Raw genomic sequence first — 72089 nt, 5'->3', positions numbered from 1 at the left:
ACTCCTTCATCCTCACCACCCCCTGTATCTTTCCTGTGCCTTCCCTGGGAATGGCACCATCTCTGGCTAATTAAGGCTCCCTTTTCTTGATTTAAACACCAACAAAGCCACCTCCTCTTCCTCCCACCTCTTAGGAAGGCTGCTCAAAAACAGTTGAGCTGACAACTCAGAAGAAAAGGCAGCTCAAACTCAGGCAGCAGCAGACTTTCTCGAGCAGCCCCCGAGGGGCCTGGGATAGGGGAACTGCCTGTACCTGGAAGGACACCAAACACTCTCCAGTTGTCGGAGGTCTAAACAAGCCCCACACATCCTCTTCTTAAGTGGAATAAAATTATAAATGGATATACTTCCCTGGGGGGATATGTTGGTGGAGTCTTTCCTGCACCGCTCATATATCAGTGCCGTTTTTCTAGACCATGAAGTTGCCTCCACACACACACATATCACAATATTTTATATATATGTATAACATACTGGTCATTGTGCCAGACATTGGGGACACAAAGGTGAATAAGATTCAAATTCCTGTCTTTAAGGAGGTCACAACTCATGGGGAGGTGGGATGAGAGACTAGTAAGTAAATGGGGACTTGTGGTGAAGGATGCCATGAGGATCAGTACAAGCTGCCATGGGAGCACAGAGGACGGGTGAAGATGTCACCACGCCTTGGAAGGGAGCCTGGGAGAAGTGGAGTCTAAACTGAAAGTGCATGAGAAGTAGGAGTTGGGCTGGTGCAGGAGAGGTGGGGAGGAGGAGGAAAGAGTGTTCTTGTAGAAAACGGCCTGGCCAAAGGGACAAGAAAGGGCATTGCTCTGGGAAGACCTGAAAATAGCTTGGTTAGTTCTCAATGTATTACACTTTCTAAATAGGAAAGAGGCAGACTCTGGGAACTTTGTGGTTAAGTGTGTATGTAAGGAAATGGGATACTATCAACTTTATGGCATTTGGCAATTTACAAACGCTTTCACAGCTAATATCTCACTGGGGTCTCCTGACGGTCCTGTGAAGTGTGTGTGTCTGATCTTGTTGTTACCGTTCCAGTTCTGCACTTGGGAAAACCAAGGCTTGGGTGGGGGCCATGTCCCTTCTGAGCTGAAAAGTGTGTTGCCTTACACTTTGTATTAGTTTTTATTGCTGCACAACAAATTAGCATAAAATTAGCATCTTTAAACAACATGCATTTATTATCTTACAGATGCCATGGGTCAGGAGTCTGGGGCAACTCAGCTCACTTAGGTTCTTTGTTTTAAGATCTCACCAGGCTGAAATCAAGGGAGTGGCTGGGCTCTGTTCTCATCTGAAGGCTTGGCTGGAGAAGAATCTACTTCCAGGCTGTCTCAGTTGTTGAAAGATTTTATTTCCTTGAAGCTGTAGGATTCATTGTAGCTTGCTTCTTAAAAGTAAGCAAGGAAACCAAGACCCTAGAGCAAGTCTACTAGCAAGACAGAATCTTAGATAGTGTAACATGGTCACAGGAATGATATCCCATCTTTTTGCCATGTTTTATTGGTTGGAAGAGGTTATGCCCATACTTAAGGGGAGGATATGACACAAAGGCGTGAATACCTGGAGGTGGGGATCATGGGACCACCTTAAAGTCTGTTTGCCATGCACTTCTACCCTTTGCCCATGCTGCTATTCCCTCCCCTGGTTATCTGTGGCAAGTCCCACCCATCCTCCAAGTCCCTCCATCCTCCACCCCCCACTCCCTTTGGGAAGCCTCCCTGACTGCCTCTTGCTCCTTCCACGGTGCTTCTGCTCTGCTCCCTCCTGCCTCTGTCACAGCGGTTACTATGAGATATTGAACTCTCACCGCTGATTTGCGAATCTCTCTCCCTCTAGGTGGGAACTGAGCCTTCTCACTTTGGCATCCCCAGTGCCTGATATGTGGTGGGTGCTCAGTAAGTATTTATAACTAATCAAATTAATGAATTAAGTGATGTACTTTAAGTCTCAAGTCTATTTAGGGACTTGAGCCCAATTCTAGGCCACATTCCATGACATCACCATCTCTCCAATTACTCAAAAACCAAAATCGAAATTTGTTAGCATTTTAGATACTCCTGTTAGAACTGGTTAGGTTTAAATGACCAGCTCCCCATACGACATAATGGCAACTGATGATAATACATAACATTTTAATCATGTTTTTTATTTTCAAAACACTATCATATTCAATATTACATCCAATTTCTTCAATATCCAATTGGATTGGGTCTCCTTACATGTAGTGTAAGTAACTAAGGCTTAGAGAGATGAAACAATTTTCTTAAAACTATACAGAGAAAAAAATCACAAAGCTGTGACTCAACCCAGGGCTGTTGAATCTAATCATTCAGCGGATGTTTATAGCATGTTAGACTTCACTGGGGATGCAGACATCAGTAGGATTACTGTTTCATCTACAGGGAGTTCACGTTCTTGTGATGGAAACAGATAGCTATGACTGTAAATATAAAACAAATTGGTAAATGCAATGATAGAGATATGCACATTGGTTTGGGGAATAAAAGGAGAAATACATTACCTAAGTGGGAAGGGGGGCCTTCAAAGTGTGCACATAAAGTCACTAGGACCTAGTAGGCAAAGGATAGTAGGAAGCACCTTCTTGATAGAGAAGAGCATGAGCAAAAGCCTGCAGAGGAGAATGCCAGTATGATGTACCTGGCTGAAATGTGAGAAGTTCAGTGTGAAGTTTGAGACAAACAACAGGTAGAACATTTAGAGACACCCTTTCTTCTCTCTTTTACTCTTGTGTCTGGAGCATCTTCTGTCTCATCAAGGGCTACTCCCTCTGCTTTTTCTCTGGAATCCATCCTCTCCTGCTTCTCACAACTTCACTCTGTTGAGATTCCCTTTTCCTCCTCATCTTCAGCCTGCCCATCACATTCTGTCTTCACTGATTCTCTTTGACCTATCCCAGGATGGCCTTGACCCCCATCGCTCTCCAGGACTGCTCACGATAAGGCCACCGGTGACCTCATGTTGTGCTGAATTGTTGAACACTTGCAAGGCCTCATATTATGTGAATGCTCTTCATGCCATGGAGTCCATCCATCTCATCTTCCTGACACAGTCTCCTCACCCAGATTCCTGACTACACTCTCCTGATTTTGTCCCGTGTCTCCAGCTGCTCATTACTAGCTTCCTTTGTTATGTTTTTTCCTCCTAGTCTTAGGAATCCTTCAGGATTTTGTCTTCTGCCATCTTCTCTTCCCTTCTGGCAAGTCTCAGAAAGGGGGAAGTGTCGCATGTGCAAAGGCTCTGAGGTACAAAATATCTTGTTGTGTTTGATGAGTTAGAGGAGGCCTGTGTGACAAGAGCTTGGTTGGTGGGGCTTGTCCCAGCAGCTGTTGAAGATGTAGGCAGAGGCCAGGTCACGGAGGGTTTTGTAGGTCATTGATAAAAATGGCATTCATTTGATATGATTGGAAGTCTTTGAAGAGTGAGAGGCAGGGGAATGACATGGTTCTCTTTGTATATTTAAAAGATTACCCTGGTTCCTCTGAGAAAACTACACAGGAGGGGAACAAGAGTGGAGGCCGAGAGACCAGGCAGTATATTTTAAAGATAGAAATGACAGTATTTGCTGATGGATTAAATGCGGGGCCAGTCAATGGAGAGCCTCTTAGGGACTCTCCTGACATGGGCAGTCCCTCTGTTATTCTGTTAGTTGCACAGAACATTTTCCTTCTCTTTGTTTAGCACAAGGCCAAGGCCAAAGCCTGACAGATTAGTCCTGTAAAGATGCAACAATCCATGTTCAGATGGAGACAGTTTATTACTTACATAGACAGTGAAAGGAAGAGGAACCAAAGGCACCAGCTCCCCAGGTCCTTGTCCCACATCCCAAAAAGGAGACCGCCAAAGCTATAGGGGCCAGACGACAATGACAATGCAGCACAAGTTGTGGGACACCCCTGCTGAGCGCAGCTGTGTGGTTTTACAGTCTCTTATACCCTCAGGGGGAGGGTGGAGAGCCTCACACCTCATCAGAACCCCAGAGGTCATGAGAAACTCTCTCTAACAGCCTCCCAGGGGAAATGGGGAGGTGGATTGAGATGGATTTGTAGTAGCTCCTTATAAGCCTCTTATCCTTTCATGTTCTGGAAGCATCATAAAGTATTTGCCAAGACTCAGATTGGCTGTGGTTTGAGGCTTTGTTTGCCCAGTTTCTGTGGATATGTGTGAGGTCACCAGGGCACCATGGAGGAGCCTATATTCTTTAGTATCACTTATTACAGTTGAGATTCGTATTATTGCAAACACAATGGCACTTACTATGAACACTTATTATAGCCTCAGTGCTTTATACATATTAACTCACATGTTTAATCTTCATAATCCTATGAAGTAGGCACTATTTTTATCTCCACTTTTCGGATGACAACCCAGAGCCACACAGAGGATGAGTAATTGGTCCAAGCTGGTAAGGGGTGGAGCTGCATTTGAACCCATGAGGACAGGCATTATGTCCATTTGTCCACCACGATTTCCCTGGAACTAGAATGCATGGTGCACAAAAGGAACTCAACAAATATCAAGGAATTAATTGAAGACTAGGGGAAAAAAACTAAAAAGGTTTAGGGCTGATGGATGTAGGGCATGAAGGAGGTGGAGGGGTCAAGGGTAACTCTTCACTTTCTTTTGTGGCGATTAGGGTGTTTGTGGTGTTACCAATTGAGATAGGGTATTAAGAGGAAGAACAAATCTGAGGGGCAGGTAAGGAACTCACTTTTAGACATTTTGATTTAAAGATGTCTGTGGACCACCTGTGTGGGGATGTTCAGCACACTATTGAGTAAATAAAGAAAAACGAGATACATTTTCTCCCTTCAGGATGATCGCAGAAGTATCAGAGATATAATCACAATTCAATGGAGCAATAAACCTGGGAAAAGAAGAGGAGAAAAGGTGAGAACAAGCAGAACAACCCTCACATTTTGTATAATCCTTTATCATCCTACCTCAAAGCTCTTTCGCAGCATTGGGGAGGAAGTGGAATCATTGATCAGACTTGAGGGAGCTATTCTGGTCTTGACACTTAAGTAGTGGGGTGTCTGGAATTGAATCTATTCTAGTTAATAGTTCTTCCCAATTGTTCTCCCAATTAGGTGATGTTTCAGCTCTCTGTCATACCAGATTTCCTTATTTTTTGAATAGAGCCTCCCTATAATAACCTGATTTCCTTAATTACCTTAAAATACTGTTCACCCACCTCCTGGTTGATGTCTACATGATTTTGGTAGTCAGGTGTCCAATTAAGGTGGACATGAGGGAGGACCCAAGGTGTCTAAGCTCTTTTGCAGACCCAAGATATCTGAGACACAGATTCAAACTGTCCTTTAGGGATGCATGGGTAGGCAATAGTTGTCACCGGAGATTCAGAGCTCCAAGGAGAAGACAGACCTTTGAGGATAAACACTTCTGAAACGAGGGTGAAGATTGCAGTTTACTCCTTCCATCATTTCTGACCGTCTTCTCTTCCATTCTTATCAAGGGAGGTGGGTTTTTAGAACGGGAGATTTTGAAATTGGGAGAGGAATTGGAATGGTTAAAATGGGAGACTTTTGGTTAACCTGGACCATTCCTGTGAATCATGTTTGAGGTGCCATATTTTCGTCTCTCTGTGGCTCCTTGCCTCTGAGAAGATTGCAAATTTCTCCCAAATTCCCATAGATCTGATGAGTATTTATCTTCATGCATCACCCTGGTGATCCTAGGGACATCAGCTCATAAATGGGGATAGCACTCCTACTAATGTAATAGTTCCTGTGTTAGTCACACAGCAACCTTGTGGGGTAAACTGTGATTTATCTCATTTTATTCAGTAAGAAATTGGATGCTTGGAATAATAAGAGACTTCTCCAAGATCACACAGCTAGTAGTGGTGTAATCAGAACTGGTTCCTAGATTTCTTGAGTTTTGGTCCAAAGCTTGTTCCACCACCCCATAGTGCTTTGGGGTCTGCTCACTGACAAAGTCCCCATCCCTTACATGGCCTCATTCTCTCTTTCCTTTACCTCAGTGGCTTCTTTACCTAAGTAGGTAGGTCAAGTGTCTGACACTCAGTGTGGGGCTTAAAAAACACAGAAATCTCTTTCCCATGCCCACACAAGGATCCACCTGACACTAAGATGAACCTGGCATGTGCATAGGTCACATTAGCACTGCATGATGACTGGGAGACAAATGCATGCTTGCACGATGCCCCCATAGCCAGGTGGAAAGATGGAGAAGAAAGAACGCTGGGAGGGAAGTCAGAAGACTGGGATCCCAGGCTTGATGCTTCCTCGTTCTAACTGTATTTGTAAGCCACGTAATCTCCCTGGGGCTCAGTGTCCTTGTCTGTCCATTAGGAAAGCCACCCTACCAGTCGTACAAGGCATGTGAAAGAACTGAGTAATTGTCAGGCTCCATACGACTCTAAAGCAGAGCTGTAATTATCCTAGAGGCTTGTGAACCTGAAGCCTGATATGTAATTGCTTCTCTCCACGTGGGAAATATGATGAGGCACTTGCTCGTTTCTTTTCCCCACTGGGGATTAGCAGTTATCTCGGGGGCATTTGGTTTAGCTTTTAATCATGCACAGGTGTTGTAAGATTCTGGCAGAATAGAGCCTCTTTAGGTGCCCCTTCACAATCTCTGCATGCAGAGACAGAGATAAGATTATTTATACCCCATTCCATTATTCACTGCCTCTTGGAATGTAGCATTAAATAATTCAGAGGCCATACAAGCTTGGGGATTGATGGGGAAGATGATAGTTTCTGCAAATACAGCATGCAGCAGCTGCAGAAAAGTCCAGATCTCAGTACAAATGTGTGTGGGAACTATCGCTGGGCACCCAATAAGCATCAGGACTTGGAGAAGTGCCTTTTCTCTGGTCTGAAATGACTCTAGGTTGCAGGAATGGGGAGTTTTGTCTCTGGGGATGAAAATGTCCACCCTCCAGCCACCTTCTAATCTAAAGCTCCTTGAAGGCCACTCATGTTAGCATTATCCACTGCACGTGGTGTAGGTCCAGTCCCATAACAGGTGTCTGATGACATTTAAAAAAGTGAATGGTCTTCTTTTCTTAGCTGCTTGTTGTCTGTACTACAACAGATATGGAACAAGCAGAGCCATTGAGAGTTAGAAGACCCGTGTTCCAGTTTTCCCACCTACCAGCTGGGTGGTCTTATTGGCTGTGGGGAAGTGTAGAGGGAGAAGAGGAGAGAACCTGAAAACTGAATCCAGAGAAGAAGCAGAGAGCTAGGAGGATGTCAAAGGGCGGAGTTTCGGGTAGGAAGTGTGGTCAAGAGGATCAAGCAGTGCGGCATTGGAGGAGGAAGAGTCCTGGAAGCTACCCTTGGGTTTGACAGTGAAGAGGTGGCCCATGCTCATCTCTGGCCTCGTAAATAAAGCTTTCTTTCTCAGGCACTGCACCAAGGCAGGCACAGGGGTAGCAAGCCCATTCGGGCCCACCCAGCCGTTTAGCTGTCTGGCCTCACTCCCCGCATTTGGCTCCTGGGCTCCTGAGTCCCTGGCCCCACATTCTGGCTCTGATACCCTGCCCTCCCCTCAGCTTTCAAGCTGACTAGACTCTCCTCTGGCTCACAGAGCACTGGTCAACTCTCCTGCTGGACTCCAAGTTTGCTCTTATTTCAGAGCTGCCTGCAGCCCTGGACAAGAGGCCCTGCTTCTCTGTCTCCTGGCCCCATGGAATCTTCCAAGGCCACGATGGCTCCTTGTTTCAGGGTTCAGGTGGACATGACTGGTGACCTCCTAAAGGGACATTTAGGTGAATCTTTAGATAACATGCTAGGTTTTAAGTAATTAGGAGTACAATAATCAGCATGCTTAGCTTGCAAGTGAAAGAAACCTTGTGATGGAGCAGGGTCCCAGATGAAGCATGGGACCTCTGTGAGAACCCTCCTCCCAGAGGGGTAGGGGCCAGGCTCTGCTGGATGTGTATGTTGGGGAGTGGTCAGGGCAGGCCTGTGGACTGCTGGAACCAAGGGAACTTGGGCATTGTGGCGGGTGGGGAGGATGGAGGCACAAAGGAACAGCTTGGAGGTACGAGCCCAAAGGGATTAGGCTGAGAGGCAAGAAGTAGGTTCTGTCATTAGCAACAAATAAGACTGAGCTGTGCTAGAAGAGCATGGAAGCAGGTGCAAGTGGGAGAGACCCTCTGAGGCTGGTTAGGCAGAGGGAGGGGCCTCTGAGAGGTTGCCTCTCCCTTGCTGGAATGCGAGAAGGGATCAGAGATGAACGTAGAACTGGTTTAGAGGGGTCGGGCCTCAGGGTGTGGGTTGAGGGGCTAGTCTTAGACAGGAGAAGGGAAACCCATTTCTGAGATGGAGAAGGAGGAATGAAGAGGCAGGAGAATGTTGAGGGCAAGAGGAAGGAGCCTGAAGGGGCTGCTCTTGATGAGGTAGATGGGCAGAGCTTTGGGCACGCTGGAGAATCTCAGAGAACAACTTCCTCAGAGATGAGCATGATTCCTGGGTCAAGAAATGCTCGGTGTGTGAGATTACTGAGAAGCTGGGGAGTCAGGCTTCCTTCCAGATGGGCAGGCAGGGAAGCTAATATTTCTCACCTGGATTCACACATTTATGGATCTCCTATGATATTTCAGACACTTGACATGGCTATCTTTTTTACTTCTTAGAACACTATGGTATGGAGAATGTATTATTCTTCCCCATTTTGCAGATGAGGAAATGGAGGCTCAGAGGGGTTCATTAACGTCACCAAGGTCACACCACTGAAAGTGACTAAGATGGGATTATAATCCTAGTCTTTCTTATTATGAGGACAGTGGTCTTTGTATTATGCCCGCAGTAAGGGAAGTGGGAGTGACTTTTTTCCATCAGCACATCATCACCATGATTTATCATAAACTCCATTTAAGAACGTGGCCCAGCTTCTGAACAATAATGATCATTACAGTTATAAGAGCATTAATCACTTCCACCTGGATGGCTTTCCACTGCTTGTAATTTACCTGTTTCATCAGATTTTGATCTTTACAGCATTAATTACCATGGGATGATCAGAGTAAACACAACTGTCCTGTTGGAAGGTGAAAATAAAATTGACCAGAGAGGCCCAGGGCCACAAAGGAAGTTGGTCCCTGGGTTGTGGCTGGAACCAGATTTCTTCTGAATTTTCATACAGGCCTCTTTGGGCCTCATCCTGCTTCCTGCACATTGTAGGGTTTACTATTCTTGCAAAAGACTGATTAAAAGAGGGAGGAGTGACTCAGTGACTGTGTGTCCCCATACCACTCCAAGCTCAGGCCTTGCGGTGTGGTGCCGATGCTGTCATCTGTGCTTGTGGGCACAGAGGACAGGAATGACTACGGATTAAATGCCTACTATGTGCTAGATTTGGAACAGACAATATCTCATTTCATTCTCAAAAAATATAAATAGAAACAAACCTGGGAGGTAGGCCTTGCTAATATACCCATTTCACAGACTAGGAAAACCGTGTCCAGTAAAGGGTGGCACCCAGTCTTGTCTGAATCTAACACCTCTTCTCTTCCCACGGCTTTTTCCAAAATGCTCCCAGGCATTGGATATAGAAGATCTGCTTTCAACAACCTGGATGAGAGTCGGAAATCTCACCGTTCTGACTGTGAGAATTATGCTTCCTCTGACTGAACGCTTATCAAATTGATCGCAATGGTTGATTTCATTGCTTTTCTTTCCTGCTGGATTGTAGATTCTACGAGGCAAGGACTAGGTTCATTTTGCTGACCATGAATTCTGTGTGTCTGGCACATTATAGGTGTTCAGTAAATATGGGTGGAATGGATAAATCCCATTTTATAGCTGAGGGACCTCCATCCCTGAGACGTTAATAAAATGTGAAATTGGGATTCAAATTCACTCTCTGCTTCAGAGCTGGCCCACTGCTGCTCTTTAAGAGATTTAGAGGTAAGTGTTGTTGGTGTTTGTAAAGGGGGAGGAAGAGGCAAAGGCTGGGAATAAATAATTAAATTAAGACGTCCCGGGAGACCTTCGTGTGAGCTCGTGTCTGAGGTAGCTCCAACAAGTGGTCAAGGAATTGCCACCGGTGCTGCTGTGCTGGTTGAGAAGCCATCTCCAGGCCCATGTGCAGGGAAGGAGGGAAAGCCAACGGTTTGAAACATCTTGGGGACTGGTGATCTGATGACTTTCAGCCTCCGCTCTTGCTCTCCATAGAGACTCTAGTCTCCATAGACACTTCAGGTAATTGCTCTCCATGGCCACGTGGTGGAGTAGAGAGAGCCGAAAAGTGGAGATGAGGTTCCAGCCCCCAATTCAGACCCTGCCTTGTACTCTCTGTGCCTTTTGTGGTTCGTTATTAACGCTTTGAGTCTGTTTCCTCAGCTCCAGCCTCAGCTGCCCTGGCTTCCATCTGGCCCAGCCCTTCCAGGTGGGCACAGTGAATACTTTTGCCAGAGTCAATGGGACAGTTTGCCTCCTCACTTTGGGCCTCAGCCTCCCCATCAGTCTCTGGGGATTCAATCCCCGCCTTCCCAAGAACTCACTATTGGGCTTTGCCCAGCACTGCCTCACGTGGGCGGCACATGCACAGTGAGGAGTGTGGCCCCTGGAGCCGGACTGCCCTGGTCTGAATCCCAGTTCTGCTCCTCTCCTGCTTGGTGACCAGGGCAGATTATGAATGGCCTGATGCCTTGGACTCCCGGTCTGCAAAATAAGGATAGGAAGGAGACCTCCTGCAAAGGCCTGGTATGCAGATTGGATGAAATTGTAAATGCAAAGTACTTACCAGTGCCTGGGGCATGGTAGGTGTTCAGTACGAGTACTGGCTTCATTGGCGTTGGGCTGTTTTAGGGGTCAAGTGAGATAATGAGATGAAAACACTTTGCACAAAGTCACAGGGGTTGTACTCCACTCTGTGCCACATAGGACCTTACCATCAATTACACAGGGTCCCCCGAAGGAACCAGGATTTCACACTTTGAAAATGAGTTGTATTACTTGTCTTCTGTGCTCATAATGACAATCCACGGACTTGTCTGTCTGGCAAACTCCTACGTATCCTTTGATGTTCATTAGTGTCACCTTCTCCGTGCAGCCTTCCTTGATTTTCCTAGCACTGCTAGTTGTTCCGTCTTCTGCTTCTACAGCACTTGGTGTAGACGTCCAGACTCAAACACTTTGCATCAATCTGTGTTGAGCTAGTTTGGTGTCGGCTTTTCCCCTAGGCTCTGAGCTCAGAAGACTCTGAGCTCCTTGAGGCCTCACCAATCAATCCTGCTCAACTCTGGACCCAGAAGAGGGGCTGGCACGTGGATGGTCTGAAATCCATGCCACCTCGAACTGAAGGTTTGGTGATTCACAGGAGATAAGAAATCATCTGTGAAATCTGAGAAGGATTATCTGGTCTTTTGTAGGCCTCAATACGTAAATATAACTGGGCTAAGAATAGAGATTTAAATTACTTGCTTTCTTCAATTAAAAAAAAATTTTTTTAAATAATGGAAGACAACCCACCAACAGGTTGCGTGGATGTATGTAAATTTTTTCCTCTAAGAATTTGTTTCCTGCTTCATTAATAGAAACTCCCACAGATAGCAAGAAGAGCCTTTTCCTCCCCTTTTCCGGAAAGGACAGTTAAGAAATGACTTGTGCTCTATTTTTTCATGGGTTTGGAATAGATAATTGCTTAAAGCTGAATTTTAGGCTGCTGATAATCCAATTAGGGTCTTGGGCATAATTGTTTCTGTGTAACCTGATGCCTTTTATTCTCCACGGTTCTGACTTCTGAGGCTGGTTCTCTTGGCAACGGCGAATCTTTCTGTGGGAGAAAGGAGAACAGCCATTTGGGGGTCTTCTTTGCTCCACAGATAAGAAAGAGGTAACACCTGAGGAAATAGACGGGACATGGTAAGCATTATTGGAATAATTATGGAGACTGTTATGAATATGCAGATTCATCATCGTCTGAAAGGGAAGGAAATCTCTCTGCGCCTGTAGCGTGAGCCAGCGTCCTTTCCTCTCGGTGCTTACCTCACAGGCAGAAGACCAGGAAGCAAATCATCTCTCTTGTGTCTTGTGCTCTGGCCAAATGGCTCTGCCAGGGTGGAGAGTGGGGGATCTGAGTTTTGCTGCAGGCTATGTTAAATTTATAGTCTTCCTTTTCCAGTCCACTCCGGAGAAGCAACGAGCAGCAGCAAGGTGCTACGGAAAAGCCCAGAACTGGGTGACAGCACACCTGGATTCCAGTCCTGGTAGTGACAGGCCACTGCGTTCACCTCATAGAACCTCAGTGTCCTCGCCTGGGATGGGAGGGAGATGGGTTAGAATCACAGGTTGTGCACCATCGGCCCAAGGGACAAATCTAGCCCTCAGAAATGTCTGTCGGGTCTATATGGAACCCAAAATAGTTTGAGTTAATTGCCAGCACTTAAAACTCAGAATAAGTTTCGTAAAAAATGAAATTTCTGCTTTCTGTTGATAATGGGAGAACTCTAGAAGTCCCGGGCCAGCATTTCTGCACAAAGCAGGAACTCAGCAGTTCTTTCAACGAGACTCCTGTGTTCATCACAATCCCCACCACCCACTATTGTCTAACACTGAGTTTGTTTCATGTATTTATATTATCTGCCTAGCCCCTGTAGGAATTTGAGTTTGTGCCCAGTGGCCTAGGGGATCTTGAATTTCACATCTAAATTAGTCAGTGTCTGGCTAAGACACATGGGGGGCAGTACTATTTTGTCTTTATTTGAATATCAGTTCCTTTTTTATGGATGCAGAAATGGAGGTTCAGCAAGGTCATGATGGCATCCATTGTCATAAGGGTTATAAGTGGTGGAGCCAGTAATAGGATTGTGGGATTCCTGACTCCCAGTCCAGAGGTTGTCTCTAAGAGCCGTATTTTCCACTTTATACACAGGTCCTCATTGGTCCTGTGTATGCCAACGCCAAGGCAATCAGATGATCTCTATGTTCAGAACTATAATCGAATAATCTTCAGAAACCACTTGAGACTGAGTTCTCATTTAGCAAAGCATTCTAGAGATGAAACTGTTGATTCAGATTGATTTTGAATCTGAGATATATCCCAACCACTTTGGATATTTAGAAAAAATCGTAATTCCTTAAATTTTGAGCACTTGGCAGTTTTTGTAGTGCTTTCACTACTGATCTTAAAAGTATAGTGAAGTCAGACTTATTGAGGCTGTCAGGGTATCATAGTGTTTAACAGCTCCAGTTCCTGATTTTGTGAATTGTGTGTGAATTTTGGTTCTGCCACTTTCTAGCTTCACCTTCTTAGTCTGTAACAAAGGGATAATAATAGCAACTCCCGACCTCATGTTCAACGTGCAGTGACATATGACACGTGAGTGTCATATGCTTTGCACAGTATGTCACACGACCATATGCCCAGCACTTGCTCAGTATTTTCCAGACATTTATTCAGTGGATAATACATCCCCACCTATATTTGTAGAGTTAGGTCTCAGTGGCAATAAGACATTTATTGAAGGTAAACATGGCTAAGAAATATTGAAATTCTGCATAATTTCAATATATATTTTTCACTACATCCCAGTCATTCCTCCTCATTCTTGTCTTTGTGCAACTTTCTTTACTAAACTCTAAATCAACCCAGAATTGAGCCTCAGTTTCCCTTCTGCAAAATGCAAGGAATGGACCCGATGAACTTCTAGGCCCCACCCAACCCTGAGAGGGGCCAACCTATGATTCCACTGATTCCACTATGATTCCACTAATGAATGAAGAGGAAAAGGATAGCGTTAAAAAATAAAAATACAAGCCATAAGTCCATTTTATTTCACTGCTTAAACAGGATCAGATAATTAAAATAATTAGCTGGAGTATAAAGAAAATAGTTTTTCCCCCTTACGTCGTATTTTCATTTTCTCTCTCTGTCCCATTTGAAGGTTCATTTGTGCAGGACGAACACCAGAGCCTGATCAGAAATCCTCTTCCATAGTTTTGATTCAGAAAATAGTTCCAAGAAACCATTATTGATGAAGATAAGCCCAGGGTTCTGGGAACAAAAGCCCAGCTCTCGTATTAGCACTCAGCCGGCAGGAGACAAAGGGAGTGACTACAAAAGGGAATTTGAACACATCCTCTGATTTTTAAAATTAGTCACAAGATCCATCCTTTTTTCTTTTTCCCGTGGAGATTATTACAGGGGCAGCAGTGGAGAGTCTTCAGTGACTTCCTTTTTCTTTTTATTTGGTGGTGACAAAGCCAGGCTAGATGACCCCAGTTTCGGTGGTAACATCCTAAGCATCATAATCAGAGACCGATCCAATGTCCTCCTCTTCACTCCGTCAGACCTGATCAAGGGGTTGACCTTGGCCAGTCAAGGTCATGGAGCTTCATCACAGCTTGTTTGGTCTGGTGCTTATTGGTGTGGGTGTCCACAGTGAACATGAGTGTGAGTTGCTTTGATTCTTCATGGCGACGCCATCATAAGGGAGGTTGCTGATGGAGTAGTGGTCAGCTTGCTCCTCCTGGTGGTGTCCTTTCAGGTTTGGGCTGCAGTGAGAGCCGTGTTGTCTTAACTGCTGGAATGTGAGTGCCCTGTGGGTCTTCTTCTTTTTTTTGAGTGGACACCTTTCAGCACTGCCTTCTTGGTCTTCAGGGCCTTTACAGTTTTGGGAGGGGCAAGAGCTTCCTTCTTGCTTTCAGCACCATCTTGGTGAAAATGTCTTTTTCTTCTTAAAAATAACATGTTCCCTGAATAAAAATAACTAAAATAAATAAAGAAAAAATAAAGTAAAATACTATTTGTTGTAGAAATTTTAGAAAATATTGAATTATTTAAAAAATTGTAAGCATAACACCAAATAGAAACACTATTTTATATGTATGTGTATTTGTGTGTGTGTATTTCCTTCCTTTTTTTTCGCTATAATGAATATATATATCCTGCTGAATATATAGACTTGTGTCTAGATTTTTTACTTAACTTTATGTGTGAGCATTTCTACTATGTCATTGTATATCTTAAAAACAACTTTGGTGGCTACATCCTTCATGCCTGGATCTGCTGCTATGCACTCAATCTTTTGTCACACATTTAGCTTATTTTCAGTTTTTCACCATTGTAGATGATGTTACCCTGAATATTCTTGTACGTTTATCTTGGTTTGCATCTCTGTTTGAGCTGGCAGGAGTTTCTCAAGACTTCTGAAGTCTGGGACTAAGTGTCCCATTTGCTTAAGCCCAAATCCTGATGACCTCCTTGACTCTGCTTCTCCCTGACGCTCTGCTCCTGGGAGGATTCCCAAGCTATTTGGCAAATGTTTGAGGCCCCTGCATGATGTGGTCCCTTCCAAAGCATCCAGACCCTTCCCCACAGCGTCCCCACATCTAGTTTACAATTCCGCCAGTTTAAATTTCCTGTAGCTTCTACCTGCCCCGTGCTGTTTCACACCTCCCCACCTTAGCTTAGTGCTTCCAGAACTCCAGACATTCAAATATCACCTTCACAGTTTTTCCATTTTCACATACCACCTTTACCACTTTAGTTAATATTTATTTTTAAGATTAACCCTTACTTAAAAAGTAGATTTTAACTGGGCTACAATAGGTGTGAAAGCATGGGTTTGATGTACTGGACACGTGTATGTGTGCATGTATGCACGTATAATTGTTTTATAATTCACATGAAAATAAATTTATAACTATTGGAATAAAAAATAAAGATTCTTCCTACATTACCTAAAATTACCATCCATGGTGGCACATACTCCGTATTTTGGGAAACACTACATTAGCTCCATCTTCCTGGTATTTTATCCCCTCCTTCCTGATAGACTAACTCCTGTCCACATTTGGAGTCCTGGGAAGGCTGCCCTGACCCTAAATTTGAGTTAGACCCCTCCTTCCTTGGGGTCCTTAAGTAGCTGGTACTTTTTTCAGCTTAGATCTCAGCACACAAATTGTAATTGTCAATGGATATATTATTTTTACCTCCAAATAAGCATTTATTGAACTCCTTTATGTGCAGGCTTCACGTGAGGATGTAGTGATGGCAAACGAATGGGTACCATGGAAGAGCTCATAGCCCAGTGTTGTTTCTGCTTTGGCCATGGAAACCCAGAGAAAGGCTTCCACTTTGCTCAGGGGCATGGGCTAGATTGAGGGCTGAGTCAGGGGGGCTTCCAGGTGGAGGTAACCTGAGCTGAATTTTAAATATTGGTTACAAAATATCTACTTAACACAAAAGAAGCTGTAAAGAAGGAATAGATGAAAAAAATGATGTGAGACGTAGCAAAATGGAAAATTAAATCCAACCGCATCAATTATTACATTAAACACTCCAATTAGAAGGCAGAGATTGTAAGACTGGATTTAAAAAAAACAGTATCCAACTCTATTCTATCTAGAAAACAAACACTTTGGACTTAAAGACACGAATAGGTTGAGTGTAAAAAGATAAAAAAGATATACCATCCAAAGAGTAACCACAAGTGAGCTGGAGTGGCTATACTAGCATCAGAGAAAATAGACTTTAAAATAAAAAATGTTACTAGAGACAAAGAGGGACATTTTATAATGATAAAAAGGCCAAGCATCAGGAAGCTATAAAAATTATAAACATATATGCACCTAACAACAGAGTTCTAAAACTGAAAGGATTGAAAGGAGAAATAGAAAATTCAACAATAATCATTGAAGACTTCAGTACCCAATCTCAATAACTGATATGAAATCTAATAAACAGAAAGTCAGTTAGGATATGGTAGAATTAAACAATACTATCAACCAGTCTGACCTAACTGACTTCTATAGCACACTCCACACAACAATAGCAGAATATACATTCTTTTCAAGTGCACATGGGACATTATCCATTCTCCGTATGCTTGGCCATAAAACAAGTCTCAATAAATCTAAATAAAGTGAAATCATACAGAGTATGATTTCTGACCACAATAGAATTAAATTAGAAATCAACCATAGAAGGAAATTTGGGAAATCAGTCTTCACAGGGGTTTGCAGCCCCAATTCACCTTATCTGGGTAGTCCAACAAAATTTCAAGCCAAGAAATTAGTTTAAAATGATCATGGGTTCTTAGAACTTCCAGGAGAGTGGTATAAGGAAATGCAAGTTATTTCTGGAGGAACTCATCTTTAACCCAGGCCTCAAATAATTCTCACTGATAAATTTCCAAGAAATATGAGCTAATATTCAAAATTGTAAAACCCACAAAGAAATAGTCACCTTGAGTGAGAGCCAGCAGGAAGAAACAATAGACTGTGAATCAGATATTGGAGTTATCAGATTCAGGATACAAAATAAAGATGTTTTATCTATTTAAATAGATGAAGTTGAGAATTGAGAATGAGCCAAGAGGAAGAACAATAAATGTGACCAAGTAGATTTGAAAAAGAACTAAAATGATCTCGAGGGATGAAAAATACTATAATTGAAATTAAAAACTCACTGGATAGGTTAAACAGCAGAAGATACACAGCTGAAGAGAGAATGAATGAATAGAAGAGATTTGCAGACATTATCCAGGTTATACCAAAAATAGACAAAGAGGTGGAAAAAAAAGAAGAAAGATGAATTTACGTGGAGTTTAAATGAGAAGTTATTACACATATCAATTTGCAATTTCAGATGGAGAGGAAAGAGAATGAGGTGGAGATAATATTTGAGAAGATAATGGCTGAGGATTTTCTTGCACTGATGAAAGACACACCAAAAATGTGGAAAGTTCAGTGAATCTCAGGTAAGATAAAATAAAATGAAAAACACATCTAGGTAAAGCTTGATAAAACTGCAGAATACCAAAGATAAAGAGAAGATCACAAAGACACAGAAAAAATAATATTGATAATTTGCAAAGGAAAAACAAATACACCAAAAACAGCTTATTTCTCAATAGCAATCATGAAATGTAGAAAACAGTGGAATAGTACCCTCAAAGTGCTATGAGAAAATAACTGACAATTTAGATTTCTCTATTCAGGAAAGAACATCTTTAAGAAAGAGGGCAAAAGAAAAAAAAGATTTTTCAGGCAGGCAAAACTAAGACAACTGATCACCAACCAACCCTCAGTGAAGAATTATAAGGGCCGTATTTTAGGCAGAAGGAAAATCATCCCAGAAGGAGAGTTTGGAATGCAAGAAGAAATAGTGATCAAAGAAAGTGGTAAATGTGTGGGTAAATCAAAATAAGCCTTGTTTATATAGAACAGCAGAAATAATATCTTGTGGAGTTTTAAAAAATAAAATTAAAATACATAAACATAATAGAATATAAATTGAGAAGGAAGGGAAGGGAGTAAAAATGTTCCAAGAACTTGGACTCTGAGATGCTAAGTAAGCATGCTGGAATTTCTAGGATGGGCCCTAGAAGAATGGAAATAGAGGATATAACTTCCAAACCAGTAGATGGAAATATGCAGAGTGAGAAAAAAATATCAGTTCACAAAAATGCAAGTTAATATAAGAAAAAAAGAGCAAAAGAAACACACAAAAGATAGGACAAATAGCACAGAATATGATAAAAGAGATAAACCTAAGTCTATCAGCAAGTGCAGTAAATGTAAACAGAGAAGTTGTTCTTGAAAAAAGACAAAGATTATCACACTGGTTTTTTAAAAAATCCGTCTATATGGTATTCATGAGGACCTCAAACATAAGGACATGGAAAGGATGAAAGAAAGATGCAAAAAACTATAGTCTTGGCAAATACTAAATGAACAAAGAAAAAGCTGGTGCAACTGTCTTAATATTAGGCTAAGATTAATTTAAGGCAAAATCTTTGCTAGAGACAGAGGTTCACTATGCAATGAAATAACTTTCCATTTCCAGGGAGATATAACCAATTAAACTTTTATGCATCAAATTACATAGTCTCGATACATATAAACCAAAGATCTACAGAACTAAAACCAAACAATTAGTAAAGATAAGGAAGATCCGGGCAATACAATTATTAAGCTTGAGCTAAAAGACACATCTAGAGTATTTTACCCAATAATTGGAGAAAACAGCAGTTTTTTGAGCCACACGAAGAGCACTTATGAAAACAGACACATATTGGGCCACAACACAAGACAAAAACATTCAGATATTTGATATCATAAAGACCATGTTCTCTAACTTCAATGAGATTAACTAGAAATCATTACAAAACTTTAATTAAAACGCCCATATGTTTGGAAAATAAACCACCAATCCTATAAAACTCATGTGTCAAAGAAGAAAGATTTAGGATGAAATGAAATAAAAATATTCCATTTGAAACATGTGGGATGCATCAAAAGGGTTAAGTAGAGGTAAATTATAAGCTTAAATGTTTATATTAGAGAAAGATGAAGACCAAAAATTAGCTAAGATTTCAGCTTAAGTTAGAGAAAGAACCATAGTAAACCAGAGAACCAAAAGGGAGAAAATAATGATAGAAACAGACATTAACAACATTGAAAATAAACGTAAAATAGCCAGTGTCAACAAATCCAAAAGCTGATTCTTTGAAACGATGAACAGAATGGACAAACCTGTGACCTGGGTGATCAAGAAAGAATAGGAGAGGAAAAATATAAATCAAATATATATATAAGTAATAAAATATGTAGTTGACATTAAAAAGATAAAAAGAGGACATTTTCAACAACTTATACCAATAAATTTGAAAAACTATATTAAATGGGCAAATTTATTAAAAAAATTCACTTAGTGTTGTACAAAGGTGGGATGGCAGGCACAATGCCCCCTGGTGGGGAGGACATTTTTACTGGCATTGTTCAGAATTGCCAGGACATGATGATGGTAAAAAGCACAGACACTTTGTTGACTTGACTGTTGGTTTAAATTTTCTACAGCTAATAAGCCCCTTATCTCCTCCCTGCCCCCCAACTTGGCACTTTACAGCAAAGAAAACAGATGAATACCAGCTACATACAACAATATAGATGGATTTTAGGAACATGGTATTGAATGAAAAAAAGCAGAAGAAAACATACAATACTCATGATATTTTTCTATTTAAACAAAGTTACAAAACATGAACTAAACTGCAAAGTGTAAAGTTTAGAGATAAAATTATACGTGGTACAAAAAAAGCAATGTTATGATAAAGACAAAATTCAAAATAGTGGTTACTTTCTGGTGGGAAAGGAAAGGAGATGCACCTGGAGGGGGTACATGCTGGGGACTTAAAATTTAATTTTTTTCATAAACTGGGCAGCAGTATACACACATTCATTCTATGTTACTCTTTATAACTTTCAAATTGTTTATAAATATTCTTCCTTAATATATAAAAAGCAGCTAAATCCAAATACCTAAAAATGTAGTAAGTGGTCACATTGTAGTGACCTGGAATATACATCTGTAAGATAAATGAATTTAAAAAAAGACAACATTACATCAGTAGCTTGGTATACAATTCCAGTGACATCATTCACGTCTTCAAAAAGTCTTGTGTCTCAAACAGCTTAGCCAGAAGAGAAGATGATGTACTTGAGAATTCTGCGATAAATGACCCAAAAAGCCACTATCTTGTGACGATGGAGATACTGCTGTATGGATGCATGGGAAGAGTCTGCATAAAATTATTCCACTAAATATGAGAGATGATTAAGATGGATTTTTTATATATGATTTTAAATATGTATGCATAATTGAATGTATAAATCTTATAGGATGGGTAGATATCTGGCTTTGCCATGTGTCTCACCAGAAGTTTATTTGTTCATTTTGCTTTCACCATTCTTTGGACATTGTCATTGGGAAATAAGTTACAACCAATCCGGTTGTCTTACATTTGGGCACATGTGGCATTTTGTCTTGACTCATATAATTGGTAAGAAGTAGAACCTGATGCTAAAGTTTGAGTGCTTAGCACCAACCACACTACCATCAAACATATGTTGGGAGTTAGGAGGGCAGAAGCAACAAACCAGGGGGCTAAGTGATACCAACCTTTTAGGGCAAGTTGTGGCTGTGGGTTTGGGCTCAGAGCTGCAGCCTTTCTGAGACTGCATTTGAAAGCCAGCCATGTAGCATGAAGCCCAGAATAACAAGACGCAGGTCCTAGCTCTGGCTCTGCCACTCATGAACTATGTTACTTTGCCCGAGTTATTTAAGTTTTTGGTCCTCAATTTCCTCACATGTAATACAAAGTGATTATTTTAACCACCTGAGTCTGTTATCTCTGTAAAACGAGAACATATACCCTCTTTTCCTTCTAGTGGTGTCCAGGTAAATGTATAAAAACTGACTTTCTGGAAGCAAACAAGTTTTTTTTTTTTAAACAAAACAAAGCCAAATACACCTAGTTTGTACAGTTTTTAGCATTTGCCAATTTCTATGGTGTAAACACTTCCACCATGGCCGATTTCAGGCTACCAATATGAAGTTACTGACTGACTACAGGGTTGGGACGAGCTGCCTCACACCACTGTTGCTCTCTTTGCGTAGCTGTCGGGAACCAATATGGCAGCCAGCAGCTCTCACCTCAAATGGCGTCATAAGAAGGAAAGCAAAGTTTGGACCCCTACATCAGACAGAACTAAGTTAGAATTTTAGCTCTGCCTCTAACTAGTTGTGTAGCCCTGGTTAAGTCATTTCGCTCTCTAAGCTTTAGTTGTCTTACCAAGAAAATGGAAATAATAACAGTACTTACTACATAAAGGTCATCCATTCAACAAATGTTAATTGAGCAAGACGATGCAGCGGGAACAGTGTTGGGCATGTTGAGGGGATTATGTTTAAGAGCTTAGCTAAAGGTCAGGTGCCTTAACTTCTCTCCACTATGAGATTTTTCTTATATTTGGTCCTTGGCTGTTTTTTTTCCTTGTGCTGTAACTTTTCCTCAGGTGACATCGTCTACTCCATGGCATGGTCTGGACCTGCTTAGACGTGGGTGACTCCATAGTCACAGTCTCCTGTGACACTTCTCCTCTGAGCTCCAGATGCTGTATCCATCACACACTGGCCACCTCCCTTGAGACATACTGTAGGCTCCCCTACTCAGCATGCCCCCAAATGAACTCCTCAACTCTTTCCATCCCACTCTCTCTGCCCCTCCTCATCCTGTGCTTATTCCTTTTCTCAGAAAATAGGGCCACCAATTCCCCAAAAGCCAGACATCCTTCCTGAAAGCCTTCCACAGTTAAGTGTTTCCTGCCATATGAAGAGGAGCTCCTTCAATGCTTTGCTCAGATGGGCATGCTAGACAGAGTCCAACTACAACTTCAAGTTTACCTCATACAGTTCTTGTCACAATCAATATTTGTTGAATTAAATGAGTAAACTAATGGTGAGAATTTCGTGCACCATAATGGGATTTGAGGGAAGCTATTTTGGGGCATAGAGAGAGTTATTGATCTCTCTGAAATCACATCAGTCAGACAACTACACATTTTATCATTCCTAAACTGAGAACTGGGGCTTATGAGATTGGCTCAAATTGATTGATTGACTGATTGATCGATTCTTTCAGCCAGCATATGCATTTTAAATACCCACTAAGGTGCCAGACATTTTCCTGGGTTCTAGAGATAGTGAGATGAACAGAATATAAGTCCAAGGATTTCATTATCTAATTGGGGAGAAGACTTGAAAAGGGTATAATTAAACGTGTGCTCTGATGAAGGGTTGTTCAAAATGCTCTGTGTGCACAGGGGACCTGGTGACAGATTCCGCCTCTGAGAATCAGAGCAAGGTTTATGGAGGTGGTAATATTTGTTTCAGGCCTTTTATAGTGGGTAAGAGTTTGCCAGTTGGAGAAAGGAGTTGGGGTGGAGGAGGAAAAGGAAACCCTAGGTCTGGGGAACAGCACGTGTAAAACATGGAGGTGGGAAAAGATTTGGCATTTGGGCACTGGAGAGAGTTTCTCTGCAGCTGACATATATGACATAGATGAGGGTGTGTGTCAGGAATGAGGCCAGGGTGGTCCATTGGGATCAAGGGCTGCATATGTCCAGTTCAGGGGTTCTCAGTGCCAGCGTGCATCAGAATCACCTGGACAAAGTCTAAAGAGGCGAATTCCTGGGTCCCACCCAGACCCAAGGAATCCCAGCCGTCGCGGTGAGGCCTGGGCATCATGACATAGAAATTCTCCAGAGTGATTCAAATGCAGAGTCAGCCCTGGGGGTTCAGTCGGAGAGGTCAGCGACCTCTCCATGGTCACACAGAAAGTGGCAGAAGCAGATTTCCCTCTCAGGTCCCCTGGGTGATTATTAGGAACACTGAGGTCCAGGCTACTGGTCTCAGCTGCCTGCTGGACTCCACAAACTGTCACAAATCCTGATTCTCTTGGAAAGGCAGAGACTTCCCTTGTCTGCCTGGACTCAACCTGCAGTTGAGTCCAGAAACTGGCATCCTCCCCAGCATCGTCAGTTCCTTAGATAATGACAAATCTCATTCGTTTGCTCCCCATTATTTCACTGTAAATGAGAAAGTAATAAAGCGAGACTGCAACTGGACTAATTAAATCAGCCGTTTCTAATCCCATCGATGCAGGGAAAGAGAGCTGGAAGGAGAGAGGCTTTTGATTCAGAATAAACTGAATACATTTCTGTTACAACGTGGGGGTTGAAAAAGAAATAGCACAGGGTCTGAGCTCTGCTGGGGGAGGGGCGGTATGCTGTGGATGGAGGGGAGACCCCACTCCTCCTGGGAGCCTGCTGATGGAGCTGGAGACAAACACATTGTTTCCTTCTCAAGACAAAAGGCAGGATGTGAGAGGAGAGGCTGTGCGAGTGAGAATCTCAGCCTTTGTTCTGGGGAATGAACAATGGGGATGAGCAGTCAGTACCAAAGGTGGCGAAAATGAATATACTCATAAATAAATCAAGATTTAAGAAGAGACCTGCAGAAGTCCAGCTGGTGTGGTTTTTCTGGACTGACCGACTAACACTGATCAGCATTGAGTTTAAAAGTATATTTTCTATCCTTTTTCTGTGGAAGGTCACTTTCATCAGTCACGTGGATGGGCCCGGTTCCTCCCCAGCGGTGGTCTCCAGTTTCACCGCCTGCTGCCCCATTCTGAGCGCTGGCAATTCCTCGAAGGCACCAGACTCATCCCCAACCCCTTGCTTTTGTCCATACTACACCCCTGCCCCTTCCTCCAGAGTTTCTCAAAGTGTGATCTGGGTACCACTTGCCTTGGAAAAACTTGGAAACTTTGCTGGAAGTGCAGAAGCCAGACCCCAGTCCTGCCAAATTGCTCTCTGGGAGCTGGATCTCCAGATTCTGGATTTTAGCGAATAATGGTGGGTGATTTTTAGCAACACTGGGGTTTTAGAACCACTGACTGCTGTGTTCTCTCTGTGTGTGAAACACCTATCCATCTCTCTCTCTACAGCTCTAGCATGTTGAAATATGAACAGGACTCCCTGTTGTTTTAGGGTTAGAAATGGCCAAAAGCCTTTTTTATTTGATTTGAACTTCTTATAAACTTCTGCAGAAAAAAGACAATGAATTGTAATGTCCATTTCAGAAACGTGTAAAATCTCAACCACTAACAGATTTTATAATGGTTGGAGAACAAACATCTAGAGAAGAAGAAAAAAGAATTTATTTTAAACTAGGTGAGTTTGAGTTCAGTTGTGCCTGAAATGAATAACAGTAAGCAGAATTTATGAACTATCATTACCTCTTACCTTAGCCGTATTTTATGACTTTCCAAAGTAAGCTAAAACATATTTTACAAACTTTGACAGCCATACAAACAGAAAGATTTATGTGTTAGGTGGGTAAAGACCGACTCTGTAATCAAATAATTTGGCTGCAAAAGAGTATTTGCCTTTCTGGTAGAAATCAGTTGTGTTTTCCGATTGCCCAGCACCCTTTCTATGTTTGGGGGAGTTTCTTGTCTTATGAGTTTCACATTACTAACGTAGAAACTAGAAATCTCAAATTCATAGCCTCCCTTGCAGCTAGGACTCAGACCATCTGTACTTTCAACAAGTTGTGCTGATCGTTAGCACCTGCAAGAGATGTGATTCGAAAGTGAGCAATAGGATAAATTTGACTTCTGCGGTGACCTATTTTGCTGCAGAAGGTGGGAGCAGAAGCATCTAGGTTTGGGAGGGTCTTGGGTGCAGGTCAAGTTCCCAGTGCAGAAGTTCCTTGCACTGGAGGCCATCAGTTATCAGCAGTGCACAAACTGTGGTGCATCTAATGTGCTCCAGTAGTGGTGTCTTACCAGAGCCAATAAGGATGTTGCTCCTGGAAGCTTCAGCTCAACTGTAGCTCACCAGCTCTCCTTGCAAATCTCTAAGCTACCCCTCTCTCCACTCTACTTTTTCTAATATCACCCTTAGATTAAAATCAGGAAATATGCATTGATATAGTTGTATCACCCCAATCTACAGACCTTAATCACATGTCACCAGTTGAACCACAAATATTCTTTAAAGCAAAAGAAAAAAACATTACTTTCTTGTCCAGGATCTAGGAACACACATTACATTTAATTATCTTATCTTTAGTCTTCTTCTATCTGGAACAATTGACATTTTATTTTGTAGAAGTTTGGATTTGTCTGATGTGATGTTGGGTCCTCCTCAGTGAATCGTATCAGGAGGCACGTGATGTTGATTTTTCCCTTTACTCACGATGTCTCCTTGATCACTTGGTTAAGGTGCTGACTGCCAGTTTCTCTACTGTAAAGTTACTGTTTTTCCATTTGGAATTATTATGCGCCCCAAATCCTTTAAATCACTTCTTTCCTGTTTTATCAGTCAGAGTCAGCTTCTGTTTCTTGCAATGAAGAGCTCAGACAGCAATATCTCTTTACAATGAAAGGAAAAGGAAAGCCATAGAGGATATTTTCTACTTTGGGTCAATAGCAGAAGGAGGTTAAATCCTACTTGAGACCTTCATTTTAGCTCAATTAACCAATGTTTGGGGCAGAAGCTTTGTTTGGTTATGTTTCCTTATCAGCATATCCTAAAATATTTTACAGCACAGCACCTGGATAACAAAATACTTTTAATATGAGTGATTTGCCTCATAGGTTTTCTTTAATTAAAAGCTGATTCTCTTCTTAGAGGAAGACTCACATTTCTGATGAATCTTTTGCCTTCTCAAGGAGGGGACTTATGTTATCCTACAACCACAAAACATTGCCTCCTCTAAGATGCTTTCTGACTGTCTCTGGTGATTGACCACCCCCTCCTCTGTGCTCCTACTCTGCCTGGTACAGGTGAGATGCCTCAGGGCACCTTGACATTTAACTGTGGACCTCTCTGAGCAGACTGTTACACTTTAAGAAAAGGGAATTTACCTTCTTCACTTCTGCACGCTCAGCAACTAGTGCAGTATCTCCCATGGGATAAGTGCTCAGTGCATGTTTGTTGCAGAATCTATGGAAGAAGGTAGGATTGCGGTTCGTTCCGGTGTGGTCCATTAGGGCAAGTGCTTGGAAGGTATTTAGAAGATGAGGCTCCCTAAGCTTCGTTTTGCTTTCTCTGTCGGTGCCCACTTCTTCATATTCACTCTCACAGCAAGTTCCTCTGAAACTATTGTGGAGATTAAGGCAGGGAAGTGGCATGACTGTGTCTAGGTTTTAGGCAGCATCTCTTTGGCTACATTGGAAGGAGGATGGGAAAGGGCAAAACTATAGGCAGGGAGCCCCCAAGGGTGGATTCTGCAATAGTCCAGGTACCAGATGGATAAGAGGGGATACAAGCAAGAGATATTTCAGAAGGTAATAAAAATGCCGCAAGTCATCAAAGGCCCACTCTGTATCAGGCTCTTGTGTATGCTGTTTCTGTTTTTCATAACAACACTGAACACTGTGTATGACACCTGCCTTTCCTCATAAGGAAATGGAAGCTGCTAGATTTGTCTACCAGCACAGGGCCAGTGAGGGCAGAGCCAGTGTACTAACCCAGGGGCATCTGGCACTGAAGCCCATGCACATTCCTATGAGCCTCATGGCTGACCTGGATGCTGATCTGATGTCTGCCTTGTGCCTCTGAAAACCCCGACGTGGCAGTGACAGAATAGATACAGCTTTGCCAAGCATGTGGGTGCTGGGCCAGCTCGCAGAAGGGCAAGGGGCAAGGTGCAATTTAAATGTGTGCCTCTGCTGAGGGAGAGGAACATAGGGAGAAGGTCCGTGGATTGCATACACAGGACAGCAGCTGGTGTTGAAGATCTCTGCTCCCCGTCTGCCCTTCTCGAGGGCAGGATTTGCCAATGTGGCCAATCTGAAGTTGAGTGGTCACTGCAAATACAGATGTACTGTGAGAGCTGGGACGGAACCTGAGGTTCTTGCGCCTTAAGAGTAGTGCAGGCTTAAAGAAAGGAAAGAGAAGAGAGAGACTAGATAGAGCTTCTGTATTTATATCCACACTGGGGGGCACTGTGAGAGGCATGCTGGTAGTCCTCTATTCCCCCTCACCTGTGACTATTTGCCTACTGGACTTCATGGCTGGGATCAGAGGCAGACTGGGCACCTCGGGCGCACGATTTAAGGAGGCACTCACTCTCAGGGTTGTGGGCCTGGCGGTCCTCACTTACTCCAGGCCCTGCTGGACTCTCACGGCAGTCTGTGCAACAGGGTTAGGAACGGACATTCTGTAAGGTCCCTGCTAGTTGGAATTCTATAATTCTACAATTTTCCTCCAAGCTTTTCTCATCATTTCCCACTATGTTGCTTCTTTTTCCAATGTTAATTAATATTTCAGAAAACCTTGGTGTTTGAAGCTTAGCCTTGTGATTTTGACTACTTGGCAGAGACTCTGAAGATCCATGTTCTATGATAATTTGTAACTTTGTTGAGGCAAAGTTTGAATTTCGAGGGCTGGGAGACGGGCTTGCCAGAGTGTGCACTTAGCTGGTGAGCGAGCTGCAGGCGGCCCCATCGCTGCTCACCTCGGTGGGCCATGTGGCATCTACGTGTTATCATGCAATAATTAAGAATAGCTGCGGCCACTTCTCAAGTGTGTATTCTGGGCCAGACACTGTGTTACATGCTCCATGTGCATTATCTCATTTATTCCTCACAAAAACTTTCTGAAAGTGTGTCTCATTTTGCAGAGAAATGGAAGCTCAAAGGTATTCAATAACGTTCCCGTAGTGTCTCAGACAGCAAGTGGCAGAGCCAGGATTCGAACCCAGCTCTGTTTCCCTCCAAAGCCTGTGCTTCACGTGGCTGGAGAGATTGCAGTGTTGTTTCTTTTCAGGCTTAGGAAGGTTCGTGGTTAAGGTGACTGCCGTTAAGGATGTCCCAGAATTCCTTTATTCAACAAATATTCCTACCGTGTGCCAGGCACTGTTCCATGAATAGTGATATTACATATAATACAGTGAACAAAAAGGGACACACCACCCTGTCCTCTAGAGCTTTTCTTCAAGTGGGTAGAGACAGGCAATAAAGTACACAACAACAGACATAGCCTATGTTGGATGGTGACAAGTGCTGTGAAGAAAAATGAAGCAGGGTAAGGGTAGGGGGTGCAGAGCAGGGCTGGTCGGGGGCAGCGGTTCAGTTTTAATTGAGGGGGACAGGGACCCCCCACAGAGAGGATAACACGTGTGCAAACGCTCAGAGGTGAGGTTATGCGCCATGCACTAGATAGAATGTGCTGGAAAGACGAATGGCAATGCATAGGCCCCGACACTGGCAGGGCAGTGTCTGGAGTGTTCAAGGTCAGAGGTCAGCCTGGAAGTCAGTGTGGCTGGGGTGTGAGACTGAGAGGAGGGTGTCAGGAGAGGAGGCCAGACAGGCCCCAGAGACAAACCACGAGAGGCCAGCGGGCCATTCTACTGACTTAGCTTCCACATGGAAGGAGATGGGAACCACTGGGAGCTTTGCATCAGACAAATGACTTGTTCTGACCAATGTTTTGAATCAATGTGGAGAACTGACTAAAGTGGGGAAGACAGGAGGCAACAAGGAATCCATGGGGGAAGCTATTGCAGGAGAGATGGCCTGGACCCTGGATGGTGGTTTGGTGGATATGGTGAGAAGTGATCAGTCTGTGGATGTACTTTGAAGGCACAGCCAACAGAATTTTCCGACCAACTGGATGCAGGGTGTGATGTTGAGTTCATTTCAGTGACAGAATTATTTAAATAGCTTTTTAAATGTCCTTCATGCTGTCTTAAAATGTTCACTAAAGGTCTAACAGGGGTTCCTTAGATATTTTGATTATACTTGACTACATTGTGAAGAGAAGACAATTTACCACCACAGATGTGGAAATTAGCCAGGATCTTGTCTTGTAACCCTCACGAATGTGTAAAGTGTATGCGACTATTACCGGGTCCTGGACTTGGATCAGGGGCAGGGACCAAGAAGTGGCTGCTAGGATCTAAGAAGCTGAAGCAATAACTCCTCTCTGAGGAGGTGAGAAGCCAGAACCCACAATGGGAACAAGCTGAGGTGGTGACAGCAGCCTTCTGTGCTGAGAAAACCAGGAACCTGTTGTTCCAAGAAGAAGGTGCCTGTGGAGGGAGCAGGGAGCCCATCTTGGCAGCACAGACACACAGATGTCTTTAAGATTCAAAACAGCAGATTTAAGAAGAGTGGTTTGCCTCAGACTGATAAGGGCCGGGCTGGGGAGCCCAGACTGTTCTGCCTGCCATGCTGGTTAGAAGGAAACTTCTCCGAATGGGCACTGTGATTATTGATTGCTTGGGGCGGCCAGCACACAGACTCCAGCGTGCACGGGAAGTGGAGGGTTCTCCTTGGGCATCTGCTTTAGCATTTCCAAGCCCGATGGGCACTTCAGTTCATCTCTTGTCCCAGTGGAATGTGCGCTAGACTTAGAGTCGGAAACCATGATCCCAAATCCCAGCTCTGCCACCTCTCAGCTGAGGGACCTTGCACCAATCATGTGTCCTCTTTAAACCTCTGCTTCTTCATCTGTACAATGGGGTGGTAGACTATATCACTGATCACCCGTATTTGATGCCTGTTCCTGGAGGGGGATTATACTTCTGACTATGTGATTTGCTTTGACCAATGAAATGTGTACAAAAGTGGCATTTGACACTTCTAGGTAAAAGCTTTAAAGAGTCAGCACATGGTTTGCTGTTTTCTTTCTCTTGTCTCTGTGATTGTGGAAGCATGGATCTAGGTGGAACCTCCCTCAGCCTGGGTTCCTAAGGAATTACAATGTACAGAACCACCTGTCCACCTGCTATGGATATGTAAGAATGAGTGAGAAATAAACTTTTTTTGCATTAACCCTTTAAAGATTTCCGGATTGTTTGTTAACCGTGGTATAATCTAGCCTATACTGACTGATACATATGGAAATGATATTCTCTCTTCATGTATATAGCACAGGATTGTCCTGAGGATTGACTGTAATTCTTCCATCTTTCTGGAACTTTCTATTCCCTTCTCCACTCCAGGCCAACTCTTGTTTACTCTGTAGGTGTCAGTGGAAAATGTTGCTTCCTCATCCAAGCCCTTCCTGACCCCCTCAATGAATCAGCTCCTTCTGCTTACACGGTGCCAGGCACAGAGTAAGTGCTCAAAGAAGAATGCACGTCATCAACAAGCAGCGTGCCTGGTATGGCAATGGTGACCTTCTTTTTCCCTTTCGCCACCAAGATTGCTTTATATTTCTCTCCTTCCCTCAGGGGCTCCATATTTAGAAAGATTTCGTCTTCCAAACAAACTGCATTTATTACAAAGCATTCATTTGACCATTGCTTGTTACTCAAAGACACTTGTAGCTACTGATAAGAGCTTCTGATTGGCAGGAGATAATCACCATGGCCACATCAATAGTTACATTTCCAGCCCCAAGCAAAGCAGACAGATGTTTGCGTTTGTGTGGCTTTACAGAATCCTTAACTAACAGTTGCTCAATCAAAGGGACATTTAATGTTTATTCAACAAGAGGTCCTGAGGGAGGCGTTTCTGGAGCTGATCAGGCAGCTCAGCCATGGCATCAAGGACTGGTCCTTTTGTCTTCCACCTCTGCCCTCTGCAGCCTCCTTTTCATGCTGGTTGCCTCCTGGTTTTCCCAAGATGTCTTCAGCTGCTCCAGGGGACAGGAGTGTGCACTTCATGTGGGGTAAAGCGGCAGAGCCAGCAAGCTCTCCTCTCCCGCCTGTCGCTTTCACCAGAAAATCAAAGCCTTCCTCAGAAACTCCTCCTCAGACTTCGCTTTGTGTTTCTTTCGTCAGAACTGGATTCTATGGCCACCCCTACCTGCAAGGGGTTCTTGGAAATTGAGTTTCTGGCAAAGGATCCTGGGAATCATCCTGAGTCATCACATGGGCCTGGCTATGGCCATCCTGGGCAAAATGTGCGTCCATTAGCAGGACCGAAAGTGGGGAGAGCAGCTTCTGGGTAAGCAATAAACAGTGTCTGCTGTGTCTGCTGTAGGTAACGAGAGAGCTCATGCCCTCATGACTTCTTTCTCATTCATTTAGTCAAATCCACTCATTTAGGAGAGGAAAATAAATACCCAAAGAAGGGAATCTGATTTAGGGGCAGATGGGGGTTAAAATGTTAAATCCTCAAGGTCTCTTCACTCTTTTAAAGAAATAATCTAAAGAGGCCCACAACCCAAGCAAGTTGTGCAGTACAAGCAGAGAGGCTAACCCTGAGTGTCTGTAGCGGGAATAGCATGAGGCAGGTGACCTGGATTTCTGCCCCACTCCTGCTTCTAGCTAGTTCTACCTTTGGACAAATTATATAATCCATTTAAGGCTTGGTTTTGATTTTCCAGATGAGGAAACTGAGACTCAGAGAAGTGAAGTGACTTGCCCAAGGTCAGACAGCTTGTGAGGGGCAGGACGAGGACTAGAGAAAACCAGGAAATCTCCTCATTTCCCGTTGGGTGTTCCCTCCCTGACAGACCTGTTTGGAAGAGTTTCAGGTACTACCTGAGTGAGGGGTCAGGGCCAAGCTCCCTCCCCGTTGTTTAGGACGTGACGGTTTGCTGTGTTAGGGGGAATCGTTGACCAGATCCAGTTGGGTTAGGGGGAATTGTTGATCAGTTTTAGCCATTCAGACATGGACTTATAAAATTTAGCTTTTAAGCTGTAGTTATAAAGTGGATCTTGGTAAGTGAACGAATCTGGATATCATGCATGATTGCAGAAAATGCCCTTGTGAATCTATGCATCAGTGGATTACCCATTGCTGCAGTAACAGGGGACAGTAAGAACGGGCAATTTTTATTTTTAACAAGAACAAAGAATTCCAACCCTGGCAGTGATTCCCTCCCCCGTCTAATCATCCTAATCTCCTGGAGAGATTTCTTTTATAGACACAGATTCCAGGGCCTCACCCCTTAGAGGGAACTACAAATGTGTATCTTTGAAAAGCTTTCTCATGAGATTCTGATAATTGGCCTAGTATTTCAATCACTGAGTGGACAGGATGGGATTTCCTGAAGCAGCCTTTGGACTTCTTCGAATTGTGGTTTATTTGCTTTGCTCTCAAACTAAATGGGTGTTAGCACAGGTGGATGGATGTAACTCAGTGATGACCAGATGGTCAAACTGCTGAACATCTCAGAAGCACCATTATCCATGGGACTACTTTGCTTTTGCCTTAAAATATATAATTTGGAGAATATATATTGTTCCTTGTTAAGTGAATGAAAGGTAAACATTGAGCATCATTGTTATTTCATTGTTACATGCAACAGAGGATGCCGTTAAAACGTTGAAAAAAATACTAAGGCTGAACCCATGAAATGTTATCCATCATTGCTTTGGATCAGTGGTTCTCAATAGAGGTGGGGGTACATTTGACAATGCTTGGGGACATTTTTGGTTGTCACAATCAGGCAGAGGTTGGGGGTACTGGTCTCTAGTGGGTAGAGATCAGGATGCTGCTATACATCCTATAAGGCACATGACAGGCTCCCCAACAAAGAATGATCTGGCCCCCAACGTTGGTAGTGCTGAGATTGAGAAACCCTGCTTTAGAGGCTCTAGTTCAGGCTTGAATATAAGTAATTCCCTCATGGCCAATCTTTTAGCTTGGTATACCTTTATGTGTGTCTGTGCATATACACACATGTACGTGTGTGTGTGTGTGTGTGGGTGTGATGTTGGTCATGCCATCCGTGACTCCAGGACGTTCTTATGTGAATTCATGTATGAAATCTTCTGGCATCTTTAGGCCTTGCTGGGGAAGACTTTTGGACACTCCACTCATATGTGGCCATCTCAACCACCAGGTAAACTGTGGTCTCCTCTTTGGGTTCCTGGAGCTACTGAGACCCCTGGGACTGCTGTAATTCCACAAGTGTGGTCCTTGGGTTGCCCTTCCCCGAGGTGAATGACCAGATCTCTTTGACAACTACTCCTCTTACTCTGCTAAGAGACCTCACTCCCACATCTCCTCTCTGACATGTGTCAGCATCCACTTACAGTCTCTTGTCAATCAGTGTTTACTGGAAAATACTTTCTTCTGTTTTTGAAGGGTTTAGAAGAAACCCTACAAATTCGGAAAAATTCAACCAAACACAGGAGGTGTTTAAAACATATGCACTAAGAAGTGTATATTGCAGAAGCTGCATGGCAGAGTCCAAAGAGTTCTGCATGGGGAGCCAGGAGTCCCGGGTTATATCTCACCATCGACCACCCACATGCTGTGTGGCCTCAGGAAAGTTACTGCCCTTCTCTGGTCCTCGTTTTACCCTCTGTGCAATAGATGGCTGGTTGAGCAGAGTTCTCAGGTCCCTTCTTGGTCTGACGTGGAAAACTCTGAAGCTGGAAGAAGTTTCTATCCCACAAGTACTCACAGATTGACCAGACAGAGCACATTCTGTGAGCCACAACCTGCACTCCTGTTTTCCTCCTAAATGCTGAGAGGAATGTTCAAGCTTATCATTCTTGCAGAATCCTACACCCACACCAACGGATGTCAATCCTGGCATTTATTAGAGTGCCAGTAAATCTTGAAAACAATAAATATCTCATTACTTTGCTGATGATGTATTTTTAAGTGCTACTTCAAAATGCCTGTCATTGCCCTGCTTGATTTATAACAAGGACTCATTTTAATCTTGCAAGCACCTTGTTGGACCCTAATCAGATTTCTGTAAATCCATTAGAGCAACTGGTGAGGAAGCTAAAGTGGGGTATCCCCGGGATGATGTGGGCCCGCATCCTGACAGGTTTGGAATCTGATTGCCTGAACTATGGTCATCAGTTAAAATGATTCAGACTTTGATGTCAGACTGACCTGGATTAATATCCCACATCCCATTCTGTCACAGGCTGGCTGGGCCATCTTGGACAAATTAACAACCTCTCTGAGCCTCGGTCTGTAAAATTGGGATCATGGTTTCTTTGCAGAGTTCAAGTTAAGAGGAAATGAGTTGACAAATGCACAGAATGCATCCCGATGACTGGAATGGAGTAGATGCTCAGAAAATGGTGAACTGTGAAAACGTTGTTACTCTGAAGAAAGAATTGCGAGCTCCTACACCGAAGGCCCTGGAGGCCCATGTCAGGGCCTGTAAATCAACTCCTCGTCTGTTTTAATACTGAATTAACAACCAGGCAGGGGGAAAAATGGAACATTTAAATATTTAAACCAAACATTTAATTTTTAAACATGAACATTCTTTTTATAACTTGGACTGCTCTTCAAGGCCTATGGAAAATTCCCCAAACCTCTGCGCTCTGCCCTCCTTCGTGGTGCATGCTAAAGAGCATGGCTGACCTTGGGTGCCTCTGAACATGGCAGGGGATAACATGCTTTTTTATTTAGAAGAAGGCACATTTGTGTCCTAATAAAAACATTACTGACAAGTTTCTATAAAGGAAGAGGAGTAAATCCCTGTATAATAAAAAATGAAACTGAATCTAAAAGGAAGGAAATGATTTCATGGGACTTTTGATTCCTGTTCTCTGCCAAACATGGTTCCAGGCGTTTTATATGTTATCTCTTTCAAGTTGCACAAAAAACTCGCCAAGGTTTTCATTGTAGTCATCTTTCTGTCCATAGGAAACTGAGGTTCAGTGAGGCTAATCAAGCAACCCAGGGTCATGCGTTTTGGATAGTGGACATCTATGCTTTGCCTCTCCAGCATCCATACCCTCCTCTTCTTGCAAGGACATCTAATTTTTGCTTGGAGATCCACTGTCTCCTCCGCTTCTTGTTGTTGCTGTTGTTTGTGGCACCAAGTCCACTAGACCACTTGCTCTAGGTCTAGAGACTGTGTCTCTCTCTGTGGCCTTAGCAATTGGTTCAGGAATAGATATATGAACCAGTAGAGGCCAAATAGATGCATTGAGATGTCCCTGGGATCCTGGAAGACGATGTTGAAGCTGCTCTCGGCCATCTTGCCACTCAGAAGGGAGAGCCTGCTGAAGAAGAAGCTGGTAGAAGCCAAAAGAAAGCGATTATAGCTAGTCTAGTTGAATCTCTGGGGTCATCACTTTCCTTTAAGAAAAAGAGTTTCTCTCCTCTTGATAACTTCTTATTTATGCATGCATTACTTTCACCTAGTTAATTAGTGCAACAAACTTCTATGGAGCACCAATTCTGTTTCGGGTGATCTGCTAGAGCCATGTGTATCTAATCTTCCTCAGGTCTCACCAACCTCTCACTACAAAATACCACGATACTCTTGGCTTTCATATATAACACTGCCCGAGAGCCTCAGCCTTCTTCATCTGGCTGGTGTCTCAGCCAAGGATCCACAGGCTGTTGCCTCTTATCAGGGTACAGTGCTCCTTGGCGCTAATCAGCACAGATGCCCCTCCTGTCCTAGTTAAGGAGGGGATATCTCTCCTCCCTGGGTGACCCCCTCAAAGTGCAGCACAAGCATTCCCACTGCTGCTACAGGTGATTGTTCGTGGTGTCCAGAAGCCTAAACTGCATCTTATGGCCCCTTATGCTGCTGTCCCCCACCTGGCTCCTGGCCTGCCCCACAAGGCAGGGGAAAGCTCCCCCAAACCTCCGACCAACCTGTTCTCACTTCCAGGCATCTTTGAGTCTTGGAGGCCAGCTCAAGTGACTCCTGGGTCCTTGAGAGCCCTAGGGTTGTTTTCCTGTGGACAATGGCTAGGGAACTACCTAAACTTGCAAATTTGTGAAGGTTCTTCCAGAGCAAACCGGCAGTTTGCCTCAAAGACAAACTCAACTCTCCAACCTAGAAGGCAGAAAATCACTTCTAAATCCTAAAGTGGCCTTTTTAGCCTTAAAACAAAATTCAAAAGAAAAACTAAATTAAAGCAAATAGCAACAGACACAACGAGAATAGCAACGGCAATGGTATAACTTTCTAGTCCGGTTTGCACCTTCGGGTTAACACGCACTTGCCTCTGAGGATGTGACTTCTTTCTCTCCCATGATCTTTCACACCTGCTTGTAAGCTGTACCTCCCAAGTGTAGTTTCAGACACCCAAGCACAGAGCTGCTTTCTGTGAGAGTGTGTTTCTTTAAGTGGGTCATCCTCCCTTTCCTGTTGATTGTAGAAAATCTTTTATCTCTGCCTCCCCCAGAGAGTTTTTGGTGTTCCTGTGGAGTTGATGGTAGAAAATCTTTTATCTCTGCCTCCCCCAGAGAGTTTAGCATCTCTCTTCAGGCCTTTCTCACACCAGACCTCGGTTTTCTGCTTGGCTTTTCTTCCTACTTGACCTTGAGTGTCTCCAGGCAGGGGCCCATCTCGTTGGTCTTAGGGATCCTCCAGAGGCCTGAACAAGATGCTCAGCTATGCTAGCTTTAGAGGGAAGAATCCTGGATTTCTCTTGCTTTTGTGCTGTGTGGCCTTGGGCAAACCACTCACCTCTGGACACTCCAATATCCTCAGCTGTAAAGCTAGGGTAACACCACTGAGGTAGGATGCAAAAGTGGTCACTATAGTTCACACTTCCCTACACTCATACCCTTTGAAATGTGACTTTGCAACTTTTTCCTTTGAAGTTGGAGTCTGTTTCTCCACCCCTTGATTAGGAGCCGGGCTTTTAACTTGTTTTTGCTAATAGGATGCAGTGGACGTGACAGTGTATTAGCTTGGAGCTTCAAGTTCAAGAAGCCTCGCGTGCTTCTGTGAGCTCTTTTGGATGCCTGCCTCCACTATGAGAATAAGCCCGTGCAAACCTGTGGGAGGATGAGAGCCCATGCAGAGCGGAGATGAGTTATCCAGGGGAAGCTCTCCCAGATCAGCTAGCTCCCAGCTGACTGCAGACCATGCATGAATAAGTGAGCCAAATAAGACCAGATGAGCCACTAAGCTAAGCCCAGTCCAAACTGCCAACCTGCAGAATCATGAGCCAAGCAAATAGTTGTTTTATGCCAGTATGTTTTGAGTTGGTTTGTCATGCAGCAAAAGCTAATACACTCACTTACTTCTCAGATGCTCGTGAGTATTAAATGAGATAATGCGTGTGAATGAGGCACCATCTTCACCACCTTTCTCTCATCACTCTCAAATATCCCTCCTTACATCAGTGGACTCATATTCCCCCCTTCCTTAACACTGGAGAGCTTCTCTGCACAAAGGGAGATGTGGCCTCAGAAGCAGGATGACATTATCACCTCCTCCGTCTGATGCCCAGAGATCATTTCTCCATCTAGTGGAATTTCAGACCTTCAGTCAATTACAGACTCTAGTAATTGCTCAGTCCTTAATATCTGCTTTGTTGGGCTGATTTCCCACAAACTCTTTTCTGTTCTTGGACCCAGATAATTAATAGAATGAAAAAATCCAGAAAGGATACTCCAAAGACTTTTGTTCAGTTTGCAATTTAGGCTGTCTTACTAGCCAGCCGTGGGACCTTGGACTAGCTCTCCGAGGCTCAGTTTCCTCATGATCAACAACAGTAACACACTTCTTACCCATCCCTCACACAGGTGCCCTGGAATCATGTGATAATCATGTATGTGAAAGCATTTTTTCAACTCTAAAGCCCTGTAAAAATTTACAGTATTAATTGCCCATTCCACAAATATTCATTGAATACCTATTGTCTCTAGGCACTATTCTAGAAGCTTGGGTTGTTTTTGTGAATGAAGCAGACAACAATCCCCGTCCTCATGGGGTCACATTGTCATTATTTGAGCTTTCACATCTCTGCTGTGATCCAAGGCCTTGATATGTTTTTTTACTAGAACTTACCTTTGTCTTAGCATGAGTTTCTTAGGAAGCAGAGCCTGAGGCAAATGTGTGCTAAGGCTCTGTTGGTGGGTAAGATCCCAGAGAAGCAAGACTGTGGGGTAAAGGAGAAATGAGACAGGAGAGGAGAAGCAAATATAAGATGTGATACTGAACTATCCACTGTTTTACTAGACACAGCCATTTGCTTGGTCATGTGGGACATCTTTGAAGAGGTCACATGAAACACTGTGTCTTGGAAGAGTCCATTCAGGGAAAAAAGGAAAGGGGATCTGATTCTTGCCCCTTCCTATTTTCCATCTATCAATGGTCAAAGGTCATCCAATGAGAGTTAATTCTCCCATACTGCCAGGTGTGTCACCTGACCCTCTCAGCCAGTCACCTAGAAAGCAAGATCTATCACTGCAGTGGCAGCATTGAGAGGGTGTGAGCCTGTGACACCCCCTGCTGGCCTGCAGCCTACATCCTGGTGGGCCCAGCTGGGTGAGCCAGTGAGTAGAGAAACCTGCTGCAAGTGTTTTGCGCCTCAGTGTTGACAGGAAAGCCCTGAACATGAGGCATGAAGCTGGTGGTATAAGGCATGAGGTGGGTCACTGTTGGGTCATGCCACATGATATGAGGGACTATGGCTGCAAAGATTGTGGCTGGCCAAGCAGGAGGATTGGGTTGACCACCTGGCCACTGTTGTGAAGCTGGTGAGGAGCACACGAGCCTCTCTTGAATTAAGATGGAAATCATCTCTTTTGGTCTCCAAGAATATGATTGGTGCCAGGTGATCTTCCTAGAGGCAAACCAGGGCTGAGCAAATCTGGGACGGGAGATGAAGAGGATCCAGTATGCCTTTAAGGGCCCGCTGAACAGAATTTCACAAAGCTTGATGTAGCAGAAGGAGGAATGGCCACAAACCAGAGGCCCCGGGTCCTCCTCTCCCATTAACTTCTTTGTGATCCCAAGCACATTCTTCAAAATCTTTGTGCCCTGAATCCCTACGTGAAACAAGAGTGGTCTGGCCAGACCCCTTTGTAGCTAGTTCTGCCATTCTGGAGCCTTAGGGCTATATGAGATGCCAAGTCATCCTTCCTTAGCCCCTGCCTGTGTCCCCTGTTCTACATGTGCACAGAGAGTGCGGGAGACTAGAGGAGAGGCAGGCTCGCCAGGAGAGAGTCACAGAGGGTAATGAATAGCCAAGGTCGCGGGCAGCTTCTTCCTGCTAGCATTGTTACAGCCCAAGTTAAATATAGCCATTCAAGACTTCCATCCAACGCTGACCAATTGCAAATATTGAACACATCCTGCGGTGGAAGGAATGGCCACCAATCACCAGCAGTCATTGGCGGTGACTCTGTGAAGGAAGCCGAGGGTGAAATTTCACTGGTGTCAACATTCTCAGTTGGCATCTATAATGACCAAGAAATGCCTGAAGCTCCTGCTGACTATTTTTAAAGGTGACCCTCTATTTATTTATGAGGCAGTGGAGTCCTTTACCTTTTGAACTTTTTGATGGGTTAAGACTGCCAAACTGTGACTCCAGAAGCATTTTGAGTAAGTAATTATTTTTCCAAAAGAACTAATGTCACTGACTAGTGGTTACTTTGTGCTTGCTTTGTGCCAGGTGTGCAATTTTATACGCATTTCTCCTTCTACCTTCACAATGACCCTATGAAGTGGTTACTAATTTGTCCTCACTTTATAGATAAGGAACCTGGAATTCCTAGAGATTAAGTAATTTTCCCAGGGTCACCCAGCTACTAAGCCACCAAACTGTGTTGATTCAGAATCCAAGTTTTTGACCACTTCATGATTCTGTGTCTTTCCGTCAAAATCCTAAATACAGGGCTATCTGTAGGTAGGGTGTTCATATAGCTTATCATCCAAACTAGGACACTCTTCGGAGTAAGGGGGAACCATTAATCGTCACCCCAATATAACTGGAGTAAATCAGGACTGTCTCTGGAAAACAGAGATATCTGGTCACCCTAGAATCCAGAGAGGTAGAGTAAAGCTGGAGTCAATGTACACTGACCTTATCCCTCCTTATTCTCCACCTGGGATTAGTCTTATGTCACCAAGGTCTGTCACTTACTGAAACCATAATAACTGACATAAACGTGAACATTCACTGTAAGCTGTAAAACACTATACAAATTCAATTAATAAATGAAAATCCCATTTATTAACCCTGGTAATATGCTGGACATCGTGATTGGCACTTTACCTGGGTTATTTCATTTAATCCTCACAATAGCCTTGCCACCACGTCTTATCACCACCATTTGACAGATGAAGAAACTGAGGCTAGGACAAGTTAAGTGGGTTGGAAAAGGATAGCAGCACAGTTTGAGACACACAGTTTCCTGTAAACATCTAGTGCATGTTATCCTACATAACTCTTGCCTTACTATTAGAGGGGACTATTGTGCTTAAAATTAAACTGAGTCCTGGGGAGAGAAATGGTGGTTCTGCCTCCCCTCCCCATCCCAGGCCTCAGTTTCCCAGAGCCCCACTCCTCTGATGTGGCGTGGTGTTCCATTAGGCAATGAGCCTCCTCCCACCGATGTGCTAGTGATCATTTATTGCCTTTCCCGGGAAACTTCATCCTGTAACCCTGAAGGATGGCTGCCAGTGCCTGGAACACCCTGATACTGACTGGGAGGCTTTCAGGAAAGGGTGGGAAGCCATTGCAGTGTCCTTCAAACATTCCGCATGTGGGAGGATGCGCTGGATTTTAGAAAAATTGTGAGGCTCTGAGTGGAGGACACTGGCTGCAGTCCTGGTTCTGTCACTAGCAGGCTCTTCGGTCTTGCAGATCCTTTTCCTCTCGTGGCCTCAGGAACACGATGGCCTGCCTATACACAGCATTTGCACAACAGCTGTGAATATGTTTGTAGCCTTTGACTCCATAATTCCTTCTCTGAGAATTTACCCCAAGGAGATAAGCCTAAACATAGACCTGGTTTTCTGCATGAAGAGGAGGAGAAGGCCGACAAAGTCAAGGAGAGCAGAGGACCCACTGGTCTGAATGAGAGGCTCCTGGTGCAGTGGGAAGGACACAGGCCCTGGGCTCAGACTGACATGGGTCTGAAGTTCGCTCTGTCACTGATAATACCTGTGAGACCTTGGGCAGGACACTTAACGTCACTGAGACTGTTTACTATGTGTATAAAATGGAAATAATGATGGTGTTTTGGGGGAGTTGTTGAAATGACAAATGGGATTATTGAATGACTAATATTTATCTTTGTTTCACAAAGTATTTGAGGTATTCTATTAGAATTTATGTAGTAAAAGAGAAAAGGAAAACATAAAGAAAGTAGTGAAATAAGGTTGAAAGAAAGTATATAAATATGCAAACCTAAGGGATCCCAAGTACTCATTAGAGTTGGGCCATGAATTGGCTTATTTGCCTCTTGTTGGCAAATGCAAATGAAAAAGCATCATCAGTGATGTGGTTCCTTTTATCCTTAATTCCAGAGCGGGATGTCACACAAGACCATGCCTGGCACAGTACTGGTGCCCATTACTGATAACTTTTCTTCCCTTTTCCCTATCTGGCTTTTCCCTTACAAATACCTTATGACCACTGGCTCATGTGTGATAGACTAGGGTTCTGTGGCTCAGAGCTGGTGCAGACACACAACAATGCAGGGAGATTTGAGAGGGCCACCAGGTTTCATTTTTTTAGATGAACCCACTCAGGATGCCTAACAGAGGAGCTAGCCTCACTTCTCACCAAGAGAGGGGTTGGCATGTGGCGCTGTATTTATTTTCGTGTGCTGAGCTTCCATTGATGGAGCCCCCACTCGGTGCCAGGCGCTGAGCTAAACAAGCATCCCTGGTGTCCTTTGTTACTCACACCATCCCTTTGAAGGAGACACTTTCATCTCTCCCATCATATCAGTGGAAAATGGAGCCTCGAAGAAAATAAGTAACACATTTAAAGTCACACGCCCAGCAATGACAGAGCTGAGGTTCCAATCCAGGCCTCTGCTCTGAGGCCCTTATACTTAGCATATGAGCTACACTGCCTGCCTTCTTTGTGTATTAATTTGATGAAGGTGGGACCTGGAGCCTTACCGATGGCGTATCTTTTGAGTTTCTAACCCACCCCCTGGAAAGGAAAGAATCACACATTACTCCAGTGACCTAAGAGTAATCGATTACATACATTGATGAAAGGAATGGTTATTATCCTTCATATCCAGGCTCTGCGAATACAGCAGTGAATAAAATAGACCAAGTCTTGGCTCTCTGTGGAACTCCCATTCTGTTGAAGAGACTCATCTTAGGAATGGATTTCAGGAAAAGGCATTCTTGTCCATTGTTACTTAGAAAATGTCCATAGCTCTATTCTTACACTGCTGTGTGAGTAGTACAATAGTTATCTTCTCTTGAGCACCTACTATGTGCCAGGAAGTCGGGTAGGTACTTTATATATGTTATCTTATTTAAATACCACAATCACCTGACAAGAAAGGTAAATCATGCCTTTTTAAAAGATGAGTAAACTAAAGTTCAGAGAAATTGGATATTTGTCTAAGGTCACACAGCATAGACATGATAGAGCTGTGACTGGAATTTAGATTAGGCTGAATCGAAAGAGCATGCCTCCTCTGTTATACCACGGGGCCTTCATCCAGGTTCTAGCCTTCGTTCTGCTGCTCTCCAGCTTTATAACCTTGGATAAATAGACTTTCTTCTTGAGACTTCAATTGTACCTTCTATAAAATGGTAGAAATGAACAAGATGACTAATCAGGTACTTCTAAGTCACGTGTTCTCTGATGATGAGTCTCTCAGAGGGGTAAATGTGGGAGTTTCAAGGGATGCCTGAAGCTTCTGAAGAGGCCTGTCTGGTCGGAGAATTGGAGAAACTTGCTTCTTTTAATGCCAGCCTGTGCCACTCACTCCCAGAAAGTGAAGGATATTACAACCCCTCCATGAGGAGGCCTGAGGCCCACAGAATGCATGGGGTTTCTACCTTTCTGTTAAGGTCAACCTACGTTTGGATTCAAAGTTAGCTCCCGGAAAACTCAGGTGGAGGCAGAATAGCCATCACCCAGGTGACCATGAAGCTGGTTTTGTTACCACTGACTCCTGGATCCTTCTTAAATTACTCAATTTTTGGGTTTGCTGTGACCTAACATGAACCATGCATCTGATTAGAACTAATTAGGAAGGTGACTCCACGTCTGAAGAACTAATCCTGGAAAGCAGCAAAATAAAGCTGCTTCCACCCCTTCAGCAGCTTTGAACATGCCTTGGATAATGAGGGGGAAGAACAGAAACTTTCCATCCATTTGCTGACTTCAGGAAGTTTGCATTAAGATGTTTTTATTGGTTTCCTCAAAGCTGTTTTTGTTTTCCTTAAAGTAGTAATATGGTATCCTAAAAAGTTCTCCAATTTTGATGTTAGTCAGGTCTAGAATTGAATCCTGGCTCTATCATCACCGTCTGTTTATGACAGTACTAGTTAAGGTGACACTAACTGCTATGCTGTAGGTTGATTGCAAAATGTCCCCAATTCTCGACCTCTCACAACGTGATCTTGCTGCTCCTCCCATCAAGCTGGCCTGTGACTTGCTTTGGTCAATAGAATGTGGCAGAAGCGATGTTGGTCAATTCCTAGCCTAGGCATCAAGAGGCCATGCATGCTTCCACTATGTCTTTTGGACTCCTGTCACTGCCTCGAGAACCAGCTTGGGCCACCCTGCTGGAGTAAGTGCGACCACATGGAATAAAGAGGAATTATCTCAGCCCAATCCATTCTAGACCATCCAGCCCACAGCTGACCTGATAGTCCACCTCAGATGAATGAGTGAACCTAGCTGAGATTGAATAAGCCTAGTCAAGACAAGCCAGATGCTCACATAATCCACTAATTTGTGAGATGTAATAAATGGTTGTTGCTTCAAGCCACTGTCTTAGTTGATTTGGGCGGCTATAATAAGACACTGCAGGCTGGGTAGGTTATAAACAACAGAAATTTATTTCTCACAGCTCTGGAGGCTGGGAAGTCTGAGGTCATGGTCTGCCATCATGGTCAGGTTCTGGTGAAAACCTCTCCCTGGTTTGCAGATGGCCATCTTTTTGCTGTGTCTTCACCTGGCAGAGAGCAGAGAGAGAGCTCTCTGCTGTCTCCTCCTATAAAGGCACTAATGCCAATATGAGGGCACCACCCTCATGACCTAATACCATCCTATTGGGGATTAGGATTTCAATATATGAATTTTGGGGGGACACAATTCAGTCCATAGCAGTCACTAGGTGTAGGAGTGGTTTGTTTCATGCAACAGCTAACTGATACATGATGTAAGAAATAAACTCCCAAATCTTAGTGGTTTGACACAAGTGAACAAATATTTCTTGCTTATGTGAAACAATTGGTAGAGCTCCCTGTACCATGTAGCCAGAAGCCCAAGCTGAAGAGTTCCAAGGTCTCCCTGAGGATTTAAGGCAGACAATTGGGCAAGAGGGAGAGAGAGTGGAGGATCGCATGGGATTTTTATGGGCAGCGTATGTGTTTGTTCTGCTTGCTTCTTTGTGACAATCATATTACCTACTTTTACAACACCTGTATGAAGTAGGCATTGTTTCCATTTTACAGACAAGGAGACTGAGGCAAAGAGAGCTTAAAATTACTAGCTGAGGGTCTACAGCCGCCAGTTTGACCACCAGTCTACCTGATTCCAAAGCCTTGCACCAATATACCTCTCGCAACAAAGCTTGACTAAACTTGGTCCCCACCCTGCGTATCTCAAAGGAAGAAGGGAGGAGAGCACTGGGTTTCTTCCTGCCTCCCTCCTATAAACAGGTAAGGAGGAAGAGTCTGATGTCCGTTCACAGGGCCAGAGAACTTTGAATCTGTAGTGCCTTCTACAAATAGTATATGGGAAGATGTTATTATTAACCAGGGCTCGGTCCTAATAACGTTAATGAGGTGAACTCAGTGACTACCTGTGCTTCTGATCAGAGAAACTGCTAGACTCCAACATGAAATCTCCTAGAGCTACAGCCTCCAGTCTCAGCAGGGGCAATTGGATCTTCTTCCCTTGGGCAGAAAAAATAATATTGGCGCATGGAGCACGCAGCTGGCTTGGGAGAGGGCTGAGATTCAACCCCAGGGCTGCCTGACCTCAAGCCTTTACTTTTTTCACTCCTTGCACTGGACTTTCACAAGCCTGTGCCCTGAGACATGGGGATGTGTCTCTTATAGTGGCTGCCCTGGGGCTTCAAAGTCATGTTGGTTTGTTCTTTCCAGTCTCCTTAACACCGTCTACCTGAGCAACGGACGGGTGGTGGGAAAGACATTTCCGAAAAGTTGTCATTGATTTTCAGAATGATGGTGGGAATGGAGTGTAAAATAGTCTGAAAGTGGAAGAAATCTGGGTCACCTTAGTAATAAAGAGGGGGCCAGGTGATTTTCTGCGAGACTTAACTCCCAAATGATTAATGAATTCAGGATGTAACCAGGGAAGGGCAAACGGCTCATTCTGCTTTCGCTCATCCTCTTTTCTTGTTTCCCTTCTTTCTGAACCTTCCACTCAGAGAACCATCACTTCTACCTCAGTCCGTTGGGGCTGGAGGGGACAGTGGGAGGAATAAACTAGAAAATTTCTCTCCACGTGTTGTCCTAAATTTAGTCTCATCTGTAGCTCTTGCTCCTCAGTAGGAGCTCTCCCACAAAGCTCCTGGGAGGAAGGAGGTTTGCAGAAACTTACTGCTCCACTATGCAGACACAGACACTGGGAAAGTGTTGCTCAGAGTTAGGGCAGCTTTATAACTTTTTTTCATCCAAACAGAAACTCTTTTGAAAATGAGAGAGGGCATTATTACTAATTATGCTAGGACACAGGTATAAGCTAGGACTGTCCCGGACAAAGCAGGATGTTGGTATCCTATTCGTTGTGGGCTTCCATGGGGCCAGAGCTGAGATACCCTGTTGAGAAGCAGGAATATACCCTAGATTTGAAATTAACTCTACTGGGATGGACTGGAAAAGGCTCAGGACTTGGAGTTAGTCCTAATGCCTAGTTAGGTACTTGGCAATCATGTATTCCCTATGAACATCAGTTTCTTCATCTGTAAAATGGAGGTTGTGATAATCCCCTCATTAAGGGCCATTGTCAAGATGAGGAGAGAGGAGCTGAGAAAAAATTTGGTAAATGTAGTTACTCTCCAAATATTCTGTCCCACCCTGAAGTCCTCTCTGATAAATTTATTAATCTTTTTACTTTCCTAAATTCCTTCAACATTTTCCATCTGGACTCCAGAGTTGAGGACTTGAATACTTACTGGCCCATACTTTTCCCTGCTCAGTTCTCATATTTTAGGCTTCAGTAATAACCCTACAAATGTAATATGCCCTTTCCGAAGTTTATACAGCATCTTAAGCCTTATTATTCTAATTAATAGTCCCTTGTACTTAATAGCTGCATGACTTTCAAGAGGTTACTAACTCTCTCTGTGCCTCAGTTTCTTCACAGTGGAATAACAATAATACCTACCTCTTAGGCTTACAGTGAGGATTAAATGAATTAGTGCGTGTAAAGCACTTTGTACAGTGCCTGCCACGGGATTCACATTCTAGACCTTCCAGCTATAGTTGTTGCTGTGGAAACGGATGTTCTTGCCCTGAAGATGCTTATCCCATGGCTTCAAGGACCCCCGTAGCAAGCCACTATGTGTCTCCAGGGGTTCCCAATTTGAGAAGGACCATTCTATGCCATGCCTATGCACTTTGTAACCCCCTACTTATTTGCATTTATCCTGGAGAGGTGGTTATTTCTCACCAAGAAATACACCACTGGCACCAAGTGGCAGAGGAATGTCTATGAAGTCTGTTGCCTCCTCACAAGCCTGCCATCTTTGTGAGGGACCAAGTTTTCAAATAAGGAAAGCTGAGTTGATGAAGGACGTGACATTGAAGGACGCGGTGGGACCTCACAGGAGTAATTTGGTCACCAGCAGTTGGGGGGGTGGGTTGTGATTATTTGGATGCCAAGTCTCAGCAGAGGGAACCCATTTGACTGGTTAATTACCCTTGAAAGAGTAAGAAGCTCAGAGGAGGGAATGGCTGACAAAGTCCGTTGAGCCTGCTGGATGGAGGCCAAATCCAATTTGTACTGACCTCCTCTTTCTCCTCTGGAGGTGGCAGTGGCTGCTTCGGCGGTGGGTACCACACAAGCATTCTGATGTCTTGGAGGAGGATGGTCTGTGGGGGAGGCTCTGAGCTTGGATCCAGGAGACGCTGGTCCTAATCCTTCCTTTCTACTACCTCAATGTGTGACTTTGAGCAAGTCCAGTCCTGCCTCTTGACCTCAGCCTTCTCCCTTAAAAATGAGGGGCTTATCCTAGATGATGCTGGGGGGCCTTCCTCCTCCAACACTCTTTGGCTTTTAATTTGGGGAAAGCAGAAGCAGCTTATTATCAACCATAGGTTTGGGATTCATCTCTTAGAAATCTGCCAAGAAACAAGATTGACCGTATGTTGAAAATTGTTGAAGCTGGATGATGGGTACAAGGGGGTTCATCGTGCTTTTCACTTTTATTTTTACATCATGTTTGAAATTTTCTATAATAGAGTAAGTTTTAAGAATCTGCTAAAACCTTTTAAAGTTAATGGCAAGAATGATCAGATCTAATTCATTTGTGAATGACCAGAATTTCTCATGCATCAACTCTGGTAGAATGTGGTATTATTTTAGGAAAGCCAGCTCGATAAAAACTATCTCTACCACCCTCTGTCATACTGCCTGGGAGGCTCCCAACATCTGCTCCTTCAAGAGGGAGTGTAGTATAGCGGAAAAAGTATTGATTTTGCTCTTTTAGGTAGGCCTGGATTTGAATCCAGAGCTTTGGTTTTTTATCTGTAAAATAGTAATAATTTTACTGAATTCGTGGGTTTTTGGTGAGGATTGGTGGTGGTATACAGACTGCTAAGAACATGGTAGCTCTTGTTATGATGTTTTGGTTACTGGGAGGTTCTTTAAAATGCAAACACTGCAGGGAAGGCCCACCCTTGTAACTGAACTTAAATGAATGCATTTGCAAGTCGTAAAACAGTATATCTTAAGGGAATTGGGTCCCCTGATTTCTAGGGGTGGGAGGGCAAAGGGCACTAGGCAACAGGCTAGAAACAGAGGCGGTGAGTGACGAGTGTAAGGAGCTGCTGAGACATTTCCCAGCATTCTGTGCTTTCTCATATATCTTTACAACAAATGTCTATTTTCATACTGAACCTGGGTGTTCCTCTGTTCTTTTGATCCCGAAAGAGCCTAAAAGTAGCATGATATGGTGTCAAAAGAGCATGGATTTGGTATCAAAGAGAATCGGGTTCAAATCCTAGATCTGTGAAGTCTTAGCACTGTGAACTTGATCAATGTCACTTAACCCCTCTGAGCCTTCCTTCCTCATCTCTAAAATATGGAAGGGAATGCATTTTTGAGAGCATTAAGTGGAAAATGTCATATTATCTGATTTATAGTAGCTTCTCAGTGTCTGATCCCTTCCTCCTTACCTATATGGGAAACTCTGATGGTTCAAAAGATTTTCCCTTCGTACCATGTGACTTGTGCCATCAACCATAATACTTCTGTCTGAACCTATTCAGAATATATGTAATTTTTCTTATCCATGATATCTCTTTAAATACTTGAAAATAGTGGTCATGTTTTGTTAAACCCCTATTTATCTTCCTCCACCGCCAGTCCTCACCTTTCAAGGTGAAATCACAGTGAATTTAAACCAATTCCCATGAATCTAGATGGTAAAACTGTGGTAGATTGTGAAACTGGCCGCAAAATTTTCCGCTCTCTGTATCCTCGTATTTACATGACTTTTTTTAGCTCCTCCCATCAAGAAGTGGGGTCTTTCTCTACCCCTTGAATCTGGAGTGGCCATATGATTTATCTGGCCAATGGGACAATAGCAACCATGATAATTGAAAAGCATCTGCTCATTGGCATTTGCTTTCTTGGGATCCCTGTCACCAATGTCTGAACAATCCTGGGCTGTGGTCCTTGACAGGCCATGTGGAGCTAAGAGGAGCCATTGCAGCTAAACACCTGCAGATAAGAGAAAGTCCAGCTAAGACCAGAAAAACCATCTGGGTACCTTGACCCAAATTGCTGACCCACAGAATAATGAGCCAAATAAATTGCTGTTGATTTAAACCACTAAATTTTGGGGTGGTTTGTTTTGCAGAAAATCTGATACATCGGGTTTTCAGAACATTCATTTCCTCAGCCTCCTTGGATATGCCTATTCTGCTTCCGATTGTTTTCTGGCATTTTTGAACCATCCATTTTCTTGGAACTTCCTAAATTACTGGGTGTTTGGCACAAGTGGCTCATTCTGTCTGTTCTTGACTACTTCCTACTAAATTCAAACCATATGGTATAAAAGTAGAGATTAATGTCCAAAAAGTCTTTAGAGCCTCTTTGAAAGCTTAAAAAAAATCCCACCCAAAACTTTTGCAAGGAAATCGTGCTTGGCCAAGGGAGAAGGGAATTTGAACAGCTTGAGTTCTGCTCAGTTCTTCCTGAAAATGACAAATAATTCTATACTTAGGAGAATTTCTTCTCTAGGTTTGAATTAATAAGGTGGCCTCTGCATGACATTCAATGGGTCTGCATAGAATATTGGAGCTGGAAGAAGCTTCAGATTTTCTTTTGTCTAACTCTATCTTTTCATATATGGAGAAACTAAGATTATGATAGTAGGCTGTTGGAACTGACACAGTAGTGGAAGCACCCCAGATTCCCTGAATCAGACTAATGCTTACAGTGATCATATTTGAGTTTCTGTGAACGTAGATTTCTGCTTTCTAGAGTATTAGATGCAAGTGTTTATATAAGGGTCTGGGAATGAAGGCATGGAGAGCAGGAATGTGGAATTGTTGGCACCCTGTTGGCTATTCAGGAAGCCACCGAGCCCAACCATGAGCTGTTTGAGAGCAGAAATGTGGTTTATTTTTCACTGCATCTTCAGGCCTGACATGGTGCTTGGCACAGTGTAGACACTCACAGTGTAGACACTCAAAGTGTTGAAGGAAGACATAGATTATGGGTCCAATTCTGAAGGTCAGAATCTTGGATAGGTCTTGGAAATCCTTGGATCAATAGTTCCTTTCCATTCTTTCTGCCATAGACCCTTTATAAGGCAGGCACAGACTCATTCCAAATGCAATTATGCCATGGATGAAGAGATGAATAAGACCAGACTCTTGCCATGGAGGAGCTTATGGTCTACTAGGGAAGGCAGATTCATAAACAAGGGATTAAAAGTGACCCTTGTCCGAAGTTTATTACATCTGAAACCTTGAGAGTGAGAATCTTTCTCTCAATTGAACTAGTAGTCAGTGGAGAGTTGTTCAGCCCGTCTCTTTACTAGATGTAACTGCTCCCATCCTGTCACTGAGACACCAGTGAGGTCTGGGATTGTGGACATGACAGAACCCATCATAGGCTGAGTAGGCATGAAAAGGAGAATGAATGAACTCGGAGGCAATCATAACATCATGACTGTCCTTAAATCCCTATTCTCATAGTGAGTTATAACATCATTCCTGATTTTTTTTTTTTTTTTGGTGAGGAAGATCAGCCCTGAGCTAACATCCGTGCTAATCCTCCTCTTCTTGCTGAAGAAGACCGGCTCTGAGCTAACATCTATTGCCAATCCTCCACCTTTTTTTCTCCCCAAAGCCCCAGTAGATAGCTGTATGTCATAGTTGCACATCCTTCTAGTTGCTGCATGTGGGACATGGCCTCAGCATAGCCGGAGAAGCGGTGCGTCGGTGCGCGCCTGGGATCCGTACCCGGGCAGCCAGTAGCGAAGCGTGTGCACTTAACTGCTAAGCCACCGGGGCCGGCTCCATTCCTGAATTTTTTTAAAGATGCTGGTTTTTGGGACAAACAAGTCTACATTTGAACCCAGAATTTGGCACCACTCTCCATCTGAGTTTTCTGAGGCTTGATCCCTTTTTTTCTAAAGTAGATGTTGATGGTTGGCTTGTATCAGTTCTTTAAAAATGTGGTTAATAAACCACCACCTATATGTATTAAAATCCACATTGCTGGACAACAACTGAGAATTAATTTTGAAAAAATTTCCTCAGAACACATTAAAGTTTAAAAACTATTTATTGTTGTGGTAATGATTTCATTGGGTGAAGGAAAGAGGATAAAGATGAGTTAGGCAAGAATGTTTGTTTACAAAGAAAAAGACATCTGTAAGAAGGGAGAAAAGCTAATGGAAGAACTACTGGTTATATCATGATAAACTGTGATAGGATGGGGATACATCAGCAAGCTATGAACATGAGAGGGACATGGTGATATTTACGCTTTAGAAAGAGCACAGGGTTGGAAGGATGTGGGTGTAGAATGTTGTTGCACATCAAATATTCATGAGCTGCTCTACATTTCCCAGCCTTCTGTGAAATTAGGTTGCAGCCATGTAATGGGGTTCTGGCCAAATGAATGTGGGCAGAGAATTGTAAGCCACTTCTAAGGCTTATAATTCTAAAATCCTCCATGTCTTTCTCTCTCTTCTATGAAGAGCTTGGAGGCCACATGCTTCAGAGGGTACAGACAAAAAGTGGGAGAAACCAGCTTGGCTCACATCAGATGATGGCATAAGATAGAATACTCACTTATTGCATCAAGCCACTGACATTCCAGAATTCATCTGTTAGTTGCAGCAGAGCCTCTCCTATCCTAGCTAACTCAGGGAAGCAGACTAGCGACAGAGAGACCAGTTAAGAAGCTATTGTAATAGCAAAGGCTAACGATGATAAGGGCACGGCCTGTGATAGAGACAGCGCAGAGGATGAAGTAGAAACAAATTCCAAAACATTGTGGAAATAGCATTGCCAGGTTCCAAATCTCCCAGGCAACTTGCCTGGATTAATACGATAGTCCTTGGCTTGTATCCCTGCTTCCACCTGTCCTCTCTTACAGTCTGTTTTAACTCAACAATAAGAAATATCTGGTTTAAATGCAAGTCAGATTATGCCATTCTCCTGCACAAAACTCATCAATTGCTTCCCAACTCTCTCAGAGTGAAAGCCAAGAAAGGCCCATGAGGCCAACTTGATCTGTCCTCGTTACTTTTCTGACCCAGTCTCCTATTACCTCCCTGTTTCCCATTAACTGCACTGATCTCCTGCTGTTCCTTGAACCCACAGGCATACTCAGACCTTAGGACGTACACACATCCTGTTCTCTCTACCTGAAACACTGTTCCTTCAGATTTTTGTGTGACTTGCTCCTTCACTTTCTTTAAGTCGTTGTTCAAATATAGTATTTTCAGTGAGGATTTTCCTAAGTGTTCTGTTTAAAATTACATCCCAACTTCATCCAACACTCCTAACTTTCCTTCGTTGCTTTATTTTTCTCCATAACACCTAATACTTTTTAAAATAGTGTATGTTTTACTTGTTATTTTGGTTAATGTCTGTCTCCATCCACTAGAATGTAAGCTCCAGCAGGGCAGGATTTCTTGTTATTCTTTTGTGCACTGCTATATTCCTACTGCCTACAAGAGTGCCTGGTACATAGTAGGCATCAATCAGTACTTACTGAATGGATGTTGACTAAATGAATAAATTAAATCTGAAGAATATTATGAGCATTGAAGCATAGGTAGAAGAAACATGCTTTATAAACACATAATATGTAGTGGGTAGTAAGGTTACAGGGTAGAACTGGGAAAGCTTGTTTTGCCTTCAGGGAGATAATATTTGACAGTTTGTGTCACTCAACACAACTTCTTCTCTTGGTCATTCTGGGCCCAGTGGTGAAGAGATCAAATCTGTTACTCCCTTAAATACCTTTTACGTCTTCCTTATCCCAGCAGCCCCAGAAAGATCATTACCAATTGGTCATGGTGGTGATGGGGCAATCTGTCAAGATTCCTCTGAGAGTTACATGAGAGAATGTATGGAAGCTCTTGCCTATGATGGTGTATAATGTACAGCAGGTGAGCAAGTAACCTCCATTTTCTTCCTTCACATTTTTCTTCTTCATTTCTTCCTCCCCCTCCGCCTTTTCTTCTTCCCTCCTCTGCTTATTTCAGCCACCTCAGTAGTGAATGGATTGAAGGTGATATTTATTCCCAGGTTAAGAATGGAGGCTGAGAAGTAAGGAAGCCAAGGAGTAGTGAGGAAGGGGAGAAGAAAAGGTGGGAGGAAGTTTGGGAGCACTGCTCACGATTAACAGTTATTTGAGTGTCATTTCACTGGGTTTAGGTGAATGTTAGGCCATATAATCATGGTTAAAAGATTTAATTCCCAACTTTAGAGAGATGATTGTATATTCCCCAATCACTGCGACACTCAGCCACATAGACTATTGAGAAACCCCACTGCAGCGTTCATTGAATTATCCCAGTCCCGATCAATTCTGCCATCTCCATCCCAGATTCAATTTGGATGTTACAGATTCAGAAAAGATGATGAATGTGGGGATGAATCTAATTCATTAACTGAAGCCTTCATATTCCACACTTCCGATAAACATTGACATAGAGTGCGATGAAAATGCATGGAGCTGGTGGCATTTTTCCAGCCTTATGTTGCCATTGTTTTATAGGGAAGCCACGAGAGGAAGCAGTGCTGGACCTAGCTCGAGAAGCTTTGAGTTCAAGTCCTGGCTTCAGCAGTTACTGGCTGGATGATTGTGCGTGACAGAGCCTTAATTTTTTCATCTATAAAGTGGGATATAATATCAGCTCTTCAGAAGATACAGTTAGAGAAAGTGACAACATGCCTGGCACAGTGCCTCTGGTATATAATGTGTTTCAGATATGTGATTTTCCTTTACTCTCTCACCTTCTTCTAATGACTTCAAGACCATCCAATTATCTGGCCCAGTTGCCAATGAAATTGACCTCATGTTACTCAGGCATGAGGCCCATCAGCCTCTGTGGGATGGATGGATGTTGACTAAATGCTGCCTTCTCCCAATGCTGCTCCTGAATAGATGCTTAAATGTGTCCCATTGGGAAAACCACGTGTGTTGTTGGGACATCCGGCATTAGGGCTAAAGTTTTGAGATTTTTTTTTCGAGGAGTGGGAATGGACTGTTCTGAGCCAATTGCATCTCTTTGTCATTTCCTGCTGTAGCTTTTTGTATCAGTCAGGGTGGGCTATGTAATGCTACATTAACAACCACTCTCTGAGTCTCAGGGTCAGAACAAGCTTATTTCTCACTCATGCATCATGTTCACCATGGCTTGGTTGTCACTTTACTCCACGTCATCTTCAATCCAGATCCAGACCGAGGGGGCAGGCTCTCTATGTAATGCTGCTTGTCCCATGGAAGAGGGAAAGGAGATATGGAAACCTACATAACGGCTCTTAAAGTTTCTTCCTGGAAATGACAGATGCTGCTTCTGCTCATGTGTCATTGACCAAAGAGGCACACGACGATCCTTGAGTTCATCAAGGTAGGGCTGTATAATCCTCCCATAGAGTGAGGCATATGGAGGAGAAAAAACTAAAAATTTGGTAGAGAATATTACAATACTCTGCCCTTATTTTTCTAAAATTCAGTAACTTATACTCAGCTTTATAATTTCACCATAGTTAAGAGTCAGCTGTCCTGTTATTTACTTGTCATTTTTCTTTGAAAACCAGCATTACTTCAAGAGGTTACCATAAAAAGTACAACCAGCGATAACAAAACAGTGATATTAAATTGTCCCTGGATAGTTTGTTTTTGAAGACTCTGGACCTAAGGCAAATTCTCTCTCTGTCTCTGTCTATATTTCTATCTCTGTTAGAAAGGGAGATTGGCAAATTTTAAGAAGATATTAACCATATTTGGCATCAAACTAAGACTTTATTATCAAACTAATCAGGGAGTTTGGGAAAAAGAGAATGGCTCCCATACTATGTAATTCAGTTATTTAATGTCTCATCTGTGCACTAACACATATTCTCTCCATAGAATTAAAAAAAAAATTACAATAATGTGTGTCCACTCATGGTAAGTCTCACACATTTAGAAACACTGAGACATGAGGATGGTGGGAATGGCCTAGATTCCAGACTTATTCACATCTATTTCTCCACACAGTATCTGGCAGGTGAGTGCTCAGTAAATGTTTATTGAATGAAACTGTGACTAATTCTTGTCCTGGTATAGATTTTTGTGTAGAAGAGATGCTCAAAAACAAATGTTTGTTAAATAAATAAGTGAAAAGGCCCGGGATCCCCTCTTTCTGCCTCTGCCCAAGGTCTAGGCCCTCTTTTGTGATTGACATCATCTTTTTGATTCTTTCTATCCAGCCCTGCATCTCAGAGCAGTTAAGTGTCTTTGGACCTGGGGAGTGGTACTTGCCCCTGCTTTGGCTAGCCTTTAGGTTCTGCACTGTCCCTTCTTGGATTCCTTCCTGCACATGGTTCCATTACTAAATGCTCGTATGCCATTGCTTCCCTGCCATGGCCCTGGCCAAGCATACCTTCATTATTTACACAAGGATATTTCAGGGGCAAACACGTGCCATCTCATGGCTACATTCTCTCTCTGTCTCAGGGTCTTACTTTCCTATTGCTCAGCCTATCATCTTTTCAGTGTAGTCTTAACACTGCAGTCTTAGCAGCATAGTGTTTTAAACTACAAAGCTACAAGGACACCACTTTTAGGGAATATGCTCCTCACCTCGCTATATTACTGGAACCTGCACAGTTATTCATGGCTGACTAGTAACGGTCAGGCAGACTCTGTGGGGTGAGTGGGGTGTGGGGTTCCTTGCTGAAAAGATCAGTGACCATGTGGACACAGAAAACGCACATTTTGATATTTTAAGTGTTGAGACAGGGCTAAAGCTTGAGCTTCAAGGAAAAGCGAGACAGCTCAAGTCAAGGCTGGAGCCTCCAGTTTCAAGCCTCCAGGGGCCTCCTGTTTTAACTATTTTAACTGCAAAATGCACATTTAAAAGAGCAAGACTTCCTGGGCGGGGGCGGTGGGGCTGGGGTGATGAGGGGATGATGCCTGGGAAGCTGTCACACTCACTCAGCTTCCAACCCACGGATGAGCCCCGTGGGCCCGAGCCCTGGCCTTGGGAGAGGTGGCACTTCTCCCTTTGATGCTGGGTCCCTTGTCACCAGAGCTCATTATCTGCTCAGTATGAGTCACCCATGTCCCACTCAGCGGCCCCCACACCCTCTAACTGAGGAGGCTCTGGGTGCTTCCCGGTGGGAGGACACGGAGCAGGGAGGGCCCCAGGACTAAGGAGAACTTTGGCTTTCTCTTTTCTCTTCTTTAGAGAGACTTGTGGAAGAAGGGAAGAGGAAGGAGCGGGAGAGTGGGAGGGAGAGAGCTGTGTAAATACCTGGGCTTCTTAGTCATGGCTGTCAGGGCAGAGAGGGTCTTAGAAGAGCAGGCGGCCCCACTTTACAGAGGAGAAAACCCGGCCCTATCCAGACCCCATTCATGTGTGTTCATCACAGCTGCAGCCTCACTTTCTGTTCCTCGCTCCTGTTCAGGTCCCGCTTGGCTGGTCTCCAACGTCCGCCAGCCTGTCGCCCTCATTCCTGTCCATTCTGCCTGGAGATCTTTCTCCAGCCCATCCCCACCTATCTGTCTACACCATCACTGCCAGCCTCAGGCCCACATCCTCCCACCTAGGCCGTGGCTGCCTCCTAACCACACTGCTTACCAGTTGTCCCCTCTAGTCTGGTCAAAGCACCTAATACACGGATTATCCCAATGCCAATTGCTCTCCCAGCTCACACACCTGCCTAAGGAAGCATCAGTCCTCATGTCTGTGCTCCTAGACTGGGAGCTCCGGGGGGCTGGCTTTGTCCATTCATCTCTGTCTCCCAGTGCCTGGTATAGTGTTACACCAGAGCATCTTAATTTGGGCAGTTGTGCCCCCAGGGACACTGGGCAATGTCTGGAAACATTTTTGGTGTCAGAACTTGGGATGAGGGTGATACTGGCATCTAGTGGGTGGAGGCCAGGGATGAATCTAAACATCCTGCAGTGCACAGGACAGTGTCCCCACCCCACCCGCAACAAAGAATTATGTGGCCTAATGTCAATAGTGCCAAGGTTGAGAAGTCCTGCTTAAACCCACGGGAGTTACTCAAGAATATTTGCAGGATGAATATATTATCTCAGACGCTATGACATACTGGGTGCTTACCATCTGCCGCGCGCTGCTCTGAGTGCCTGCCCTGTCTTGTCTTGAATCTTCCCTTCGACCCACATGGTTTTAGTCACCGTAATGCTGTGGGCGTATCTTCCTGACACCTTGGTATCCCTGCATCTGGCACCATGCCTGGCATGTAGAGGTGCTTAATAAATGTTTGAAGAAAGTAAAGCCTAGAGAGGTCATCTGACCTGAGAGAGGCCCAGCTGGGTCTCCAACACCCTCCATGTTCACTCCACAACACCAAGCCGAATATAACTGCCTGTAACATCCAATGGTTTTCACACTGGCATGTTCATGGTCCTTCAGAAATGCAGGTGAAGCAAGTTTTATTTGGCCCTCTTTATCCAGTTAACTGAGGTTTTCTCACCATTTCAAGCCTCAGAAGTAAATTAGCAAGATCCCTGAATTTGAGTCAGAAGATCTGTGGACAGAGGATCTGGCTCTGTCACTATTTGGGTGGTCTTGGCCAAATTCCTTAAACTTGCCTCATCTCATTTTCCTCACTGGTAAGTGGAGATAACGTTGTGAGGCATAAAGGAGATAAGGCATGTGGAAACTCTTATCGTGTCTAGAGTTCTATTCCAACGTATGGGATTGGTATGGTGGGTTGATCTTTGCATTAAAAAGCAATTCTTGGTTATGCTAAGCTAACAAGCCAGACACAAAAGGACAAATACTGTATGATATCGTTTATATAAAGTATCCAGAGTGGTCAGATTCATAGAGACAGAAAGCAGGATAGTTGTTACCAGGGGCTAGGGGAAGGGGACATGAGGAGATAGTATTTAATGGGTATAGTTTCTGTTTGGAGTAATGAAGAAGCTCTAGAAATAGATAGTGGTGATGGTGGCACAACATCATTAGTATACTCATGCCACCTAATTGTACACTTAAAAATGGCCAAGTGGTAAATTTTGTTATTACATTACCACAGTAAAAAAAAAAATTAAAAATTAATTCTTGGTTTTTCAAAAAGATTTGTGTGTTTGATCTTATCAAATAAAGTTCTTAATCCAACTTTTCGCTTTATAAATGAGGGTGTCAAGGTGAAGAGAAACCAATGACTGGCTCAAGGACTCACACAAACCAGGTTGGACCACAAGGAAAACAGGACCCGGGTTATGTGAATTCCAGCTTGCTGTTTTTCCCATTGTCCATGCAAAGCCTCCTTAGCTGTGGACAGGCTGCTGGTTGTCAGAGAAGCTGCCGGCAAAGATGTTGGGACACCCTTTTCACTAAACAGGAATCAGGGACAAAGGTGAAGAATATTCTCAAAGTTCAGAAATCAAGCAGATACAAGTCTTTGGGGGCATCAATGTGCTTGCTGCACAAGGCAAGGTTCAACCGTTTTGTTTTGTGCAGCTGAGTCTACACAGGGGTGTTTGGATCACATGAGTGATGGCTGGACAGGGAGCAACAATCCCAGGACCACACATCTGTCCACCCCAGTGTTGGCTTGACGTCCAAGTGTTTGTTGAGTGAATGCATAAATAAGCAAACACGTTGAATGGAAGGAGCTGGAGTCATACCCAGTGTTGAGTCTCAGATTTGTTGCTTACTACCTGAGGCCTGCGTTCAAGTCACTTACCCATTCTAAGCCTCAGTTTCCTCATCTGTAAAGTGGGGATAATATTAATGTTCCACTTACAGTCTTGTTGTGAGGAGTAGGTGTAGAACGTGATAAGCTTATAATAACACTTTGGTTAATATGTTATTACTAGTAATAATGATGTGTTAAACATGGATTTTATACTCAAGAGTCTTCTGTGTTCAATGCAGTACCAAAGATCCAGGTCTTCAAGGGGCTTCCAATATAACTCGGCTGATGGGATATCCAGAGATGGAATAGGTGGAGATGATCCAAGGCCACATTTGACCATAGCTGTCTGAGGTGGTGTGGAGTGTGTTTTTGTCTTTGTGATTTCAGGGACATCTCTCCTAATTTTGCCCAAATTCAGTGTCCTCAACTGTCAAGTGGGCGTGATGCTCTTTTCCTGCTTGGCCCTCCCTTCAGAAATGTTGGGATTTCCATGGGAGATAAAATCTGTAGAAGGGGCCCGGCCCCATGGCTTAGCGGTTGAGTGCTCACTCTGCTACCAGTGGCCTGGGTTCGGATCTCGAGCGCGCACCAACGCACCGCTTGTCCGGCCTTGCTGAGGCAGCATCCCACATACAGCAACTAGAAGGATGTGCAACTGTGACATACAACTATTTACTGGGGCCTTGGGGAGAAAAAGGGAAAAAAAGGAGGAGGATTGGCAATAGATGTTAGCTCAGGGCCGGTCTTCCTCAGCCAAAAGAGGAGGATTGGCATGGATGTTAGCTCAGGGCTGATCTTCCTCAAAAAAAAAAAAAAATCTGTAGAACGGCAAAGAGCTGTGCAGTGAGTGGTAGCCATGTCAGGTGCTGAGTTAGGGGGTCAGGCCATACACCAGTGCCTGTGTTCCTCTGATGGATGGTCTGTGTTCGCTGTGGGAAATGGGAGTCCACTCCCCCAGGAGCTGAGGGCCCGGATGAGATTGTTCCCCACAAGCTACTGTCTCTGGAATAGCAATGTTTCTGAACTTCTCAGGAGAAAGGCTCCGTGTGCTTTCAAGACAAGCCTGTAATTATAATTTTTGATTTAGAAAATAGCATGGCTCAAGCTTGAAGTGGCAGGCAATGTGGGAAGTCACCCCTTGGTTTCTTTCCCAGAAAGACCTTAGCTAGGTGCAACATCCCTTTGATGAATGTACAGTAGGATTTTTTCTTTATTTGATTTTGAAGACCTCATTAATGCATTCAGAATATTAATTAGTTCTATTTTCAGCCATGGAGCATGAACCTGAAGCTGAAACTTTTCTGGATCTTTCCTGCTGCAAGGGACTTTCTTTACCAGCCATCTTCAGCTTCGGTCATATTAACCCAGCCAAGGTGATAGCATCAGGGAGGGGAGAGGACTAACAAGGGGGGGCCTACTATGCATGCAGCGCCCTACAAATGTTATTTCTTCAACTCACAAACATCCTGGAAGGTTGCCATTGTTATCAGGCAGCCGAAACTTAGGGAAGTGAAGTAACTTTACCAAGGTCACATGGACGGTGATAGCTGAACCTGAGAGGTGGGGTATGTCGGACACAGGCTCATGCCCCTTCCATTGCTTTGCATGGCCTCCCAGGCTGCCGCAGCTGGGATGGGTGGGTGGGTGGACAAGGGTGGGAGTGGAGAGGACGCACAAAACCGCATGATTGAAATGAACGGCTGGCAACAGAGACAAAGTAGAAAAGCACCCCAGACAGTCTGGGTTCAGCTGCTTAAAATAGGCAAAGACATTCTTTGGCTAATGCATAATCACCACAGGGATTAATGCAGCTCTGCTCCTTGGGGTTAATTTATACTCCATGAGCCCCTATTAGATGAGATTTCTAAAATGCATAAGAGCACAGGGCTCGTTAGGGATGTTCATAAAAGCCTGGTACGGGGAGAAGAAAGGGAACCTGGTGCCACAGCGCCGGCCCAGAATATCCCGGACAAGGCTGCCTGTGGGGGCCGGTGGAGAAGTCGGCTCTGACCCGTGGCTCTGCCTGCCAGCAGAGCCTTCACCCTGCAGGGCCCCAGTTAGCATCAAAGGGGAGCAGCAGGGGTGGAGAGCAAAGATGTTGGATTCTCTTCAAATCCCAGAATAGTGAAGCCAGAAGGGACTTTGGAGATCATTTCGTCCAATCCTCTTCTTCCACCTGCTGCTGGATAGATGGGGAAACTGAGGCCCAGAGAGGCGAAAGCTCATCGTCAAGGCTGTTTCTTCTTCCTCACTTCTGCATACAACTGAGCACCCTTCAGTCCTGTCACGTCTTCCCTGGCAATGTCTCTTACTCCCGTCTTCCCCCCTCAGTCAGCGCTGATCCCAAGTCCTCACTCTGGAAAGGAAGATTTCACTCATTCATTTGTTCACTCACCTCTTCATTCGCTCATTCAGAGCAGACACAGTGACCGCCTTCTTCCCTGGGGCGTGTTCAGCTCAGGAAAACGCAGTTGAACGTCATGCTGCGTTCTCCCTCAGAGAACTCAGTCTGGTGTGCAAGGCCAAGGTATCCACAATGACTCCTCAACTTCCTTCTGGCTCTCGCTATTCAGGGAGTCCCAGCTGAGTCATTGAGGGATCTCCTGAGGAGTTTGTCTGCTCCAGTCTCTGTCTGTCAATTCAGGAGACATGCATTGTCAGATTAACCTTCCAGAACACAGCTCTGATCACCCCAAATCCTCTGTGGTTCCCCATCGCCTCGACAAACTCCAAACTCCTAACCTGCTTTAGATGGCATATCCCTCACATCCGGGCTGTACCGAATTCTCGGTGGGTTCCAGAGCATATCCTCTGTTGTTTTACCTTCAACAGTAGCGGTGGGTTCTTGTTCGTCCACCACCTGGCAGGCCTTCCTCGCCCCTGTCGGAATCATACTCTTTAATGCTTGCATGTCACGTCACCTCCTCCGTGAAGACTTTTCTGAATGTTTTTAAGAGGGGGGGATCCCTCACATCTCTGAACTCTTCTTGAAACTCTTAGTTTTATAATTCCTAGAATTCTTGGCTCATATTTACGCTCTGTGTACTTCAGTTTCCTCATCTGTAAAGTGGGAAATTGATAATACCTATCTCACCCATTCTGAAGACGATATACAGTTGTGTAAACTGTAGAAGATCGACTAGGTCAATAAATGTTAGTTACTGTAATGACTATTTCTATTATTGTTATAGGGCTTTTTGATATAGTGTCATATCCTTCTATTGTTACACTTCACAGCACCTGTAGGCTGTTCCTTCCATGTAGGTGAGACCTGGTGCTCGATTGTTGAATGAACAGTATTATTTAAGATATTCACCCACTTGTTCATTGAACAGAGGTGTGCTGGTTGCCTGTGAGGTACTGGGAGGGGACAGAGGCACAGGCCTGCCCTCCCGTAGCTCAGGAGCTGGTGGGGAGACAAGCACACAGCACAAATCAGGCGGCACTGGGACAGGGCTCAGAGAAAGGATAGGTGCTGAGGCCCCCACAAGTCCAAGTGGGGGATTCATTCTGCTTGGGGATAATAAAAATAATGGTTAACCTGATGGGAACTTAAATGGTGTTCTTCTTGTGACCTAAATTTTGGTTGATCCTCCAAAGCTGAGAACAAATGGTATTAAGTGGTCACAGATTCTAAACAAAGAAGATGGATAATCTTTGAAGAACCACTCAGGAGTGATCCCCATATCTGTCCAAAGGCCCTGGCCCTTCACTCCTCTGGAGGGTACCAGAGAGACTGCAGGGAGGGCGACAAGGAGGGGATAGAAGGTGGGATTCTCTTCAGGGGGAGAGTGCCAGCGTGCTGGGGCATCCTGCGCCCTTCCCACGGGGTAGGCAGCACAGGTGAGGGCTTCCTGGGTAGCATTTCTGAGTATCTGAGTGCTGGGCCTTGGACATTCGGGGGGATGTACGTGTGGTGCTGGGGAATGGAATGAGGGATGCGTGGAGCACGCAGGGCAGAGAAGCCTACCATGAGCCACCTGGCCATGGGCCCAGAGTGTGTCCTGTGATGGTCAGCTGGAAGCCAGGGGCTAAGGGGACATCATAAGCCACAAGCTAAGGTGGCATCACCCAAGCTAGAGACTGTAGTCAGAGGTCCCCAGTGGACATATTTCCAAAGGGCTCCCGAGAGACCTCCATGAGGAAAGGGGGAGTGTTTAGACACTTGCCACACCCACAGGACCTCCAATGCTCGGTGACAACTATAGACAAATAGGACAGTTTTTGCCCCTTATCTCTCCACATATGAGTCTCTCCCATTCCTCCCACCCAACCCTGGAGGGTCCAGAGGCTAGAGGAAGGAGGAGAGAAGAGGAGAGAGAAGGAGAAGCACTGCCCCTTCCCCAGAACAGGTGTCTCCACCCGGGACAGGTGGATTTTGGGGAAGAGAGCTTTCAAATAGGAGGAGGCTTTAAGGCTTTGGTGTTAGACTGGACCGGACAGTTTAATAACCACAAACTCGCAAAATGGAACTATTTGTTAGCCCCTAAGAGTTGTCTGGAAAGTCAGAGTCCTTCCCTCACCAGGGAAGTGAGAGTCAACCCAGCAGGGATGAGAGGCATTGGTGGGGAAGACTAGAGCCACCATCTGCTTGTGCCAGGTCTGAGGATCTCCGTATAATGGTTGAGTACACAGAAGCTCAGAAAGGTTGAGTAAATTGCCCAAAGGAACTCAGCAAGGAAGTGTAAGGCTGGGTCTTGAAGCCAAGAATGAATTCTAAATTCTACTGTACACACGGTGAGGAGAGAGGACAACATAGCACCCAGGGAAAAGCCAGCCCCTTCTGCCGGGCTCAGAATAGAAGTGTCGACATAGGGCGTTGGAGCAGAGAATGATTCCGAAGTGCTGAGTGGCCAAGCTCTGGCCAGAGACCGTCTACTGCCTCCTGCAGCAGACAGAGAAGGGAAGGGGTGGGTTCAGAGTGGGCACTCAGGTGCCCCTCCATGGGGGGGATGCAGCTGTGCAGACATCTCTAACTCTGAATGAACATGCAGGCCCTTGACTTGGTGTCCAGAAAGGAGGCTGCAATCACCACTTATTGGGAAATTGTTTACAGCTGGAATCTGCTCCACAGAGCACTTACTCAGCCACCTCTTTAGTCAGAGCTGAGGACAAAGTGAGACAGGAGGAGGCTGAGTGGAAGTCGCTGATGTCCCTGGGAAAGGGTAAGGAGTCTCATGGCTGGGCTACGATCAGGCTGCTCCCTGCTGTGGTGCGACCGGCGTCAGCTGCGGGGAAGCAAACGCAGAGTGTCAGGGAGGCAATGGCTTGGGTGGGGGTCAGTCCTGGAGTTGTGCTGGAGACCTCTTCCATTTCCAGGGCTAGAGATGGAGAGGAGCTAGCATTTGAGGGGTCCCCAGATGGACCCAGCACCCTGTTTGTTCTCCATCACTCCAGGAGGCCAAGGTTTACCATTCTCATTTGGCAGAAGAGAAAAGGGAGCCTTAGGAAGGGTAAGAAACTCATGCAAGGTGACACAGCTAGTCAGTGACAGAGCCTGGATTGGAAGTCTCACTCATCTTACTCTAAAGCCAGTGTCCCACCAGTGAGAGGAACAACGGCCATGTATTGCCTTTTGGCTCAGCTGAAGCTGCTCCATCACCAGCAACTTCAGAGGCAGGGCTGCCTTAGCAGAGGATGGGACAGAGGTGGGGTGGGCCCTGTAGACCAGCGCAGTCCTGGCTACTCTGTCCCCCTCCTTTTGTCCACAGTGCCAGGCCCTGGGGGCACAAGGTTGACTAAGACATGCTAGGCCATTGCATATGCTGTTTCCTTGACTTGGAACCACATTGTCCCCTCACCCCAAACATCCTCCTGCTCCTGGCCAACTCTACAAGGTTCAGCTTGGATGTCATTCTCTCTGGAAACTTCCCTGACTATGATTTCTTGCCTTATACCCCAGTCATGTGAAGAATTAGGAGCCCCACCTCGGGCTCCCACTGCCTGGGCACCACCTTACAGCTCACTGTGTGTGCTATTTCCTTGTTGGCCTCCTCTACTAGACCACGGACTCCAGGACTGTCTTACACTTCCGCCGCACGTTGCTGCATCACCTCCACCCTCTGCCCCACATTGACAATGATGGAAACTCCTTGTTCGAGCTTATTCTAATCAGGGAGGTCAAGTAACCTGAGATCACACAGCTAGGAAGAGACCAGACTGAAATGGGAGGGCATCTGACTGACGCTCACTTATCTGTAAAGGCAATCCCTGCCCCTGAAGATTAAATCAAACGTGGAAACGGAAGTGAGCAGTGACTCGGAACGGCAGAGCACAATGCACGAAGGTTGGACTGTGCTTTGGAGGGAAGCCCTCAGCCTCTGAGGTCCACACGGTCCCTAATCAGAGGAGGGACAGCAGTGGCTCCTCCCCCAGAGAACTTTCCTCTGCAATGCAGTGAGCTTGGGGGCGCTTCGGGGGAGCGATTTGCAGGGATTTTCTAGCACTTCATTGAAGGGCTTTTAGGCAAAGCAGTGGCTGTTGACACTGATACTGTGAGCGCTCCAGAGCCCAGGTGTCAGATCCTGCAGGAGCAGAGATAGAAGGAAAAATGTGAGAGAGAGATGCAGCTGAGCTACCCAGTCATCTGGCAGCCCTGAGTCAAGGGTTGCATTTAGAGGTGGCTGGAGAAGGAAGCTTCAGGGAGCACAGAGGGAGTGGGGTGAGGGGAGAAGCTGCCCAGCGCGGGGACAGTCAGCCTCAATACACACCTGTTGTGAGCTAAGCAAGGGGCCTAAGAGGGAAGAGATGTGGGTGTAGCCCCTGATGAGGTGGAGAGTCAGAGAAATGAGCAGAAAATTACAGTACCGAGTAATAAGGAGGGGGAACACAGGGCGTATGGAAACCCAGAGGAAGTGCAATTAAAACAGAGGATGCAAATAGTTCTCGGCCCAGGCTGCATGTTAAAATCACCTGGGAAGCTTTTAAAAAATACTGTTGTCCAGGTCCCACCCCAGATCGATTAATTCAGTATCTCTGGTGGGGGGATCTGAGGGTCAGTATTTTTTTAAAGCTCCCCAGGACATTCTGTTTTGTGGCAAAGATGGAGAACTATATTGTGCTGAGAGATCTGGGGCTGCTTCTGAGAGAAGGTAGAGCCTGAGCTGGTTTTGGCAGGGGAAGGAGTTAGATGAAGAAGGCTCAGTGAAGGGTTCTCCTGGTGGAAGGGTCAGGCAGAGGTCCAGAGTGGACACAGCAGGACCCACTAGAGGAAAGACAGGCAGTTCCGTAGGACCAGAGAGGAGACTCCGTGTGAGGGCCAAATGGGCGGCTGGGACTGCATCAAGAAAAGCCTCAAGAGTTGAAAGCTTCCTGGAAGCCATGGGGAGGCTCTGGAGCATTCTAAGCTAGGGATGACGTCATCAGGACGTCAATGGGAGAAAGAAACCAGTGGGTAAAAACTCCCGCCCCTGTCCTTCGGAGGGATGGTTCTGGAAGGAATTCTGAACACACCGAATCCAGCCCCTGTTTGCCAGAGCAATAACCTTGAAATGCACCCGATAGTAGTTTTCCCCCGTCTTTATCTCATTCTTCTCGAGATCACCTCTTAAACAAACTACCTGCACGAGACTTCATTTCAGGCTGGAAACAATCTACCTGCACGAGACCCTTGTTTCAGGTTTGGAGGGAACCCACGCTACGACAAGCCTCCGGCCACACCCTGACATTGTCCTCAAGTGCTCATGGCCTGGTGATGGAGAAGTCAGAGTGTAGTGGTGAACTCAATGCAGTGAGACACACCCGGTGATGGGAAAGCACAGGGTGCTCTGGGAAAATAAAGGAGGGCTGCCGGGGCCGATCTTGGGGCATTAAGGAAGGCTTTCTGGAGGAAGTGGTTCTAAGGTGAGACCTGAAAATCAGGAAGATATTGGCCCAGCAAAGAGTGTGTGTGGGGGTGTAGGGCAAGGCAGAGGGTGTAAGGATGAGAGTCAGTGCAGACAGAGAGCAGAGGATATTCCTAGACTGTCTGGAGACAGTGTGGCACCAAAAGGGAACTGCAAAGAGTCATGTGGACCTGGAGTGTAGAGTGACAGGGTACACGTGGCCCTGGGTGGGGTGTTGTGCAGAGGTGGTCAGGGCTGGCTCATGCTGGCTTTCTTGGCCACCATAGGGGTCATTACTCCACTGTATGCTGAATGCCACAGGAAACTACTGAGGAGATTATCATCATGGATGTGAGCTCTGTTTGAAACATGTGAGTTTCAGGTGTCTAGTACAGGGCCTGGTCCAGAAATTGCCTAAAAACACAAAAGTTCTTTATCATAATTCATTTGGAGGGTCCCTTCCCCTGTTCCCTTTGCCTATCCTCCCTCTTCCTCCTTTATGATTTTGCCCTCACCCTCAATCTATTCTTTCTGCTGCCTGGAAATATCCAATTGCCTCCAAGTACTCAGCAAAGAAAAAAATCATCTCACCCAAAGGGAGAGAGTCTGCAGATTCTGCCGTCTGGTTCTTGGCTCCTTCAAAGGCAGGAGAGAAAGAAGATCTGTCTCCTGACAGGTGGGTGACATTTTATGGGGAATAATAAGAGGATTTCTGTCAAGCAGACACGATGGGTCCTAACAATGTTTGGGTGTTTATATTTGGGTGAGTATATATTGTGGCACTGTCCCCAGCCATTGCTTGTCTGTTAAATGGGGATAATGAGGGTTCCTGACTCCTGGGGTTGTTAGGATTAAACACCAGTGTAGAGCATTAAGAACAGAGCCTTGAAGAGTGAAGCACTCAATATATATTAGCTTATTTTCTTCTCCTTCTCTTTCCCTTTATATTCTTCCTCTTCCTCCTTCTCTTCCATCATCATCATCATCCTACTACAGCCTACCTCTGTACTCCCTAGACAGAGGCGTAATATTGGAAAGATACCCTTGCTCCTAGCAGCCAGCACGCCCTGGGCTTATGTTCCCAGGCTATTTTCACGTTGAATTGCAGTTGTCTGTCTAATTATTGCCTCCTCTTCAGAAAAGTGTATTCCTGGAGGGCAGAGACAATGTTTAAATTGGAGGTTCTTTTCCTGGATCCATGGAACTCAGGGCTTCCATTAAGTTGGATGGGAGAACTTCGTCTTTATGTCACTAATTTCTATGTCAGTCATTCTCAAATGTGCAAGATGACCTGGAGGGCTTCCTTAAACACAGACTGATGGGCCTCCACAGGGTAAAGGGCCATCCTGGTTTGCCTGGGACTAAATGGTTTGAAAGATGTAGGACTTGCAGTGCTAAAATTAGGAGCTTCCTGGGCAAATTGGGATGAGCTAGTCACCCCAGCCCCAAACCCCAGAGTCTCCAATTCAGTAGGTCTGGGGTGATAATCTGCATTTTATGCGATTCCTAGATGATGCCCACGTTGCTGGGACTGCATGCTGAGAAGTGTTCTGCCCAAAAAGTGACTCACTGCTTCTCCAAAGGTAGCAACGACTGCAGTAGTATTTGCAGTCCCCGTGACTTCACCACCAACAGAAATTGTATATATTTTCCTGTCACATTACAGATATCTCAAAATATCATTTACGCTCACTCCCTTGAAATTACAGGTACTATGAGACAGCTGTTCAATCTCAGTATTTAATGTGTTAATAAAGATGCACATATATCACTATACTACCACTTTCATTTTTAATATTTTGATAACTATATTTTAATGTAATCGGTTTCCTTCATAATCTTAAATTTTACTTTTTTAAAAATATCTTTCTGAGAAGGGGTCCATTGGTTTCTCTTGACTGCCAAAGGGGTTATGGAACAAAAGGGCAAGAATCCCTGCTCAGGGCCATCTCTGCCCGCTGCAGGCACAGGGGCTAACATGCACCAGGAACTCAATGAGATGCCCTCTGCAATGCTGTCTCCTCATTAATCCACAAAATATTTATTGAGCAACTATTAAGGGTGAGGATACAATGATGAATAAATGGACCTGCTCCCTGCTCTTCAAGACCTTACAGTCCACCATGGGACATCTGTAGACAGGTGACAAGACAACACAAAGCCCAGAGACCTCACGGTCCCAAACTCTCACGTAGAGATTTCTGCAGTTTCAAGCATCTCTCTCATCGTCCACTTTAACACTCTCATTCCACCTTCCATGTGCTGCCAGCACGATCTTTCTAAGACCTAAGTCTGGTCTAGTCACTTTCAAGCTTATTACCATCTAATGGCTCCAGGGTCCAGAGGAGAAAGCCCACACTCTATGGTAGGGCTTACCTGGCCTCCCTGTCCATATCCCAGCCCCACGCTCACCCCATCTAGAGCTTCTGGTGGTCCCAGACATCCAGCCATCTCACACCTCCAAGCCTTTGCTTAGGTGTTACCGTCTGCCAGGAACACCCTCACAATTTCTTACCCTATTTTACCTGACTGACATCTACCTATCTTTCAAGACTCAGTGCGAGGTACCTTTCTCTTCTAAAAATTTCCTTTTCTGACACTTCCTCCCACCACACTGGAACTGACTCCACCCTCCCATGGTGGTATTTCTTCTAGGTTTGACATAGCCCAGCCACACTTTATGGTATAAATTACCCTTCACGTCTGTCTTCCCCTGCAGAATGGCACAGTGTTCTTCACCTCTTGGACAATCCTGAGTTGGAACTTACAGTGAGTGTATTGCCTGACACTCATAGGTGTTCACCAACTGTTACTGTAATAATTGTTATATCAGTTCTTTATCTACCCTTTCCCCCACAGGGACATCAATCCCAGTGAGCCATCATCCTCAACACCCATTTCACCATGGCCTCTGCCCAGTCCAGACCCTTGAAGGCATCTCCTTCTTTGCCTGTCAAGACTTTCTCCTCAAGCCTGCTTTCAGGGCACTCTGTGATCAGCCAGCTTTCTCTGTAATCACCCACCTTTCCCTCCTCTGATCAAGGCAAGAGAGCCTGCCTCATCTGTCTCCCAGGAGCCACCAGCTTCCTTCTTCACTTTGTGCCGCCATCATGGCTGACGTACATTCCCCTTCCCTCCCTGACTAGTCAGAGCAACAGAATCCTCTCCCATGGAGGTGGGCTCCTCCTGGCTGATTGAGGGACTTGATGATGGTATCAAAGATCCGGGTGGTCACCACTTCTCTGCCCGCCATCTCTAGTGCTAGCTCCATCCTCATATTAGGAGCCAGATGGCTACAGAAGTTCCAAGTGTCACATTCTGACAACATACTGTTTACAGGAAGAAGAAAGGTTCCTGTGGCTCTCTCCCACGAGAGAGGAAGCTTTCCCGGAAACCTTCCCAACAGACCCCTTCATTTCTCGGCTAGAACTGGGTCATATGCTCATCCCTGCACCAATTGCTGGCAAGGGGGGGCTGAAGTGATCAGGATGCTTAGGTCAGCTCTGCTTGAAGGTTAGTCAGCGGGGACCAGCAGTGCCAGCATCACCAGCATCTCCAGGGTGCTAAGTAGAAATTCAGATTCTCAGAATCCAGCTGGGACCTATGGGATCATATCTCTGGGGTCAGGCCACTCCCAAATCTGCATGGTTGTTAGTTATACTGGTGACTCTGATGCTAATTTGAGGAGAACCTGCTTGCACTGATCTCCCGGGATGAAAGGTTTGTTGCGGGGCGAGCTGTCGTGACTGATTCAACTACCTTACAGCTCTATCTCGCGTCACTTGCCCTCAGTAACAAAATGCATGCAGATTCCAGAACTTGCCATGCTCTTCCACACCACCACAACTTTGCCCGAGTTGTGTCCCTTCCAGAATGCTGTGTCTCCTTGACTATTGGACACATTTCTGTCCATGCTTGAATACACAATTTGTCATCCCTTCCGTAAGTGGGCCTCTCCTTTGTGCCCCACGGACCCCTACTCACCCCCAGCCCTTTGGGATTCACCATTCCTTACCACGTCCCTTTATAGACTTGCTTCTTACCTTTGTAGCCTGAAAACAGAGTGGATGTTCCACATACATTTGTGGAATGAACAGGATGGTCAAGTTCTTGCTTTGGGGCCTGGGGAGGAGGGTGGGTAGGTGCTTTATCTAACCTCTTTATTTCTGATGACAGTTTTTCTATGTTCACTATATACTATGGCAGGGAGACCATGGGTTTGGGGGTCACATCAGCCCACGTTTCAATCCTGCTTTGCCCTTACTAGCTAGGTAGCCTTGACTGATGAACTTAGCTTCCCTGAGCCTCAGTTTCCTCAGCTGTAAAATGGGGCTAGTAATGTCTGTTTTCTATGATTCTATGTGGATTGACTGAGAAAGTGGGAATGAAAGCCCTCACACATAGAAGGCAGTAAACCAACAGTTTTAGTTATTAATTCCCCACCTGGTGGCAGTCCTCTTTACAACTTAAACTCGCCCCCATTTCAGCCCTCTTGATCCAAGTGGTAATTTTGATAATTGGATATTGGAAAATATTATGTCACTTTTGCATTTCACGGTCCTATCAGCTGACTGTGAGTATCTGCCTCTACTTTGAAAGGTGAGCAGTATCTGAAAGAATTTGCCTCAAAGACTCTCTGTGTGTGTGTGTGAGTGAGAAAGACAGAGAGACAAAGGAAAGAGACTGAGAGACAGAGAGACACAGGGACTTAGAGACATTGTTTGAAATATGTGTTTCTGTCTCTGTAGAGACAGAGAGGTGAGGGGAAGGGAGGAGACAGAGAGACAGAGAAAGAAAATGACAACTCTCCTTTTGCTAGTCTAAACAAAATAGGGTTGAATGTTGTAAATTCTACACTTTGTGCTTTCCCAGGAGACAGGTCCAGCTCCTCCCTCCAGGGCATCAGACTGGACCTCCCTGCCTGCAGGGTCCTTGGCCCTGGTAAGTGGTCAACTTTCCCCCACATTTGAGAACTCACAGTTCCAGAGAGAGAGCTGGCAGCTGGCTTGGTACAGTCCTGGAATTGAGCAACTGATCCTCATGGCCACTGAGGGCCCTGGTGGCAAATTGCCCATTAGGGATCCCGGCTGCCTCAGTCTCCCCTCTGGGAGGCCTGGACTAAGGGAGGGTGGGGTAGATGGTAGTGAGAGCCGCCGTCCAGCAGTCTGGAGAGCCTAGAGCTTAGAGGTGGTCTCTGTTGGGTTACTCACTGTTAGTGTGAGCTTGAGTAAGTGTCTCAGCCCCCTGGGCTTCTGACCCTTTATAAGTACAAATGGGAATAGCTGCGTGGCCAATGCCGTGAGGTGGTTATGCAAGGTGAAATACACAAAATCTGTGAAAACATTTTGAAAAGCACAAAGCAGTTGGAAAATACTAGTAAAATAGTAGTAGCAACAACAACAGCAACGATACTACTACTATGCTCAGGCTAGTGTTTGGCTGACTTTGTTCTGACTCAAACACACAGTCAGTCAGTGTCTGGACTTCACTGCTTTCTAAACCTTTAAATTTCATCTTTTGGCATCAGACCTTCATATTACGTGTTCAGAGA

Source organism: Ceratotherium simum, chromosome 23 (genome assembly GCF_057802395.1).
Source record: "Ceratotherium simum simum isolate JZ-2026a chromosome 23, ASM5780239v1, whole genome shotgun sequence".
NCBI classification, from domain to species: domain Eukaryota; kingdom Metazoa; phylum Chordata; class Mammalia; order Perissodactyla; family Rhinocerotidae; genus Ceratotherium; species Ceratotherium simum.
This window is presented reverse-complemented; position numbering follows the sequence as displayed.